Source organism: Balearica regulorum, chromosome 13 (genome assembly GCF_011004875.1).
Source record: "Balearica regulorum gibbericeps isolate bBalReg1 chromosome 13, bBalReg1.pri, whole genome shotgun sequence".
In the NCBI taxonomy this organism is placed as follows: domain Eukaryota; kingdom Metazoa; phylum Chordata; class Aves; order Gruiformes; family Gruidae; genus Balearica; species Balearica regulorum.
The window spans coordinates 16,409,208-16,470,155 of record NC_046196.1 but is presented as its reverse complement, the minus strand read 5'-3'; the positions used below and the strand labels follow the sequence as shown (position 1 = coordinate 16,470,155).

The 60,948-nt window shown below is 38.2% G+C and overlaps 2 protein-coding genes across 7 annotated transcripts; one reads left to right on the top strand and one right to left on the bottom strand.

Moving 5' to 3' along the window:
• Positions 1-1,097: 1,097 nt before the first annotated feature.
• On the bottom strand, positions 1,098-29,919 carry CYLD (CYLD lysine 63 deubiquitinase). Of its 6 annotated transcripts, none has more exons than XM_075766006.1 (19): positions 29,750-29,902; positions 26,106-26,187; positions 25,448-25,508; positions 24,601-25,257; positions 23,387-23,554; positions 22,335-22,440; positions 21,201-21,299; positions 19,437-19,553; positions 17,388-17,767; positions 15,739-15,904; positions 14,772-14,913; positions 14,093-14,215; positions 12,697-12,788; positions 12,243-12,309; positions 9,265-9,397; positions 8,527-8,635; positions 7,695-7,813; positions 6,822-7,038; positions 1,098-5,334 (listed from the first exon to the last, which is right to left on the bottom strand). In XM_075766006.1, the coding sequence occupies exons 4-19, from the start codon at positions 25,105-25,107 to the stop codon at positions 5,150-5,152; spliced, it is 2,730 nt and encodes a 909-aa protein (XP_075622121.1). In that variant the 5' UTR covers positions 25,108-25,257; positions 25,448-25,508; positions 26,106-26,187; positions 29,750-29,902; the 3' UTR covers positions 1,098-5,149. The 6 variants fall into 6 exon arrangements, with proteins under 6 accessions (XP_075622121.1, XP_075622119.1, XP_075622118.1 ...); XM_075766004.1 differs by having other exon boundaries at positions 23,252-23,554; positions 29,750-29,863; XM_075766003.1 differs by lacking the exon at positions 26,106-26,187 and having other exon boundaries at positions 23,252-23,554; positions 29,750-29,919.
• A 5,965-nt stretch (positions 29,920-35,884) lies between these two features.
• On the top strand, positions 35,885-46,851 carry SNX20 (sorting nexin 20). The gene is made up of 4 exons (XM_010304818.2): positions 35,885-36,005; positions 38,029-38,206; positions 39,855-40,006; positions 42,559-46,851. The coding sequence occupies exons 2-4, from the start codon at positions 38,041-38,043 to the stop codon at positions 43,225-43,227; spliced, it is 987 nt and encodes a 328-aa protein (XP_010303120.2). The 5' UTR covers positions 35,885-36,005; positions 38,029-38,040; the 3' UTR covers positions 43,228-46,851.
• Positions 46,852-60,948: the final 14,097 nt, after the last annotated feature.

Genomic DNA, 60,948 nt, shown 5'->3' with positions numbered 1-60,948 from the left:
AACTACAGGCAAACCTCCAGCGGCAGCTGCTCAGCAGAGCTCGGCTCTACGGGAGACAAACATTGATGTCATTGCTACAAAAAAGTTGAGTGAGATGTTCTGAGCACCTTTCCCATAGTGATTCACAGGAGGGCTCTGCTTTAGCTTTTAAAAAATCAAATAATAATCTTACTGCAAATCAAAAACAGTTTAAAAAACAAACACTGCAGAAGTAGGTAATACGTTTCCTGAAAAATATCTTTTGCAAGTATTTTTACAAGTGTTTAAGTATTTGCATTAAGGTAAAAATTTTAAAAATACTTAAATTGACAGCATTCCTTCTACAGACCCAGTCAGAACTTGGGGTTATTATTATTATTACTACTATTATTACAATACTCGGGAAATTAAAAAAAAAAAAAAAAAAAAAAAAAAAAAAAAAAAAAACCAAAAACCACAAACCACCAAACCTAGAAATACTGAATAGCAGTATTTTTCTAGATAGAGACTGCAGGCAAACTTGGTGTGCAGGTCTTTTAAATGGTAGCTGCAGAAGCAGCACTGAAGCTACAGCATGATCCCAGGAGCAGCTGATCATCCAGGGCCAGTAAGGTAGTGCTCTCAGCATTCAAACATAAATTAATTTTCCCCAAAGGCAAACTGCAGTTACCTTCAGTAGCTTCTTGTGGGTTTCCCATTATAGCATCAGGAACTAAGTGGTAAGACACAAGTAGTATACCTAGACCTGATTTGATACAGTACAGCAATTCTTAAGTTTCCTTAAAATGTTGAAATTAAGAGACAATAAAAAAAATATAAAAAGAAATCTCTTAAGTAACAAAACAAACTGATTCAATACTGTATTCGTGATTGTTTGTGACACTTCCAAAACTCTAACCCCCCCCAAAGAAATGACTTGAGCCATAAGAATAATCTTTTTAATTAACATTAATACAGAAAGAGCACAGGGTACATTCCTCTCCAGTAGCAGCTAATGCCGCTCTACCATTGGGGGTGGGGGAAGTTAAGGCTAGTTGAGAGCAATCGATACAATGGGATACAATGCTTTGTTTCCCTAACTCGTTCTTGGAGGCAGCCTTTGTAAGTTTAAGAGACTATTTGTGCACAAAACATGGGATGTTTATTCAGCAAAACATCAAAAACAGAGGAAAAACATGCTTTGTTACAGTGATAAAAATACACAAAGCTTTCACGCTGCTTTTTACATCAACTCAGTCTGAAACCATAAAATTCCAGTTTGCAGCATGTTGTGCCTTAGATTGTATTGAACAGGCTATCATTAGGGAGCGTGGTGACCAAGTTCATCTTCTCAGTGCAGTATAAAGCGCACAAGAAAAATAAGTGCATAGAAATGAACCATTTATGATTATGAGTAATTCCTGTTACACATAGTACTTGCTTAAAATGGAAAGCTGACAAGCTGTTTAGTAAAACACAGTACTACATTTTTCAAGAGCACAGAATCAGTATTGCAGATATAGGAAAGACCGTTACTGAACATAGGTATTTTTATTTTTATTTTTCCTCCAATCATCTCCCACACCAAAAGCCAAGCATTCTGATGTACCTTACTGTGGGGTTTTTTTTTAGTAATGTGCAGGGCATCACCTTTAACGAATACCTTTACCTTCTGCTCAAAATAAACAAGCATTTAGTGGCACAGTGATTTGTTCAATTTTCTACTGATTTGAACCCCTATTTCTAAAAATAATGAGTACAGTAAGGGCTGAGGGTTGTAGGGGGTGCAGTTTTTCTCCCCAAATATGAAAGCTTATGTATTATGAAACTTTATGTTTTTACAGTCTGTCAGGAACAATACTTTCTATGTGTATTCCAACTCACAGGTTAAGGCCATTGTTAGCAATACTTAAGAGCTGAGCCATGAAACAATCATCCAAGTGCTATCTTTGGGCATTACATTTAACAGCAACAGATGCTTCAAAATGCAGGCTGTTTCTCCAAAAGTCACGTATTCCATTCTCCCACAATATATGAAAGCTAAAACAGTTTCTTACCTTTGTGTGTAAGTTATTTTACAAGTTTCTTTTCACAGTGAAACCACTTTTCTGTCAGTAGACTCCAAGAAAGGAAATAAAGATTGGGGTTAGTTTCTGTAACATTTCGTTTACAGGGCCAGATTATCTCCAATCCAATACAGTACACCATAAACCAATACTTTTTGGATTAAAAGAAGACTCAATTGTCAAAACCAACACTATTTTAATGCTATAGAAGACATCTCTGCCCTCTTAACTGATAAGCAATAAGCTAACTTTGCAATCAAATCCCATTTACTGTTTTGCAACAGTATGAAACAGTACAAAACGCAGGCTGCAAAGTACTGCCTGCATTTTGAAACACAGTATTTGTCACCAAGCATCATGCACAAGAACGCATTTAAACTTCCTCAGGTTTTTCTGTTCTGTGTACCACTGTAAGAGTTCACTCAACTTCTTTTACATTCCCAGGCGAAGGGCAGAAGCTTGGAGGCAAGCCGCCAGTTTGTTTACAGCTGGTTTTAGTCACTTCTGCTAATAGAATATGCATCCTGAAAAAATGGGATTCTTGGATATTTGCAGGAGTGAAAGAGAGTGGATATTTTGCTACAAAATTATTCATCTAGAAAACTTTACTATGATTGCCAAGTCCAAGTCTCCCCTCTGGCCACAGCAGTTCCAAGGCTGTTCTCCGAGTTCAGGCAGGAAGAGGTAAGGTATACCTGTAACTTTAGGAACTACGTAATATACGTGAAGGGTGGACAGGAGAAAGACGGCACGAGTAGAAGACATATGAAGTTAACGCATTGTGAAAACCAGAACATAAATCTAGGGACAGGGAGGAGAAAGACTCCAGACATTCACATCGGTCTCATTGGTACATAGATTTGTGCTTGTTCTTTTGGTAAAGCCTCAATGTTTGCTCCTTGTTGGGAAGGAGGCACCACTTGCAGCTACTTTCAGGTTTAGAGTCAGGCTGGGACTAGGGGGATGAAGATACCAAACAAGGTATCCAACTCTGTAGAGAGCAAGATGAGAGACTGCAGTAACATTACTGCCTTTTTTCTACAAGCCCCCTCTTGCCTTTGCAAAGCAAACAGCTCTATTTAGAAACATCGCTTGAGGTACCTGGAGGCTGTGGCCAGACTTCATCATCAATATGCAGCCAAGGCCAGTTACCATACCTTCTGCTCAGACAATGCAAGTGTTCTTGAGCCCATTTTAATAAATAGAAGCAGCCTAGCCAAGACCTATAACTAGTCTTTTTACCTTACATTGCCTACGAGATGCTTCTATGGCATCTTTGGCAACGCTTCTAAGCGTCTGCTGTCCCACAGCAGGACATTATGTAGCCAAGGAAGAGCCAATGGACGATAACCCCATCCATTGACAGGTGAATCCATCACCTAAAACCTTACTGAAATTTTTCCAGGGAAGAGTTCAAGAGCTCATAGCAGTAGTGAAACTGAAGAAATAGAGTTTTGCCAAGGAGCACAGACTAGATAAATAAGGCAAGGGAACATGGAAGCCGGGAGACTATCAGAAGTGAAAGCAACAGTGACACTTTTAATAACTTCCTTGCTCTTGAGAGTGAAAAAAATTAAAGCATGCTTCATGCAGCAGCTAACGGAACAGATCAAGTCTCCCAGCACCCCTTGCTTTAGACAGATTAGTCCTTGAAGCACAATTTTAAAATCTCTCCAGTTACTGTTCTGTGTTCCAAAGAAAGATTTTAGGTTTTTCCAAGAAGAACAAAGTAACCACATTTTCTACAATATGGGATCAGTCTGCCTTGTCTTTACAACAGTGGCTTTTTCTCTGTTATATTTTGTGACATCTCCTCCTATAGACGTGATCCCAAAAAGGAAGTTTTCCATATAAAACATCTTAGAGTGGGAAATGTACAGCTCATATATATGCAATTTGTACAACCAGATTTTACTGTATATATATATAGTTGCATGGTTGTAGTCAGCGTAGACAGAAGTAGCTAAAAATCAACTAAACCAACAGTATTTCATTGCAAAACAGGAACAAGACTTCAGAGTATAACTATTTTACATCAACACGGGTTTTGCAGCTTTTCAAGTTAGTTTTCTTTAGGTACTTGGCATACAGTAAAATCCTGATCTACTTTTATTTATAGTTTCATCTTTGCAGGCAGAGATTTTTCAATATTCACTAGTAATCCTGAAATGAAGAGTCAGATGTACAACATATTCCCAGGTAGTAGCTTAATGTACTGTAGAAAAGTCAGTTTTGTTTTACCAAGGACTAGAATCCACTTCAGTAACATTCCCTGAGGCAATCCACTATTTTATTTTGTCCTCGAATCATTTGTATATAGTTGCTGTTCTGCTCCAGACTGCTTTGTTTCTTTAAAAAGACACTTAGAAAAAGACATCTGTTAACTTTCATTGCTAATTTTACATTTCAGCAATTATACTTCCCCTTTATACCCTCTTCTCCTCTTTTTCCCCTCCAAAAATCACAAGTTAACAGATAGAAAATCTGTGTGCTTGATTTTCACACAAGATAGGAATTCAGATCTTTGAATGAATGCTAATTTTTGAAGATGCAAATGTGTGAACTGAAGAGAATGTAATAAATAACAGAACAGAATTAATATGCAATGAGCAGTCTAAAATTTATCTTAACTGAAACTGAAGTTACTCTCTCTTCAAGAGAGAATCTATGGTGCTAAAAGGGTGGGGATAAGTGTGTGGGGGGGTGGAGGGTAGAGAAACACAAGAGAATTGCCATCCTTGGTCCACAGAAATGCATGAGCAAGAACACTGTGTATCTTTACATTCTCAATGGACTAAGGAGGTTTCTCCTGATATAATTCCACTTTTAACATTTCAAAAAAACCTCTGTATAATCAATTTAAAGCTTTAAGTTGTAATAACTTCACTTAGACTTTGTTTATAAAAACACACACAAGCACACTTCCCAGAGTGCAAAATGCTTAAATACTTCAATTACAGAACATATAGTTTTTGGAACAGTAGTCCTTTTGCTCTCAGAGTCAACTTCTTCCTTGTCATCGCATCCATTGCCAGCAACGGTTGCATTAAAACCAAACAAAAAATGCAGCAAATGCAACAGTCGATAACTCGATATTGTTTCTTCAGTTTTCCAGAAAACATTGTTCATTTGTATAAACTCATCGTTGGACTTTGATACATGCACATGTAAGCATCACAAAGTAGTCTTCGTGCACAGCCTTGAATTTTTCTGGAATCCAGCGAGTGTAATTCTTCTAGAGACATCTTCAGGTATTCACCGACTTCTGGACATGGGGTAACTTGTGGAATGTTAAAGCCATTCTGACCTCCTTTTAACCATAAGGAAAGAAAGAGAAACAGATTAGGATTAGCAGCTACATATATTTATATATATACACATATATATAGTTCTTGAAAATGCCTTCTAAAAAGACCTAAATATGCCATTCTGGCCTTCTGCAGGGTAAACTTATATGAAAGTGTATTGTTCAAGAAAAATCACAATTGGTGTCAGAATATCTTGTGTGTTTGTTTACTAGCAAACATACCCACACAAAAACCCACCAGAACAAGAACTTCGGGTTTTCATTAAACCTAGAAATTCTGTATGACTTCGAAAAAGTGACCTGAGTACGTATTCCACCTCAAATGCTACTGAATTTGTTAATAGCATGACAACTGGTAACAGCTGATGACTTTATAAGCCATGAGTGTCTGTACCTGACTTGCAAGACTAAGGCAGGTTTGCTCCTAGCCATTTTCCTTATAAAAATGAGCAAATTCAAATACCACAAGTATGGCCATCCATGACACTGTTCCCCCAGTAGACATTTTTGGCTGATAGCACTAGCTGAAGAAAGACATTTGTGATACCAAAACCCCTATATCTCCCAGCAGGAGATCTATCCAGTGATTATCTCATGTGATCTACATTTCTGAAATAAAGTGGTTCTTTACGGACTTCAGTCATACATATTTCAAGCACTCTGAAACTAAGCTCGATTGCCTTCTGGTCATTGTAAGAAAGAAATTTTAATCCTGTAGCAGTTTTACTTTCAACAGCAGGCAAGATCCTCCTCCCCTCCGCGGTCCCCCCAGTCACACTGTAACAGAGGGGTTCAAGAATTCTTCATGCAAAGGACTATTACTTTGAGTCTGACACTTGTATCTATTACTGTTTTTCTCAGGCACCAGAAGCGAACAGAGTTCTTAAACACTATTAAAATGCAGCAGTATTTAAGAGAACACTTGTTCTACTGACATTTGTATTATTACAGGGTTACAGTTTTCCACTGATAACTCTAAAGAGATTTCAAAGGAATGGCACAGATGTTGTAATGTGTGACTATTCCTTTTATTCTAAAGACACCAACACTAAGTCATTTAAGCAAAAGCAATAACAATATTTGCATACTATCTGATAACTGTGCATCCACTTAAATATAGACTGAAAGAACACATTCCTGCAGTTGGTTATTTAAAATGAATTCTCTCTGCAAACTTGCAAAGTATAGAAACACATGTAAGAACTCCTGCTAGAAAACTTCTGCAGTTACTTCTGTACTATCTACTTAGTAAGGCATCCAATTTAGGTAAAATTCAGGCTATGCAAATCAGTGGCTGCTATGAAATTAACGTGCTGAGGTAAGGCTGGGTCAAGATTAGTGTCCCAGCATCAAGTATTTCACTAGTAAAAGTTAAAAAGTTAAACACTATGAATATGCCCAAAACATTAAGAAATAGACAAGGAAATTTAAAGCAGTAATACATGTAAAAAAAGCAAGAGAAAATTAGTAAGAATAACTAAAAGATCTACCATCCCGATCTGCCATGCTGTCAAAGAAAAGCCAGGCAGAGTCATCCCTCCCGTATTTAACAAAAGCTACATAGTGGCTTGTTTCTATGCAGAGAACAGCAAACAACTCCATCTTCTGGTACGGGATGCAGCCATGTCGCCAATCCCAGTCCGGCAGATCTTTAGGTAGTGACAATGGGTTGAATTTATGACTCTGTCTCTTGGGATGAAGATGAACCTACAATTGAAGTGATATTTCAGAAGAGAAAAAACACCCCGTGAGATTATTTGTTTCAGTGGCAGACAAAGCTAAAAAGAACATTACTGCTGAACTGAAGATTAATGCTGTTAGAGAACGAGCTGCAAAACCAGTAGCAGACTAGATGTTTCTTCTATTTTTCCCCACCAGAGTAGTTCAATATTGCCCAGAAAATCAAATCTAAGGTTAGAAGGAAGGTCAGGTTTAATGCAACAATTTTCTACTATGCTCAGACTTGAAAACAAATCATGACTATGACAGCTTCATGCAAGTTACCAAAATTAAGTGGTTCTATGTCATGAATTCATCAATTCAAACAAGGTAGCATGTACGTAAAATTAGGATTTAAAGCAGGTGGCAGGAAGCAGATTCCAAGCTGCCTACAATTACTGCTTCTCCACTGTATTCAATCTTGGATTTGGCAGTTGCCATGTTTTTAGTAAGAAACTGTTGATGAATAAATTGCAGGGTCAAGCGGAGTTCTTGATTTGTCACCGAAGGCTACCCTTTTCTTGGTGGGGGCAGTTACACTTGTGCTGGTGAGAAAGTCTCACTACATTCTTATGCCTTTCTTTCAATTATTACAACATATACCATTTGGGTTAAACCCATGTAGAATAACAAAGACAACTTACTTGCGTATTGCAGGTTTTGCAGAACTGCTTGATTTTCCCAGCAGAAATATCAGTATCGTCGTAACATTCTCTGCACTCATACATAGCAAGCCCTCCACATATACGGCACTGCCTGGGAGCTGCATTTTTAAAGACGATTATTAGTTTTCAATTTGGGGAGGCTTTTTTTCCTTTTTTAAGATGAGGGGTATGGGAAAGAGAGAGGATTGCTACTTCAAATGGAGAAAAAAAAATACATTAAAAAAGCTAAAGCCAGACTGCCAAAGCAGAAACATACCACTGGATTTAACTTCTTCCCTTTCACATAATGTAGAATAAGAGAAAAAGGTTTAGAGTGGTAAGTTGCAAAACAGAAGATGATAGAAGTTCTATCAACTGCACGAACAAGTAAAACCAGACTTTTAAATCAAGTTAATTCTCTCTCATCATATTGGTACAGCTAGCTTAGCCCCGATCTGTGTCAACACCAGGAAAAAAATTTAAAAAAAAAAAAAAACAAACAACAAACGACCAACAACAAAAAGGATAAGCTCATGGCCATGACAGTAAAAGAAAAGGCCATGCCATTTTCAGAGATTATTATGCAAAAAAAAAAAACAAACAACCCAAAACAAAAAAAAAAAACCACAAACATTCTAGCCAATAAACTCTCCTTTCTCCTCAGCCTGAGCATCTCACACTACCTTGTTAAATATTTAATAAAAAAAAATCCCAAACAAACACAAAAAACCCCCAAAACAAAACCAAACAAAACTACCAGGAGTACTTACTTTCACTGTTAGTCACTCTCAACAACTCTCTTTAATTACAGAACACAATGATATATACTTACTATCTTCAAGTAAGTCTGTTATATTTAATTCTAAGGATGGAAAAATTTTGTTGAACATTTTGAAGTCTTTTCCAAACCGAGGCATCTGGATAATCAAGCAAGAGGGTGCCTAGGTAAAATGCCAGAATATAATTATCTATCTCAACCTCATTACATTATCTAAATTTAGAGACACACTTTTAGAAGTGTGTTATTCATGTTATTTAAACTTGCAGCCCATTGACTTAAAAATTAACAAGACAGTAAGCAAAACAAAATTAAGTCTTTGAGAGAAACTACAACTAAAAAAACCCAGAAAAGTAGCATCTAAATCATTGTCAAGTGTCCTAAGTCCCAGTCACGCTCAAGTATGATATAAAATATACTGGACTACACTACCCCATCCTGGTGGAAAATAACAATACAAAAATTTTTAAAAATCTTCCCTTGGTAAAGCTGTTTACACACAGAGATATTGCTAAATATAGTCCTTAAGACAACTAACTGGCAGTAACTAAGAAGTTTTCTTTTAGCAATTCCTTACCTAAATTACTTTGGTCTGTTCAGCCAAAGGATACATGTCATTAAGTCAACCTTAAAATATTTTTGCAATGTAGGCAACCTGTACCACTGACCTAGCACTCCCATTTCTAACATGTCTGCATTTTGTTTTCACACCAAATCCCACTTTTGTCCCATTGCTGAATGGGCAAATATCTCGATATTGTCATTTCTAACAAAGCAACAGTTGTCACCAACCTCTGCAAACTTCAAGTTGCTGTTGATGAATGACCACTCTAGTAACTGCTGAATTGTTGGGACTCCAACTTTCTCATTTTTGTCCATAAAAATTTGATAGAAGTAACAGTCTTGTACTTTCTGACCTGCTGATCTAAAAACAGATTTAAAAAATCAGATTCTGAAGCTCTACTGTAACAATGACTGTATTTTACTAGGAAAATAACGTCTACCAGAAAACAGCTTATACAACATCCTCTTTGCATTGAAATATATTGTGCTTTAAAAAAAAAAGCCAGCAACAAAGTGCCTTAGATGAGAGGCAATCAAATATTAAGTGTGGACTGATTTTAGAAAAACTTATTTAAGAAACAAAAGCAGTACCAGTTTCAGAGTATGTTTGAAAACATATGCCTATGCATTACTGAACTGTCAACTGAGAAATGCTTCCTAAACATATGCACCGAAAACTCCAACACACTAAAGCAGCGTTCATTGGGAAGAGAAGCAAGACTTTCAATAATAAAACATAAGGAACAACAATAATTCTCTTCAGCATGATGTTCCCAATAAGGAGTCAAAAAAACCCCTGGGTTTAATGAAACATTTCCTTTTAATCAGAGAGATATTTACACTGCTTCCTACAGTAGAAGTCTCACATAGATGGTTAGTGTTGCTAGACTTACTAGATAGGTACCAGAAAACTCTCCAAAAGGATAATCTAGATTTAAGGGCTGTTCAGCTCTAATTGTTAAGAAGCCTTGCTCACCTAGGCAAACATTAAGAAGGCAGGCTACTACATTAACTGCCAATGCTGGCCATAGTAAGGGGTCTGGATAAACTTCTTCATCCTCGGGGGGGGGGGGGGGGGGGGGGGGATGTCAAAAAAAGAAAAAAAACACATCAAACTAACACACACACACACACCACAAACCTGCAAAAAACAAGAACAGCAAAACCATAACAGTTTTATATGGACAGGGAGAGGGACAAAGGATTAAACTACCAATTATAAGCAAGTTTCGAGGTCAGATGTTGCAAAACAAAAGTCAAAATTAAGTAGTGATGTTTTCAGGTAATATATTTGTTACATAAACAGAAATCTGACATATTTGGGAAGACAGCTTCAGACGAGCAATTCAACCTACTCTGGAAGGACGTAAGAAAGGATACAGAAGACTGTGCTCACATTGAGGAAATGGATTTTGCTATCATGGAGAAAAAGCATACAGGAGTAAGGGGCCTCCAAAAGCAAAAGAAAAAAAAAAAAATGTATGTAGGAGCTGTTTCATCCCAGTGTCAAAGTTCCTGGGATGAAATTCCTGGCAACTTTCATCTAATTTTCTATAAATGGTAGCCTCCTCCCATCCCAGCCAGCATTTAAGACAGCACTGATTTTTAGAGTACTCAGGTGTTCAGAGGATTCTGAGAGTATAATGCTCAAAGTTAGTAATATTAATTTTAAGCTTGCTTTCTTAGAAGGAAGGCGACTTCTGAATTACTCTTAAAGAGCTAAGGTACTTGCACAAAACACACCAACTTCAGTGCTAAAGCTGAATGGTGGAACCTAAGTTCTGTTCTACTCTGTATGGCATAGACATGACAAAAACTTTGAAGGCCAAGCTTTACAAAAGAGGGATTAAAGAAACGTGGAAGACAGTGCAGAAACATACAAGTGGAGTAAGAGGCATCTTCCCTTGCTTTTTACTCCTTTCAGCTGTGATTTCTGCTACAGCAGCACACCTGTTAATGACCAAAAACTAGAAATACATTCTCACGAGTATCTAATTATTATAATAAATGCTATAATTATGGTATTGTACCCCAGCTGTTTCACCAGAAAAATACATTAGCCACAGGGGTTTCTCAGTACATTGTATTTCCTAGAACTGAAGAGAGGCAGTAACAACAACTGTGAAGAGTCTTAAGATAGCAAGCTTTTCTCTAAATACTTTTCTATATAGACCCGATATATGCTTGAAGTTACTAGTTACTGTGTTTGGGGGGTTTTTTTAACCTAATAGTAGATTACAAACACAGACCTTTGCCTAGGCAGAAGCAGGAACACAGTTCCAAATTCATGATATGCCTTGATCTCTCATCTCCTCAAACTTTTTTAAAATTTCCCTACAGAACCACCACAGAAGACAGCCTCAGTATGCTCAAATGGCATCTACACAGTGAACTGCAGCATGCTACACACAGATGCTCTAGTTACGGTGCTGTATCTCTGCATAGCACAACAGACAGTGGGCACTTACACACTTCACACGCCACTGAACTAAAGCAGCATATAAAACAAATACAATTCCTGCGATGAGGAAAGGACTGAAAAACTATGGGAAATGCCTCGCAACACTGCTGCTGCCACAGAATGGAGCAAGGAATCTGAGAATATCAGGTGCCAGCTAGCAGAATGACAGCAGTGGGCAACATTCCCAACCTCTGTTAAACTCAGTTTAGACAGCTGAATCCTTGTAGTGCTACAGTCAAGAGTGAAGGCATACATAAATGTCAGTATCTGTTATTTTGATCAAGTAAGAGAAGGCAAATGTGATCAAGGCAAGCCACTGAAATATTTTCATTAGCCTTAAAAAAAGAAATGCAAATCAGTTTCCATGCCTTAAACACCAATTCAACAATCTCTGCAGCTTGTCCCAACAATAAGTAGCTATAAGCTGTAGGACACATGAAGAAGTGCTGTAGGGTCCTCTTAGAGCAGCCCTTCTCCAGCAGAATTAGCAGGAAGACAGTAAGGCTCTCAAGCGGACAGCACTAGGACAGGGGATCTTTGTCCAGTTCTCATGAAACTATGTTCATGAGCTCTTGCAAAAAAGGTAGGAAATAGTGTCGAATGTGTCAATATAACTTTATTATATTGAATCTTATTAGAAATACGAAACACAATTCAAAGGTGCTCTAAGAGCTATCTCAATTTGAAAGGCAGCAGATCCCCATCAGCCTCTATAAATAGATGAGTTCAGAAAAAAAAGATTTACCTTATTTTCAGCAGTGGCTCAACTCTTAGAATATGGTGAAATAAAATATTCAAAAATTCTTCTGGATCTAGAGGGGAGGAAGAAAAAAAAAAAGTCTTGTTAGTATGCAAAACCAGATTAATTTAAAATCAATCTTGAATAATGTAAGCTTTAAGTTTTATAGGAAAAAAGTAAAGGTTCATTTTTACAGCTTTATTAACACAGTAAGATTATGACAAACTATGAACATTTTCATGACACAAATCTTTATTTACTCTTTTGGTGTCAAATGGCCCGAGGAAGCAGAAAAGACCTTTCTACCACCCAATGGTCACTCAAGTCTCTGGTATAGGCATTACTGGTACAGAGAAGTAACTGTGTGGTTTGTTCTGCTATAATTATATAGCAAGGTATTTTAGTTCCTTTGTATTATGATTGTTACATATCTCAAAGAAAGGAAAACCTCCCCAGTTACCTTTTTCCTCTGAAGTGAATCCTGATGCAGCCTCAACTTTTTCAAGTATTTTCCTCAGTTTCATTATTTTTGTAGCACATACATATCCATATCTAAGATAAATGGGTTTAATAAGCTATTAGCTAGTTTGTGATCAAGTCAGAGAAGCAGAAAATACCCTCTTAAAAGCTGAAATACAGGCTCTCAGATCCTTCTTTCTGTACAGTATTTCTTCAAAACTAATGTATGGACTCCTCATATTCAATCTGACTTCCAGTTTTGTTAATGCAGTCTAAATTTAGTGCAGTGCTCAATGTTCTTGCATAACCTTTAAGAGCTCTTTTTAAACATTAACTTACCAGGATAACTGTTTTCTGATTTGTCAGTCAATTACTTTTGATTTGTTTTCACTCTAATTTGCACCACTTAATACATCATTTTCAGATTGTCCCATAACAACAGCACTGTGGGAGTCGTTAAAAAATTATTTCAGTATCTGAGAAAGAGATACAGAACTGTACTGCTGACCATATAAGCTGAAGTTTTGAGCATTCATTCTTTTCCTCTAAAACTTTACAAAAAGTACAAAGAAAGTTTTAAGCATGGTGGAAAAGTAGGAGAAGTAAGACTTTTGATCGTCTTGGCCACTTGAGATGTCTGTTACTTGGTGTGTGTATCCTACTACTTACACCACAGAACCTGGAACACACCAGGCACAGTACACACACCCCTACAAGAACAAGAGTTCAGAAGCCAGCATTTCATTTCAGGAATCAAAAGAAAACCTTTGTGAAAAATTGTTCAGTGACGGCCCACAGAATTTCAGAACTACAACTGTATTATCTGCATGTTTAAAAAAAAAAACAAAACAAAACAAAAAACCTGAGCTAAAAACAAATAACTTTTCATGCTGATTTTAGCCATATTTCCTTTGTTCATTGTACCTAAGAAATTACAAAGCTCCTGTTAAGGTCTTTTAATGAAAAGTGCTTTGACCACTTGCAGACCATGTGTGTAAAAATTAAATGGTGAAACTCCACATGAGATAACCCAAATGCTTCTTGTCAAGAACAGCAGCATTAAAAACATGTAAATATGAATGTTGTGAACGAACATAACTTATATTTATCAATGCTTTTGTATTCATATCTATACAAATTTTACAATAGCTTTATACCGATTGCATTTCCAAATAGAAACTAGTGAAAATATTTTATCACCAAACAATGAATAACTATTTCCAGTTAGCACTCATAAATTTACCATGAAGAACAAGTAAAAATACTCAAAAAAAAACCCTGAACGGATTGGAAGCAGCAGCTAGCCAAACTTTTCAGGTTTGCCATAGGAATGCATACACTGCAGGATCCAGTGTAAAATTTACATCGACAAGAGACCAGTTCATGTCTTTACTTACATTCTCAGAGGATTCACAATCTCTGTCCGCAACAGCTCTTGAGTCTCACTATAATACTCTACGTCATTCTTTTCTTTAGGTCTGAGTAACACAGTGTCCAAAACAGAGCTAAAAGAAAACAGGCTACAAAGAAAAAAAGAAAAGGAAGGCTGCTTTGATTCTGGAAGATACAACCATTCAGATGCCTGAGCAACCTAAGACAAACCAAGCAAAGCCACAGGAAGAATTAAACAAACTCAAAAAGAGATAGTTACGGACAGAAGACAACGCAGCTGTACTAAGTAGTTAAATTCCACTCTTAACCCAGTATCCTTTCTGCAGCACAGTACAAAACCAGTTGCCAAGGCAGGATTCTGCAAATAAGTTAAAAGAGATATTTCCCTTCCTCCACCCCCCAGCCTGTGTGCTCTTTCATCCTTCAACTATTTACAGTCCAGGGACTCAGTCAAAAAGAGCAGAGATACATAACGGCCAGTACCATTTGGACACAATTAGCGCTTCATGTTATGCAGTGAATGCTGCAGAACTTGTTCAAATTGAAGTAGCATAGAAATGTGTCAAAGATTGCAGTGCACGACTTTGTAAGCTGCACAATAATACAGACAGACAGTCATTACAACAAAGATCACGTGTTCTGCATTTCTAGCATGGGATGCCACTATACAAATTATGAACTTACCAGAATAAGGTGGAGTCTAAGTAACAGGAGTTGTAATGACCCTGGATACCTTTCTTCTTTCCAATCATTGTCTCTAAACCTTCTTTTTCCATTTTTGGAGGAGTGTTTTCTTCTACCACTTCACTTAAGTAACCTCCAAAGGCTGAAATTTTTTTTTTCAAAAGACACTTTAAAGCCTCAAATTTTATCCCCCTTGAGATTTTCCTATTAATGTTTTATACCTAAGTTGCTGCCTTAGTGTAAGCATTCCTTCTCTGGACTAGAATAGCACTTTATTATAGCTGAGACTCACTGTCTTCCAGAGAATGAACAAGGCCTTACATTCCACTGACAATGCACATTAGAGTGCTTCAAAAAGCCTGCAGCACTGAATTAATTTTATCCAGTAGGAATGAAGTTCTCATTATAAATGCCCCGTTCACACTATCTTACAAGTATCAGGCACTTTTTTTTCTTTGCTGTTGTCCCAGGCAATACGACATGACCCAAGAAATCTATAATATTTGAAGTTAGAAAAAAAGAAGTGAGTTTTTTCACCACTAACTTCCACCATAAAAATACATACTTTTCTAGGTTTTAAAAAAAAATAATTTGGCATTACAGAAAAAACCCCATCTTTATTTCTGCTAATGCAATCACATATTGCTGGATTTACAAATACCATTTTCAGCAAGATTGCTTTACAACTTCTAAAGTAAAGAATGTACAGCATAACAAAAAAATCCCTTAATTTTATGAAACATCTTTAAATATATGAACATTTTCTCATTTTAAAGCATAAAAAAAAAAATCCATAGACGTATTATGTTCTGTACAGACTGATCTTCTATTCATTAATCTCATTTAAGTAATATCTGTACAGATTTTTTCAAGTGTTTAGTACAAAGAATTTATTGCAGGAATAAATGAAACTAAAACCCAGGTCAGTTCCCAGCTGATAAATAAGTAATAAGCAGAAGGTCAGTACCTAGAGAGTTGCAGCGTTCAATCTGGTTGGAAACGGGCTGTAGCGAGGCAAACCTGGAATCTGGCCTGCAGCTTTTGAGTTTAACAAAAAGAGCTTTCTTTGGAGCACAAGTGAAATATCGAGTTCCTTTAAACGTTCCATCTGTACAACCTGCACATTCATCTTCCTGAAAATTCAAGTGAGAATTCATTATTTTTCTTATTTCTACAATTCTGCAGTAAGATATTTGATAAAGTATCTACCCATAAGTCACCCTTCAGGTACCCTGAAGCTTGATATACAATGTTCCTATATTTTAGTATACAAAGCTTCAGCTGAAGTGTTCTTCAACTGGATTTATTGAGGAAATTAAGAGTGGCACCTTTTTTCTTCATGCTTAAACTTTGACTCCATCCAAAATAAAACAAAAATTCCATCAGAAGCAGCTTGGGGGAGGTGGGAGCAGAGAGTGAGAATTAAACCTAGTCAATATTAGGAACTTAACTAAGCTAGCTAGTCACTCCAGATTCCCTCTGTAGTTAGAAAGCGAACACATGCTCTATCGAGCACCTTTTAAAACTCAATTAAAATCACCAAGCACGGGGTACTGTGAATACTTCCAGTGGGACTGTGGCCTGCACAAGAAAAATATCTGCTTCGAAACGCACAAAAAAAAAGACAACACAAACTAGGTATGAAAAATAACAAGTTATCATTATTTGTCTTTGATAACATGATTTAAGGTATATTGCCTGCTTACTAACAACTGCTAGGTTTTAACGCAGAAACGCATGACAGGCAAGTCCAAGACCCCAATTTAGCACAAGGCATCCTAAGATGCAGTCCCAGAACACCTGTGGCAAACCACAGCTTGAGCTTCACCCAAAAAATCCACAAGCATCAAGATTTTTTGTAACAGCTGAAATTCCAGTCACATTCTTACCTACTTTGCTAAAGATGTTTGTTGATTTACATAATTGTACACTGCTTTATCTGAAAATTCATTTAATATTTTCCCAAAATAAAGAACCCCATCTCCCTAATTGCGTACACATTAATTTAACTGATAGTCAGTCACAACCTTGGCAGCAGCTGCCACAGAGTAGGTGTCAGTACGTAACAGCAATTCATGTTTTCAGTAACTGTGCATTTACAAAGGGCCCACAGGAACACATAAAGCACATGGCTGTCAAATCAACAATATCACTACCATCGATTATCAAAAACAGTGTTATGACTCTGACAGTCAACTCTGACACTGCCTGTTTGCTGGTATGCAAAAAACCAACCAAACAAAAAACTGATATTCAGTAAAGACCCTTATAGCCAGGGCATTTTACATAAAGAACCATTACATACAGTTGGGTTTTTTCCAATTAAAATCTTCATAACGTAAGCAAAGGGTGCTCCTTTAAAGTAAGTAAGTGACCATTCAAAAAAATTCAATTACTTATTGTGACATAAACCCATCTCAGAGCCTATTAACAGAGCAGAGTCTAAGGCAGCCAAAGTTGGAGGTCATCTAAGAATTTAGCTATGTTTTAAGATCACATGGTGACCTGCTTGGGCAAATTCCTCCAGACTGACTGCTTTTGCAAAGTACACAGACACCCATCCTCACGAAGAAGACTAGTAACGTGTAATTAATACGAACTACAATTTATATTTACCAGTTCCAGTCCAGCTAATACTTCGTTTACTCCAGGGGGCTGACCAATCCAGCGGATTACTCCATAGAATGGAGGATTTTCTTTAACTTCAGCCAAGGAACCTGCTTCAAGACCATGTGAGTTCCCAACTGGGCCTGCTGTTGATGGACTCTCCTGGTTAGCCGTAGTATTTACATCACCAATGACTGACTGAACAGATAGAGAGAGAGGACTATGTCCAATAGTACCATTAGTACTTGACGTTTTTGTCAAGCTAAAAGGGAGGGAGTGAAATCTATTTTCTGTAGACACAGAGTTTGTTAAAGGTGGCTGCAGTGGTGGTGAAGAATGCCCAAATCCAGGAGATGAATCAGTAAGTGATTTTGCAGGGTCTTCAGCAACTGTTAAAATCAAAACCAAGATGTTAGTAAATGATACAGGCTTTTTTTCCCCCCCATCTCAAAAAAGGAAAGACTTACACTTCATTGGTTTGACAGCTATCTGCAACCACATCTGATTTATTGTGTCCCCTGTATAGGGGGCACTAACAGCTGGGGACACGTAGGAAGGCTTTTGTCACTTGGCAACCCTGGACAGAACTGGCTGACACGACACTGCTGTAGCCATACCACTTTTACCACAACCAATGGAAACGAACAGCACTGAGAAAGGAGATGTTAGCCAAAAACTACAGGAACGTTTAGATTGAAAACTTTATTTTTTTACCCCCACATTTGAATTTTTCTTTGAATACAAGTTAACAGCCCCAAGGATTAAGTCTGTAATGGGCAAAACTAGGAAGAACTCGCTAGTCAGTATGACTGAGGAAAGGATTTGGTTCACAGTTTATACAGAGACGAGTAATTGCTTGCAGACATGATTTGCAAATGGAAGAGTGTTTATCCCCTGGCTCTATCACAATACTTTGGTTCTAACACAAGGAATCTATCTATACAGAATAAAGGATTTAAATAAGTCATGACTAATGCAGTGCTTGATAAATGAGATCATAACTAGATGTAATAGCACAAGTGTTCTGTATCTTCTCTTGTCTCTCTACATCATCTCTAATACACAATTGGTATTCACAGAGCAAAAGCCTCTTCTTCATCGCCTCTTCTCCCTATGCTGTTTTATTAACTGAAGTTAATGCCCAAAAATTAAAAAAAAATTATTTAATCCTTTACTTTCATAGTCCTTCCTAGATAGGTTATTTACCTTTTTTATTTTAAACATTATAATATTTAATTATAACTATAACTAATATTTAAACAGAGTTCCAAGCTGTTGGAACAACATCTGTTAGGCAATCAAGAACAATTTTAACCCATTTTCTTTTATGGTTCATGGAATTCAAAGGCTACCACTGCAATAGGTTTCCATTGTAAATTAACATTATCAGTTTAGTATTTATCCCTTCAGTCACTAAGCCAGCCAGCCACACTTTGGAAAAAAAAAATAAAATAAAAAAAACAATTAGATCTGGAAGCAAATCAAGATATTGATCCTTATGGGGTATGTGCGTCCATACTCATTAGAATTTAAATAACTTTTAAAAATACTGAAAAATCATTTATGCTTAGTCAGATTATTTTTTTCCCCCTACTTCCAGACTGATTACCTGGCATGTCAGAACATTACAGTTCCCTTAGATCTGTAACATTAGTTACAAAAAGGCAAAATAAAATTACTCCGTGTACTTGGCTACAAGGAATATCTTCCTTCCAAGCCTCGGCTTTTATTTTGCCTGCAAGACACACGCATTCCCACAGAGCTTCGCATACGATGCCAAGAATGTAATCTCCTACATGCAGGATAAAACAACAGGTCTGTCAAATAAGACAGAGTATATTTTCATGGGTGTTCCAAGATGTTTTTTATAATATAGTACATCTTCCACTAAGACAACATATTCAAACTGTTTTAGATTTAAACTCATACTTGTTTTATTTGAAGAACATCAATACACTCTAGGGGTTTTTTGGTTTTTATTTGTTTGGGGGTTTTTCTTTGGTTTTTTTTTCCACAGAAAGTGTATGCCTACTTAAAAGACTATAATTTTTTTTTTACCTTCATCAATATACCATGGAGGTTTTGTTTTCGTTTGTGGCTGAGAGTCAACTGATGAGCCATTTAATGTGTAGAAGACTTCAGATCTGTTTCTATTTCCAGATTCAGAGGTAGGTCCTGGAAAACAACACATTTTACTGAAGAGATTAATCTCTATTTACAAAACGTTAGCTATGCTCTTATTTCATAGTATAAATTTGTTACTATACTTTGAAGAAGCCATAACTGCCTTTCCACAAAGCAGCAAACTCTCCCAGAGTTCTCCCAGTTTTAAGCTTGCAACAAGGTAGTAGTTTACCCCAAACCAACTTAATCCTCAATGCTCAACTTTCAAGTCACCAACCTGAAAAGCAGGCAGAAAATACCCCTCAAGTGCAAATTTTTCATTACTATAAAAATTATGGGTATAAGAAAGCATTTGAGATTCAGTGTACAGCAGGCTGGCATAGAGTTAATTTTCTTCCTAGTAGCAGGTATGCTGCTGTGGTTTGGATTTAGGATGAGAATAATGCTGATAACGCACTGAGGTTGGGTTGTTGCTGGGCAATGTTTACACCAAGTTAAGGACTTTTCAGCTTCTCATACTGCCCCGCCAGCAAGGAGGCTGGGGGTGCACAAGAAGCTGGGAGGGGACATGGTCAGGACAGCTGATCCAAAGTGGCCAAAGGACTATTCCATACCACATGACATCATGCTCGGTATATAACTTTGGGGAAGCTGTCTGGAGGCTGGGACTGCAGCTTGGGAACTAGCTGGGCATCGGTGCTCTGTGGGTGGTGAGCAATTGTGCTGTGCATCATTCCCTTTTATAGTCTGTTAGTAGTAGTAGTATCATCATCTTCCTTTTCTGTCACATTAAACTGTCTTGATCTCAACCCCCAAGTTTTACCTTTTTCTTTCTGACTCTCCCCCCCATCCCACTCTGGGGTGAGAGGGTAAGCAAACATCTGTGCGGTTGTTTTAGCTGCCTGCTGGGTTAAACCACGACACTTTGGTTTTGGAGGGAAAAAAAAAAAAAAATTCAGAGAGGACAAATAAATTACCAATCCAATTCCACACAGCTATAACTTGTGCCAACATGTAACCGCAGTTACTTCAGTGACAACCACCTCTGCCAGAATCCAATGTTAGATAGAATGAAAGCTTACAGAATATACTGTATTAGTGTAGTACAACCCAAAATAGCCACTAGTAAACTCAAAAGACACTGAATTTTGATTTCTGCCTTTAAAAAAAAAAAAAAAAAAAAAAAGAAAAAATATTTCCCTTCTGATTTTTTTCCCTGGGAGGATTTTCAGACCTGGACAAAACCAGCGTCAAAAGAAGTTTGTATTTGGGGAAATTCAATTTTGGTTTTGAATCACAGCAAAATTAACACATTCACTCTTAAGTAGATCTGCTCCTGGGCTAAAAATTTGGAAGTTTCTAGTCCTGCAGAAAGAAGACAACAACAAACTATTTATTTAAACAAAACACCACGCTTTTAGAAAGACAGAATACAGCCCTGAACTGGTTACACTACACAACTAAGTAATATGTTCTTGAATTTTTGCTAAACCTCAAACTATTTTTCATGAAAGTGAAGGTGTTTTGAGCAATCTTAAACTGTCTACCATCTTTACTATGATTAAATAAATTCATACTAATACTCCAGAGAAATTTAACTTGATACTTAACTGAAATAATTAATGAAGTGATAGAAAATGCCAGGCAACAGAAATTTGTAATCTTACATAGGTAAAGAAAATCACTTCCCATACGTACCTGTAGCCTTTGGCTTACTGTGATTGAACAAGCTTTTGTCACCACCACCTCTTGAGGTATAGGCAAGCTTAGGAGGTCTCCTGTCCTGTGACACATTCTCTAAGACATGGTATATGAAGAGAATATTAGCTTCCCTTTTCTATGCTTTTACTATGTTACAGAGAAGTTCAACTTGAAACATAACTGAACCAAGGTCTAGCATCGCAAGTTTTAAAACTGAGTGGAGCAAAACCTTGTTTGCACATAACCAACATTTTACATATATATGATTTGTTTCTATCACATCAGCAATTACTTTAAGTCACCATTATTTCTTGGACACATCAAATAGATTGACTTCACATTCTTCAATACGTGCTTGCTTCCATTATAGGAAACAGATGCATGAAATTCCAAACTTTGTTTTCTACCAACACATCTACAACAAATGGAGAAGTCCCCACGAAGTGAGAAGGAGAAGGAGAGAGAATTCATACAAAACATGCATCTCAACTAAACTCACACTTAGGAGGTGAACATAAGAAAAGTTAGCCAAAATGAACAGACAGGGCAACAGTTACAGACTATAGGCTGTACAAGACTGCACACTCATTAGTACCTGTCTTCGGATAGGCCACCAACAAAAGTCTTACACAAAACTTTTTTCTTTCTTCAGGAAAGGAATCGGAGGATTGTAGTGGTTACAAATTAACACTACTCAGTGAATTACCGCAGATAGTGATTTTTTTCCACAGTCTTGCTATTAAAGTATTCACTCACTGAACGCATAAATAATACTTGACATTTCAAAACACAGAACAGCTTTCTGAGCCAAGATATTTTAACTCCTGAAGTAAATTGAACAACATTCAATAAAAAGATTCCTGCTACAGACGTTCACATATTCATGCATACTATACCACCATATAGAATTGTAAATACTATACAATTTGACATGGATTTTGTTCAATATTAAACCTACTAGTGAGACTGTAACAAAAGGAGGAGGAAACTGAAGAGAAGTATAACACAGAAGGCTAAGCCAATTCAAGTGAATTTAGGATATTAGTTTTGCAGTATTGTTTTAATTATATAACTCTGCCTAGGTTGAGATGTTATCAAAGTTTGCCTTCTGGTTAAGAAAGCAGAGCATACCTGGAATAACATCATTGATATGCAAAAGAAGTGTACTTTCCACACTTGCAAAACTGCACAGCTGTATTCCATTGTATCTTCCATCCCAGTTTCCAATTGGATTATCCTAAAAATAGAAAAACATGTTACATGTATCCCAAGAGAAGATTTACATCGTACAGAATACACACGTGTCTTTAGGAACGTAAAAAGTAGGAAAATGAAAGGTTTGACAACATCTAGGTTTTCCTGTAACAAACTTTGTATTTAGAACAGCCAAACATTACAGTCTTTAAAGACAAACGTAAACTTAAAAACTGTTCTTTTGAGAAATATTTCCTATTTTAACAAGCATTCCTCTACTAAAATCCATTATTTATAAATAAGTTAGAACAATTCCAGTGCACTGTTAAGCAAGAGCTACTGCAATCAAGAAAATAGAAGCACCTGATCTACAAAAACAAAACACTCTTTAACTACCAAAAATTTGAGAGCTGTTCATTTTAAAAATTCAAGTTACAAGAAATAATTTTTAATGACAAGCTTCTCATTTTCTTGAAAGATCAACTAAAAACAGCTAACAAAGAAAAATGCATCCAGCCTACTTTTAAAAAAGGCAAAAACAAAGCCAGTCTCACAAGACAAACACTCAACTCTTACTTCAAGACTGACATCTAACATTGCAAGTAGCTCAGTGGAGGCTCCTCAGAGTAACCAGAGTATTGCTCCTGAACTGTTTAGCATCAAATAGGATATCATTTACTTGACGCCAGAAAACAATTACCACCAAGGGGCATCTTTGAACACAAGTGTTTATTTCTCATTTTAGGTCAGCCTCCGCTGAAGTAGCTTGTCGATAATATTTCTTCTTCTATATTGCATGTAATTTACTAGCTAACACACATGCAAAAGTTATTAAAGTCAGATTATTTTCTTACCATGTCCACTCCAACAACGTATCCTAAACTTTCGTTTCCTGGTAAGACATCACAGAATATAACTGTCCCATACTCTATACTCTCTCCTATCTTCAGAGAAACCCTGGAGTTGATCTCCAGAGGAGGAAGTTCTACCTGCATTGCGTCAACTGGAGCTGCATAGTCACTTTCCAGTTCATTGTCATCATCTTCCACCAGCTCCAGTTTGTCCAAAGCAACAAAAACCCCACAATCTTCATCACATCTGAAAAGTTGCTTGCCTTGGTACTGTCCATCAGTAAAGCCCTGACCACGACCTTCTTCCTAAGTGTCAGAGGAGGAAAAAAGGAAAAAAAAAAAAGAAAAAAAAGAAACGTATTTTGTGCAAAAGCAGACTACTACAAAAGCGGTAACATAATCCAGTGTTTTGAAGAAATTGCAGTAAGAATTTGCTGCCTGATGAACTATCATTATATTGGGAGAATTCTATTGCCAGAATTTGTGCCAAATATACACCCTATCTAAGGGGAATAATCAGTAAAATGTCATTAGATTACAGAGTAGCTGCAGGCTGAAGCCTTTTTACTCAGACAAGCATGTTTTCTTCAGGTGCAAATCTTGCTTCCATCATCAAATTTTTGCCAGATCAAGACAAGACTACTTCATACTAGACATAACGCTAAGCATTCAAGAATTCCACTTAGATGCCAAATAAAGAGAGCTGATTTTCACAAGGGTTTGGGCCTGATACTCCCTGGGGTTGTTAGTGGGAATTGCAAAGAATCTGGGAAAAGTTTAAAGAGGACTTTGAAAAATATACTTCTAATACATGAATGGCAGTCTCCTGAATCTAATCCTTCAAAAGCTTATGGTTGACATTAATTTTGCAGAAATACCTCACTAGAGGCACACAACAGCAACATTATCTATCTTAATTAGTTGCTATTTGACTTTTAGGGCTCTACAAATCCAGCAGCCCTAAAATACAAGCCTGCATTTATGGATTGTATCCTGCCACATGCAAGGAAAAACAAAGTACTCAGAGATCCGAGTCAGATATTTGCCACAATGGGGATGGAAGTAATTAAATTTTTCTAGGCTGGAAGAGTCAAAGTATGTTCAAGTGTTTTTGCCAGCTCATGCACCTCATCAAGCTTCACTTAACATGTAGAATACAAGGCTGATGTGATATGGTGTGTTCACAGGTATTTAATAAAAATACTTATGAAAAGACTGAAGGTTACAGAATTTTTAGGGGTAATGATATTTCTAGGGAAAAAAAATATATTATGACTGCCTCTTTAAACTAAAAAGATTTTTAGCTCATCTTATAAAATATATATGAAGCTCTCCCTTAGCAAGGGACTTACCAGCAACTCTACTCCAAAGTATATTCCTGTCAGGGACCTTTCTTGCAATAAAGGTCCTCTGAAGCGAACAACTCCAGGAAATTTATCATCTCCTGATCTCAACTGTACTCTAACAGGTGAGCCAATATCTATTTGGATGCCTTTCGTTAACCTGCTTTTGCTTTTAAACAGACTGTATCTTTCCTCACAGTTAGTAATGGCCAAAAGCAACTCAGCTAGTTTTTCATTTATTTCTATAACATCCTTCTCATCCACAAACAAGATTGCATGAGGTTGTTCCAGAATCTTTAATCCAATCTGCAGTTTCTTGCCTTTACAAGGAATATTTCTGGAGTGTCCCACAGAAGAACGGTCTTGGAAAAACTGCCCAATGCTACCTTTGGGCACTTTCAAGAGCTTTTGAGTCTGCTTGTCTATGACACTGCATTCTTGGAGAAGCAAGTAAAAGATCCGCTCTTCCCAATAGGATGAACTTGCTTTTTCTTGACTCCATAAGCCCGAATTCATTGTGATTAAAACTTTAAAAGCTGCACAGAAGTCTTGAAGAAAAGCTGTTGATTTAAACGCTCTGATCGTGACAAATCCTACTGCAGCGTCCAACCTTTGTGAAACAATGCAATATTCATTTTGTAAAGAACCAAATCCAAAGCAGAAAGCCTAGAATTAAAATTAAAAAAAAGAGGCAAAATTAAATTGGGGAACTACAGCTAGTCTTAAGTAAAACAACAGACAATCATTTAAATCTGTGACCAGCCCCACTCCTCCTACAGAGTAAAAATAGTTCAGCAAAATCTGAGACAGTGAACATAGTCACAAAACAGCCACAGTACTGTGAGCACGGACATACCCGTTTCTACTTGTTATTGCTGTGTATTTCCTTTCCGTCTCTAGTTCCTTAAAGCAAGGGACTATGGAAAAATTATAATGAAATGCAGAAAACACACATAAGTGAAAGGGAAGAGAAATGTTAATTTCAGATGAACAGGAATAAATATCCTGCTTAAGTTTACAAACAGTATTTTATGGAAGCTTTCCGCTACAAAGACATTTTCCCATCCTTAGTGACTACTTATTTCCGACAAAGTGTACTGCATCTGTCATCCCACACAACATTTTGATTTAGTGAAGTAGAAAATTGTGTCAATGTAATATAGCAACAGAAAATGGAAACTTTAGTAATTTATAACAGCCATTTCTTTAAATAACAGAAATGGACAGTTCCAGTAAGCAATGAACAACGTATGAAAAACAAATTGCACCAGCATTGCCACATGCAATTTGGAAGAAAAACCTGGAGGCTTTTTTTTTTTTAAATCATTTTAGAAAGATAATTCACTTCAACAAAGTAGGAAATATATCACTTCCGGTTATTAAAATACCCTGGAAGAAAACACCTTAGTTAAACATCATTATACGAATTACAGTTCTCAACCAATAAACGAAACAAGAACAATTTGAAAATACGTCATTTCACATGGTAGCAGATAAAAAAGTAAAACACATACACACATATATATTTCTACAGTTTAGATCCTACTGGATACATGAAGAAAGATCCGCAGTACCTTAACAGGATTTGCTCTTCTTCTAAAGATAACAGAAAAGGGTAGCATACAAGTTAAGAATATATTGTCACGTAAATTTTCCTGTTAGTAATCTGTGACGCCACAGTTTGCATTCAGCTAAAGGAGAATCTCAATGATTATTTATGGATTTAGCTTCAGTAAATAAAAAGCAAATACTCTTTGTCCTTGTGCCTTGTCTTGTTACCCTATTCCTCCAGATCTTTTCTCTGATTGCATTCAAATACCACAAAATCTATTGCTATTTCTCCTACTGAGTTTGATCCCAGCTTCAGAAGCTATCAGAAAGCAATGGCATCCAGCAGTACTGTAATTATTTTCATGATCTCTTTTTAAACAAAAAGAATATTTAACAAAACTCTTTCACCCAAAGAAAAGTATTAACAACAGAAGACCTAAAATTTATGCAAAGTAGCATCTTTCAGCTACTAGGAATTCACACATTTCTGTGCTGACTCGCTGAGCCTCCTAACGAGGCTCTTGTACCGTACAGCCATTCAAACTCTGAATATAGCATGTTTCTCATCTTCACAGATGTTACACATGGGTGTCAATGTCATCATCGCACTTTGACACCACTGCTGCAGCAGCTCACGGGAATTATGTGGTTTAAAATGTTTCCATCTGCAAAGTAATGAACATCTGAGGGACAGAATCTGGACAGTTTCAGACCTCACTGAGATAAAGTCTGGTAGACTGTCAATCTGTTTTCAAGTTAAAAATATTTTTCTTCACTTTTATTTGATACACATAAATGGGCTTTAATGTCTATTGATGATTAACAAGAAAGTCTGATATCAGTTTCGGATTGAAATAGTAATGTTTTATATGGGAATTGAAGAAGAACACAACAGGATCTTCCCCCCAAAGGAAACATGATTAAATGAGCATTAGTTTTTATAAGTCTACTCAGAAATTAAAATAGAGTTTCATCCAACTTCTGTCTAGTTCCCTCTTCTTACATTTTCCAGACACTGGGGAAAAAAAATTGGTAGTCTCGTTCTTCATAGTTCCATTTTATGTTCTCAGCTTTCAAAGGCTGATGAACTTTCCTTTTTGCAAGCCAGTCTACAAAGTTAATCAACCTCCAATACGCTGCAAACAAGTATCTCTGACGTTACAAGGATCATGGCCTTTCCTATTTCACTTTTAGAAATAATTCATTTTAATTTTAGTAAGTATGTATGGAAACAATACATTAACAGAGAAGTCTGCTCAAGAGCTTAAAAAACCCATAATTTTTATTAAAAATATAACATCACATCAATTTTTTTTAAGAAGTATACCCTGCTTGCAGGTCCACTGCTGCAATATTATGTAATCTGCACGTATTTAGTGGTAAAGAATTCAGTGTGAAAACATGTTAACAGCTGCAGTTAGATTATATAACACTAACTTTATATGGTGCACGGTCAGACTTTCAAAGTTCTTGTCACCCGCAGAGATGTTATTAAGCCACTGAAATACAGTACCAACAGGCTTTCCATTATGGGAAAGTTCATTATCACTATATAAAATACCTTCCTTTACAAACTTATCTACCACCACTGTCCCCTGACAACAAAAATATATAGCTCTAAAAACCAAATCTCCTCCTTTTATAATAATAAAAACGGTGAATTGTATTTTAACAGCATAAAAAAAGCTTGCTACAAAGGATGTTAAGTTCTGGCAATACATAAGAAATATACGTACATAAACCACTGATTTTTAAGATTATTTTTTAGAGTCATTTTCCATGGAATTGATTATTCTGTGAGTAAAGCATACTTGTTCAATAAACAGCACACATGTATCGGACTAGACCTGGATAAACTATTAGATCTCAGTATGAATTAACTTGGGAACCAAACAAATTATGCTTAGCAACAAGTTATCATTACACTGCACAACATATCAGCAACTATAAAACTCTGTGCATTCCAGAGAGTACTTGACCATCACCATGGATGTTTAAGTGTCAGAGCCTGTTTAATCGCATTCTTTTACTCCACCTACTACTTGAATTATTTCCATGCTCAAAGGATTTTGGGAAGCACCAGGAAAACATAGTTATGGCCACAACACTACATACTTGGGGGAGGGGGGAAGAAAAACACATTAAAAATAATGTCAGAGGTAGGCCATAATAAGCTACCTAACTTCAATGCCTTCCTACTTTCCTTTTTTTCCCCGTCTTGAGTCACTGTTGTCACTACAGTGAGAGACATCTAATCATAAAAACAGTTTGCTCTGAAATACGAGAACTTTGTTTCTACCCTGCAGTAGCCTTAGATGAGATGATGACTATAGAGAGATGCCTGAATCAGTTATCAGGTTTCAGCATGAACACACAAGTCTGTAGCTCTGATTCAAAGTATAACATCAAGAGGCTAAAATAAATTGTACAGTTTCTTACAGAACTTTCACTTTAAATACCAAGTTTTAAACAGCTGAGATGCAAAGTTATGTTCTTCAATAGTCCAAAAATCATTTTCAAGGGAAGGTTAAAACTAGGAGCAAGTAAATTTAGTTGCAGCTCAATGTACACAGAATTACATGACTGCAATACAAGCCATGAGTGGAAAAAGAGAAATTGTTTCTTCAAAACAGCAGCTGAAATATTGTCTGATACAAATACGTTCATACTGGTAACATGATTTCTAGAAGAAAATGCAGCTGAAAAACTCACTAAATTTTGTTAGACATTATAAATTTGATTCAAAGATTCTACTTTAGAGGAAGAACAAAAATCATTATTAACTATCAGAATACTCTGGCATTACTAGATTTGGCAAGCATACTCCAATACACCACCATCACTGTTCTGCAGACAGCTCTTCTGTCAACATGATATGCAAATTCTCTCAATAAAATGAAATGCATACGTTCAGATTTTGAAATGAAAACCAAATCACATTTAACTTTGATTGGTACTGGAGTGTTTAACAGCACGAGTGATGTATCTGTTTATCACCTAGCAAGGTGAGATGCATCATATGTACTTGCAAGTCACGAGGCTCCATGCAAGGCTAAGCTTTTGAGAACAATTATTACTCTTCCCCCTGCCCTCCCCTCCCCCCCCCCCCCCCCCCCCCCCCCCCCCCCCCCCCCCCCCCCCCCGCCAAGTTTTGAGAATTTTCTCTACCTCTCTAGGCGGTTACGAGCAAAACAGGGAAGGAAAGCCCCGGAACATTTTTGAAGTCGGAGCAGCGGGCTTAACGCTGAACTATGGGAAACGCACAGCAGGGGCCACGCTCGGGGGCCCCGCACTGCCCTAACGGGAGCCACCACCACCCCCGAGAGAGCCGAGCCGAGCCCGGCCCGACCCAGCCGGCCGCCGGGCCTCGCCCCGCTGCCGGTCGGCCCTCGCGGCCCGACACCACCGCCCCGCCGCCGCCGGGGCGGCCTTGCCCGCAGCGATCGCCGCACCTCCAGCGCGGGGCCGGCGGCTATGGAAACAGCTGGGGAGAGCGGCTTGGGGCGGTTGGGCCAGGCCGCGCCGCGCAGCCGCCTCACCCCTACCTGACGGCGCCGAGCAACGTCCCGCGGCAGCACCCGGCCCTCACAGTCCCTCACTCGCTCACCTCCGCATCCCCAGCTCCGGGCCTCGGCGCCCCGCCCGCGGGACTTCCCCGGCGCCAGCTCACAGCCCCGCGGCAGCCCGAGCCGCTCCCCGCTCCTCCATCGTCGTCACAGCAGCCCAGTGCTCCGGCCGGCGAAACGCTCCCTGCTACCCCGGCGGGCCCGCCCTCTCGTCCCCTAGCCTCTCTCACAGCCAATCACAACGCGCCGGCGCCACCGCTTCGTAGCGCTATTGGCGAAATGCGCCGCCAGGTGACAAGATAATTCGGAGGTTACCACTCCATCAAGATTGTATGAGCGGTAGAGGAGGGGACGGGGAGGTCAGCAAGAGACGGCTGGCGCAACGCTCCCTCTTGAGGGCGCTGATTGGCCGCCCAGAGCGTGAAGGCGGGACGTCGGGAGCTACGGCGAGGCTGATTTGATGGCGCGTGCGCGCGCCCCTATTGGCGGCAGAGGCAGGACTAGCGGGTCTCGAGCCCCGAGCGGCGGCCGCCGGCTCTGCGGTAGAAGCCTGCCGGGGCCTCAGCCGCCCGAGGGCCGGCGGGTTCTCTCCAGAACTCTCTGGAAGGAGCGCACGTGTGCGCCCAGCTCCGTGGCCTGAGCGGGCGTCGCTCGCCCGGGGAGCGCGGTCCCGCCTGTTGGCTCGCGGCGAAAGGCGGCCTGGGGCAGTGTGCCGGGGCCGCGCCCGGGGAGGGGCTTTCCGGAGCGGGTTAGCACTCACGTCGGGTGAACCGAGACGGTGCCTTGTCTGGATTCGCGGCGCGGCTGGCGACTCGGGCCCTGCAGATGGGGAGACGCTCCGCGGGACTCTGCAGGCGGCGGGTGCGGCGAGGCGCTGCCTTCCACCCGGCGAGGCGGCAGGCCTGCAAATGAACGCGTGGAGACGGAAAAATGAGAGATCTCGGGACTTACAGCGGCCTAGTTTGCAGTCAAAAACCTCTCCCAGTTAAAAACTGAATTCAGTTGGCTTTTGGTGTTTGAGAAGGTGGCAAGAGTGATTTTCGCAGTGCTGTTACACAACGTGCTGTCCCCAGCGTACTGCGTTTTCAATGCTTAGTAAACTTGGGGGTAATTTCAAGTGTTCCTCACGAAGCACGTGGCTGTAGAGTTACCTGGAGACTGTTGTTGAATGTCAGACTTGCTCTGGCTTCAATACCCAGTTTTGAAATGCTTTTAACTCTCAAGAAATGTAAGTAATGTCACTGAATATTTGATTTAATAAAAGCCAAATGTAGCTCGTCTTTAACCGACCTACTTTTGAATGTGACTGTCACCTGAATGCTGTTCTATTTTATCCACTTAGCATTGGTGTTTTTTATATATAGTGAACTCTTGTTAAATAATGAATGATAGAATGAACTCCGGAATAGAAAAGAGTTGCTCAACAGGACGGTTATGTTTAAAGGCTCTATTCACGCATTCAGCGTTTCCAGAAGACAACATTTCTTTTTTAGAAGATATTTTCAATCACATAGTTTTCTAAACTGGTGCTTTAAATTTCATTTTAAAATCGCTTCTGAAATGTACTGCTAGGAATGCACTTCCTACAAAGAAGCATCTTTGGAAAAAAAAAAAAAATAGCATATGGTCATGTACCTAAGGTGGTTACAATAATGTTGACATACAAATAAACACTTTACTAGTTTCTTAACATCTCTAACATTCCTTTGGTGCCTGTTTTTATGTAATTTAGTAACTTGTGCAGTTCAACATTAGCTAAAGTAAAGGCTGTTCCTGTTAATCCTGTTCCCTATAGATCTCCAGAATCTAGAGGGACGGTCAATAAGCCGATCCAACGCAGCCCCACGCTGGGCTGGAGTGCCCACTCCTGAGCTCTGAAGGGATGTGTCAGTACCGCTGCTTTTGGTAGGAAGATGGGAAGGCACGACACAGGCTCCTGTTACTGTGGATGTGCGCAAGATGGAAAGGACGCAAGTCTGAGTGTCAGAAACCAGCAGGAGTTTATTGGAAACTCCTGAGGAAACAATGAGATTCTATCTACTACAAAGTGAATGCTCACACTAATAATTTTGTTTAGTCTCTTAAATGCAGATTTCCATTTTAAACCCATAATTAATTTTTAAAGAGTAAGCAGTGGTGAAAAGATACTAAGATTTGTGCGTTACATTTCTTCATTTTGCAGAAGGGCACGCAGTAAACCCAAGTTATGCTCTGCTAATCCTCAAGGTGGCTATCTATACACAGCAGCTGCATTTTCCTCCATTTGTGGAGCTGCCTTTTATGCTACTACAAAATGCATTAGCATGTCTGCTATAAATCCTGTTATCCCAAATTTCATTACGTTTACAGTTTGGGTATAAATAAACTACACATGGAACCTGACTATCAGTGTTAGCCTAAGTACACCATAATTATATTTGAGAAGGGGATAGACACATTATAAGAATAAAATATAAAAATACTAGATAGGAATGACTACATGTCCTATACCTAATAACTCAAATATATAACAATATTTCTCTAGTCCATGTAATTATGTACTTAACTATATATGATTTCAGCAGGAAAAATGACCAACATAGACCATTTAGAAAGTCTGAATAGTGCTTGTGAAATGTAGCCCAAGTTAATATCCTATTGACCCACTGGGGTTGCATTACAGCTCTGTGTCACTGACAGACCACAGATGAAAGGCAGGCCAAGACTGTTATTTACTCTAAAGCTCCTTCATACTCCTTTAGAAGTATAAAGGAGTTGTAGAGTGATAACAGGGCTTTGGCAGTGTAAAATGGGCCTGTTATGTTTCTTTCATGTTGAAAACCCTGTCAGTAACACCAGCATGAGATATTTGCCATTAAATGGTGAATTATTTCTTTAAACTACACTCTTGTTAAGAGACATGTTTTGTAGTAGTGAAATATGGCAAACAAATTCCACTTTCATATGACACAACAGTACACAATTAAACTTTATATAAATAGCATGGAACAGAATTTTGTGCTGTGCCAGGATATGAGTATGGTATTCATTTATCACAGCATCACCCTAAAATTGCAGAATATTCATGCAGAACAGCTGAATTTTTCTGCTGCTTCAAACATGGAAATGGTAGGTATTTATCCAGCTGCATTAAAAAAAAAAGAGAGGAAAGGTTCTTCGAGAAGCATCAAAGACAATATTACAGCACTTTCTAAATATTAGTTGTGTGATAAAAGGGGATCTGGATAAGTATGTTAGGTACTTCTGCCTCCTCTTGTTTTTTCCCTATTATCTACAGTTCTAATGAATGATTTGGTAAAATAAATAAGGATTAGTTACGTATTTTGGGGCTTGAGAGGGAAAAGCCGCACAGACTCTATGAGGTCACCTGAAGCTCTATTTCTTAGGACAGAAGCTGAAGACTATTTTATAATAGGGATATTACAACCACAGTCTTTAACAAGAATAAGACCTTGCTGTGCCTGTAATAAAATGCCAATAAAATCTGTCAGTAAACTGCAGTTTGTATATAACGTTAGTTTATCTCACAATTTTTCAAGCTGATACCAGCTTTGTATTCTATGGTTAAATATTGTGTCTGTCTGGGTTTAGGTAATGTATCTGATTGGGACAATGTGAACTGCCCAAATCAGGGTGTAAATCAAGGCAGGATGTTTTACAGTATTGCAGCAGTCCCTTCTGGTTCTTTAACCATCAAAAGCACAAACACAGTCTTTCAATACCGGGATCCTTAACATGGCATCACAAGGGTAGCTCATCTGGTGGCTGGTTACCAAGTTTATGTATAAAACTTTCAGGTTAGTCTTCCTAAAATGAGTTCTTTCGTCTTAAATTGGTATGCAGGACTTAACTCCTGTGACAACCACTTTTATGCACTGCAGTGTTAGGATTTTAACCTCACCTCGCTCCTATGTTATTGCAGAGCACTCTTTTCCCATGTCCCTTGGTAGATGCATTTTAATGCTGTGCTCTTTATGTATGCCAGACAGTGCTTTCACAGAAGACAAACTCCGAGTGAGCCAGTGTGTGAGGATCTCTTTTCCGTCATTATGACAGAACATGCTTTTCCATTAAAATTTACCACAGTTTTGTGAATAGTCAGATAAATTGATGGTGTAAGTGCACTTGCCCATCTCTCAGAATGGTATGCTGCCATTGTGAAAATTCCCCTTTTCCACTGCTTAACCCTTTACACAGTATGGACTGTTGGAAATGGAACTGAGAATATAAAAAGAAAGATACTAGTTATGCATTCTGCTAGCAAACACCACTGTATACTGTTGATTTTTTTTGAATGTGCTAATCAAGTAGACATTCAGGAAAGTAAAATGCTGCCAGGCTAACAACACTGGATCACAGTGAAGGGCCAGGGGCTGTCTGGACCAAAACCGAGCTCATGGGAGGAGGACAAGGAGGAGCAGCCTGCTAAATCTGCTGTGGATGTCACAGCTCCTGGACACGAGGAACCCAATCAGGAACCAGCTGTGACCATAACAGCTGGCTCTACTCAGACACGCAAAATTGTTGCAAAACACCTTTGATTTGTAAATTATTTCATATCAGTCAGCCATGCTCATAACGACAGATTTCACTTTTTTTTAATCATCCAGGTTAATTTGACTAGGACTTACTATTCTGAAATAATTGAAAGTAGAGGTCATACTTAATATACTGAAAAATATACTTTCCTCTTTTCTTTTAGCTTTATCAGGAGCAGGACAATAGCACTAAGCATCACAAAAAAATACATTGCTTTTTGGCAACACATAAATTAACAGATTCAGAATTTAAAGCTTAGATACATCTGTGAACTGTCCGCATGAGTGAAATGCACTGAAATCCCCCTTGGTTTTCACTCACAATTGTAACCAAACCCATAAATCTAACTTTAAAGGAATGAGACTCGAGCCAGAAACCCATGCCTTGTTTACACTTAAAAGGGTTGGCTGGTATAGCTACACCTTAGAGCTGTATTGGCGAGCACGGATTTCTTTTCTGGTGTAACTTAAATCACTTTCCACAAGGAGCATGCTAAAGGACTCTGCCAATATAACGGCACCTACACTAGGGCTTTTGCCAGTATGGCTGTAGCTGCATGGGAGTGATTTTTCATCATTCTGACAGCTATTTTGGCAAAACTTCTACATTTAAACTGAGTCCAAGTTAAAGTTGGCATTGTTTTATGCTGCAAATAAAGCAGAAGAGAGGCATTGCCAGTTTATGGCCCTGTTTTTACATTATTTTAAATTGTTTGTTCTAAAGGAATGTGTGGGTCAGGATCCATGTGGTCCTTTGGATGTTTGCCTTCCACATTTGTGCTGCATTAAAATTGCTTGGTTTTTCAGTGAGTGAGCTTTGGCAAGGGGGAAACTTAGAGTACTAAAAAAAGATACCATCCGTATTATTTACCCCGGAAATAGCTATCCTGATGCTTTAGAGCAAATTTCCAAAGTGAAGTGAACTGCAAAAGGAAACATCTGGGCCAAACTACATGTGGATTAATGCGTCATTCTTCTTCACTTTGTCCTCAGTTCAACAAAGAATTTAAGCACAGGATTAATTTAGGCACACACATAAACCCATTTCAAGTTTAGTAGTTATGTCAGATATGATAATGCTCCTTTTTGAACTTTAATTAAGCAGATATTTGAAATTAATCGTATGTTTAAGCACTGTGCGGAATTGGGATTTCTGTCAGAAGTGCAAGTTTACATAGAGTGAGGCTATTTATTGTGGGAGCATCTGCATTTTCTTTCCTGGATATTAAGTCTATACGTTAAAGATGTCCCAAGGGGCATATTTTTCTGCAAAAGTACATTTACATATTTGGCTCTTTTTTCCTAATCTCTCTTTTGCTAAGTGTGTTTTTTTGGTTTCAGAAATCCACGCAGAGAAGTTTTCATTGATTTTGTAATTGCTTTTACTGTTGAACTCTTTTCTCTGGCAGACTTTGTGTTTGCACGTGTAATCCTGACACTCAGGTTGGCAAACCTGCCCTTGCTGCTGAAGCCGCACTGCGGACAACAGGCTGTACCTCGCCCGCAGACAGCACAAGGGCTGTTTGAGGCAGATAGGAAATTTCATGCGTAATCAGTCAGCACTGAACCAGTGAGCCAATTGGATGAGGAAGTCTGATTTAATCAAGACTTCTTCCTTCCTTTTTGTAAAACACAGAATGTTCCTGTTAGAAGAAAACACAGACATATTTTTCTGCGTTTTGAAAATGCAAAGCAGGCCTTTCATGACTTCGTACAGATTACATATGCACCACAACTAAAAGCTCTCAGCAGTTTCCAGGTGAGTATTCTGTGCACTTTGGTTTCTAGTGTTACTTACAACTCCGTGAAGCAGTTAGAGTGGCATTTGCCCTGAAACGGAACAGGATGGGTGTCTGTTCAAAGTAAAATTGTGTAATGTGACAAGTTTTTTGTATTGTTTTGGATTTTTTTATATGTAAAAATTAACAGTAGCTTACTTAAAAGAGCTTACAATAATTTTTAGCTGTGAAAATGAAACAGTTTTATGAAGTACAGGTGGTTTTCAAGGCAGATATATTCAAGCAGGACACTTATAACATTCACTTCTGCATTTTTCTATTTACAAGTTTCTCTGGTAAATCATGGTTTAAAGTAGTATTTTTATATATATATATACACACACATATATAAATACAATTTTGCTTATAAGGTTATACCAACTCACAACCAAGACAGAAGTAGTCATTTAAATGTGTTTGGCCATTTTCAGATCCCTCATTTAATCTAGTATATTTGAGATTATCTTTACATTAAAAACAAATATATGCAAGTTTATGCTCTTGGGATAAACTGTCATGATTTTCAAAAGACTGAGCAGTTACACAATAAGTAGGCAGCTACTCTTCATGTTCAAAAAGCAGATCTTAAAGGAGGACTGGAAGAAGAGTGAGAACTTTCAGCTCCTAGTCCGAAGTCCAAAAATAAGGGCTTCCATAATACTTTTATTAAGGAGGATGACAACATGTATGTACTTGTTTATCCAAGCCAGGCAGAGGAAGGGTTTCTGTTAGAGGAAAGCGGTTTGCACTTCCATTACCTCCAGCGGGGAAAGTAATTACTATTTTTTTTATAACCTTGCAGTTTGCTAGAAATCAATAGATCTGCTGAAGGAGTTTCCTCACCTCTGTATCCAGCATTGCATAACTGTGTGGTAAACAAGTGGAGGCAAAATTATAGCAACATCCTTGTCCTCAACCCTCTCATTACTTAATGACCACTGCTTGGGCATTATTTTTGCATTTGTAGCAGGGACAATTGTTTGGGGTTTTTTAAAGTAGGTTGTTCTGTTATTTGATTTTCACCTATTGGCTGAATTGTGCGTGCAACACTTTTCTCATGCTAACTAAGAGAACACAGCACCCTGTCAAAGTTGTTAGGATGCTCTTAGAACTTTTTTGACTGCTAGTATAACACAATGATGTAACAGGTAGGATTTTTTTTTTTTTTTAAAAAAAACCCAACATCCCAGGGAGACATCTATGCAGCAGAATGGCCAATCTGGTCTATGGAATAGGAATATTTTGTGTTAGGCATTTTATCAGTATGTGGTAAAATAGTAGTTCTAGCAGAACAGGCATACAAATCTACTACAAGCACAGTATGTAGGTTAAAAGGACAAGTAAAGGGATAATGCTTCTGTATAAGAATAAGAAAACTCAGTTCTCCTTCCACCTAGCCATTGTCAGATTCAGTTATTTTGTTCTCACAGACAAGTCTCTGGTGAGAACTTAAAACTGTGAAATCTGACAAAAGTATTAGACTATTTTAGTCTAATATGGCTGTATTTTGCCCTACAGTTTGTGATTAAGAGCAGATGGCAAGTTTTGGAGTCTTGAGAACAGTAAATTCTAGCAGTACAAGAGAGCCAGGCTGCTAGTTATACTAATTATCACCAAGGTTTTAGTTCACCTGAACTCATACTTGCAAGCTTGAGGGCAAAATACCAGGAGGAAAAATCTGCTCCCACTGAAGTTTATGACAAAATTCTCATAGATAAGAATGGAGTTCCCCACCTAACCTGATTCAGCATAACTTCTTATTGTTTTCCTGTTTGATTTTAATCTGCCAAAAAGATATCCACACACAGTGGTAATAGTAATAGGAATGGTTTTCACTGGTAGCTATGTAGGTATTTCTATTTATTGCTTTAGTTTTTATGAAACTACAGTTACTCTCATACAAGTTCACAGAGAACAATGAGTAAGTGAATAAAAAAAGATTACTAGACTAGACCTTCTAAAGGCATGCTACTAAGAAATGTTATATTTTTTGTAACCTTTCAGTGATAGCTTGCAATGGACCGAGACTCACACTGCAGACCAGAAAGGGAGCTGTTGGAAGCTGTAAGCAGGATTACTACATTTTCTACCACAAGTCCATCTGATGAAGAACAAAATCAACCCAAAGCTGAAATTTCATGTCAAGTGACAAAAGAAAACCCAGAAAAAGATGACCTGCAAGGTTGATGCTATCCTTTTATTTTATTTTTCATGTAGCTATTGATGCCATTAATCTTTTATATAAAAAAATTTGCTTTATTTATTGCAGCAGTAGTCCAGATTTACATTGCTATACTCCACTGAAGATAAGCCTTGATTAAACTCGTAGTAATAATGTAGCAATAGTGAAGCTGATGCACATCCTGGTGTGTATATACATACAGAGTTTTCCTTTTAAATCCCTTGTGCCTAAAATGTATTCCAGATTTCATTTATAGACCAAGGACCAAAACAGTGATCATCAGATGGCCTGTCTCAGGAGTGCACTTTCTGTACATCACAAAATCTGAACTTCTTGGCAGTATCAGCAAGGACACCAAGAACTGGATGGAAGCTAATTCCAAGCAGTAGTCTCTCACATGCCTTATGAAGAGACAGCATTGAACTTTTACTATGCCTAAGATTGCTGTCATCTGTTATTAAATAAAATGTTATATATAATCCAAAATATATGTATAATTTCATCAAGATATTCAGCCTGCAAAGATGTCATAAACATCACCTCTGTTAGGAGATATATGCTTTGTAGAGATTGAGCCAAACCCCAAAGGCCTTGATAATTGAAAGTGTATGGCCAAATGATTAAGAACATGTAAGAGTGAGACCACTGAAAGAGTACTGTGGTGCCTTTACAATTCTATTTCTGCATCAAGCTGTTATCTTTCCATTCATTTGTAGTCATTCACCTCCATTGTCTGAATGTTAGATACATTGCAGACTGAATTCAGCTGACTGCATTGACAGAGACATTATTGATAGGAAATTGGGACTGGTGTGCCCACTGAAATACAAATATTCTGTTTCTTTTATCCACTTTGCTAGCCTATATGCTACCTGATGAAAACTGTTGTCAGTAGATTTCAGCTAACTCACCCTTTTGAAAAGCTGCATCAAATTCCTCTGTAAGCAAACTCTTCAACCAGCTGTCCTACATTTCTATATATGCATATGTATATATGTTTTTGTGTGTGTATGTGACTGGGGGGGGAGAGAGAGGAAGGGAGGGAGGTATATAAATATTTGTAGCTGAACTGCAGCTACAAAAGAAAAAGAGGATGTGAGAAATCCTCCTTCGGCTGAGCTGGTTATCCAAGTTTCTCCTTTAAAGTCAGATTATTCATGTTTTCTCAGCTTTCACCTGTTACTCCATGAACCAAATATTTGAATTTCAGTATTTGAATATATGTCTGAATTTCCAGCAGCATTGTACTATCTTCTCCTTTTAGCAACAAAGAAGCCTGGAGAAACATCTGATTCAGGAGATTCCACGTTTCTTAGGGCTACTTCTGGAGTGGGTGAAGTATACCCCCTGCTCAGGCTGTGCCCGAGCTTACAATCTATACATACAATACTTCTTGTCAGTACTTTTTCCTATAACTTCGTATTCTGCAGCCAATTTTGTGTCTTTCAAAATTTCAGACCACAATAGCTTTCCTCAAAGAATCTGGACCAGTCTTCATTACCAGTGAAATCACTTATTTTATCAATCTTTAGGTCTTGCTGTTACAGCAACAGTAATTCTAGGCTCTCCTTTCACAATAAATGCATAAAAGAATTTTCTTTCAAAATGCAAAAGCTCTAATCTGAAGTACTACATGCATTGTTTTTAGATTCCAATGCATCCCTAAGTCCCAACTCTTCAATGACCACTAAGGAGCTTCAGGAATATTGGAGGAATGAAAAACGCCAGTGCAGACAAGTCAAACTCCTTTTTGAAATCCCATCGACCAGAATTGTAGAGCACCACTTATCTAAATATGTGGTAAGCTAAGAAATTAATATGTAAGAAGATCATTAATTTTTATTCACTCTACAGGGGTCTGCACAGCACACAGAGCACACAGCATGCCTCACTACATTAAAGCCTTACCGAGGGCCAGGTTTTGCAAGCCATGATCATACCAAGTAGAACCTGTTCTCACATGGGCATACCTGCTGGGATCTGCCCCTAAAAAAAAATTCTGATAATCAGTTCACAAAATCTGCACCAGTGGAAAAGTTATATCAGGTAAATTAGTAGCTTGAATGTCCTTAACACCCAGAGGCTTGTCAACATTAAGGAAATTCACACAAGTATAAAAATATCAATATAGTTACACCTCCACTGAGCTAGCCTGCTGTAGCAGCTGCATTGCCTTTGTATAACTTGCACATCAGAGATTTATGTTAGGACAAGTGCAAAATTCTTTGATGTTGACAAAGTCTAAGGCATCCTCCAGCTAGATTGCTTGGGATCATTCTCCTTCCTTACCTAGAGCTCCATTAGATGGCATGTTTCTGTCATATTTTTAAGGTGAAACATGAATATGAGGGACAGGAACAACCAAAGAGGTTGGATTTTTATATCTTTACTCACAGTGCTGAGATTTGGGGGTTATTTCTGATTCTGCTCCTGGCCTTCAGGAGGACTGATCTAGAGCTAGTCTCTTTCAGTACTCCTGTGAAATTCAGATAGGGATGTTTTCCTTGTTTGCAACAACCTCCGAGATCTGTAGATGAAAAATGCTAAGAAGCATACTAGTGTTGCTGATACTGGGTGAGGCAGCTCAGCAGAATTTGAAGCAGGTAAACGTTCTGGAGACTGTCCTAAGATCTATACATACCTACTTAGATGCTACCATTCTTGCATACACTCAATAGTATCTAGCTTGTTGAATAGTTAAAAATTGTTTTAGTATAACTGTATGAGAACAAGAATATCATTCAGTGGGTGGGCAAGTAGCTAAACATAGTTGTGTTACATGCCTGGGCAAAAAGATTAACATTACAACAAAATTGAGCCAATTTGAATGACAGTCTAATTAAATGGTATATATTCCCTTTTTCATGCACGCTCCACAAATAAAAAACCAAGTACTTGTAAATTATTCACTTAGTTGCCCTTGATAAAATGATAGCTTAAAAAATTGCTCTTATGATTGTTTTGGATATGCATTAGACATATATACACTTTTCAGCAGGGAGCAGGACAAAGTATAGGAAAATGTGACAGTGCTTACAAATGAAGAGAGATCAGAGAAGTCAGCTCAAATTTAGAAACCTTTCAAGGAGTGCCTGTAAAGATCATTTATGAAGATTAAAAGAAAGAACTTATCTTTAAGGAAAAACAAGGCAAAGAATCAGACAGACACTAAACCTAGTACTGGTTTGCACCCTTCAACAGCAGCAAAGAAAACAACTGGCATGAGTAAAACTGCTCCAATTCCTGTATAATTCAATGGGAACAGGGTGAAGTTGAATGTGAACGTGGTCACTGTCCAAAAGCCAGCAAGGTCAACAGTCCATGTCCTTAGCTGGTGTACTGTGACACAGTTAAGCTGGCCTCAGAGTAGCTCCACTGGTTTACACATATTAGGGATTTGGCCCTTCCTCTCATCATTGTGCTTGAATCAGGACCAGAAGAGAATCTATTTGTACAACACACAATTTTATTTTTCAGCTATTTTTCTAATAGCGCATTTATTATAGACATTTTGAGGCTAGTGAAGAGCCAAGGAAGACATACTCTAGAGTACTGTTAATGTAGGACAGTGTTGCTGTTAGCGAAGGATTTTGGATAGCAAACAGATTTTTGTAGAAATGTCACTTTTTTGCATTATTTATATGCCAAATAAGTTTGAATAACAGGACAATGATTTAGAGGGGAAAAAAGGCTTTGGAGTTGCTCCATCTTATTTTTCCACACACCAAATATTACTGCCAAATACTCCCTTTCTTTCACAGCATTAATAACACCCCCAAATCCCTAGAAATGTCTGATACAAACAACATTTCTGAGTATTACAACCAATGTAAAATAGATTACATTCAATATTCAGTCTGGGAAATCCATTCACTTCACTGAAGATGATTGATTGCAGCAGCCATAGCTGTTATAAACAAAGTACAGCTATAGAAGTGCTTTGTAAGTGATTTTACATGCTGCAGTCTGCTGCTAGTTCACCATTCCCAGCACCTTGCAGGATGGAATCTTTGTGCAGCGTTTATCTACAACTTATTTACATGCCAAGGCTAAGTCTGGTGACAAAAGTCCAAAACAGCAGGAGCTGGGAGTTATTAATTTGATGGCTACAGATCTCAAAGATCAGGCCTACACTGAGCACGTACCATAATCCTAGGCAGCAACTAATTTAGCAGCACTGCTGTGAGCCATAGGAGTATGCAAGATTACACACATAAAATTGGTGGAAGAAGCTTTCGGTTGGTGGAATATACAAGCACAAAGTCTTTTCAAAGCAATAACAGACAAAATCTGATTGCACTGGGGCTAGAATGGTCCTTCTCACACTTATTTTTCTGTTTTATTGTGTTCAGATGTATAAAATCATCATTTTGCAAACAGGGAGTTTTGACAGCAACAAGTCTGTAATTGAACGTCGTTACTCAGATTTTGAGAAACTGCACAGAAATCTGCTGGAGGAGTTTAGTGAAGAAATGGAAGATGTGACCTTTCCCAAAAAAACTCTAACAGGGAACTTCACAGAAGAAATCATCAATGAGAGAAAATTAGCCTTCAAGGACTACCTGAGACTTCTATATTCTATGAAATATATCCGAAGATCAAAAAAATTTATTGACTTTTTAACAAGGCCGGAGCTTCAGGAAGCATATGGTTGCCTGCGGGGTGGCCAGTACACCAAAGCTTTGGAAATCCTTTTAGAAGTCATTGGTCTGCAGGAAAGGCTGACGAGAGGCAACCCTGTCTCAGTTGTCCCTACTCTCTGTGCTATCGTAGTGTGCCACAAGGACCTGGAAAACCCAGCAAGTGCCTTTGAATATGGAGAAAAAGCTCTGTCACGCCTTCGTATGCATAGCAGCCACAGGTATTATATTCCATTGTTAGAAACAATGATCGCTTTGGCATATGAACTTGGGAAGGATTTTCTGTCTTTGCAAGAAAAACTGGAAGAATGGAAGGCAAAAAAAGATCCCATACGGGTTTTTACCCTGAAAGAACTTGCAGTTCGGGAGTATGTACAATGAACACAAGAAACAATTTCATTGAAGAGCAAAGCTGTCAGCTCCTTTTCCCAAACACAAACTCTTAAAAGAGTAAGAACTGGAAATTACCTGTTTGGCTAATATAACTTTATATTAATAGAAAAAAAGTTAAATCCAGTATCTCCCATGTTCAAAAGGGACATTATCATTTATGTTAGCAAATATTATATTTATTCCACAGATATGAGGAGCACCTAAGCTTATTAAGGTTTTTGGAAAGAAATTTGCAATTAAAAAATCATTTATGATTTGCTTATTTTGAACAAAGGCTATTTCATGTGAAAGTCAGAATAGAAAAATACAATGAATTCTGCACTTAGGAATCTGCAGAATCAGAGGCATTGCTTGCTTATATGGAAACTACTTCCTTTCAAGAAGAGAAATATCTTCTCAGACGATGCAATGTGAAGGATGCATCTTCAGACACTGAATGCGGTTTTTTAGTCCTCCAGATGAAGCCTGGTCAAACAGCACTTTGCCATTTCTGAGAATGATGGGATTGGTCCTGTTCCCACTAAAGTCAACTGCTGTGGGCAGGAGGCCCTGGGAGGAAGGTTTACAATCAACTTTGGTAGGAGCAAAAAATACGAGTGATGATCATTCCATCAAAGATAAGGGAATATGCTTCATTTCCTTTTTGTAGCTGATGCAGTTTTATGACTTGCATTGAAGGCACATTCTTGTTTGGGGTGATCTTTAAGTACAGCTCTGACCAGGGTAGAAAATTCATACCACGTGTGTTATATACATAATGGAAAGGAACATATATACATAAAGGAAGGGTGCTGTTGGGGACAACATCTGGCTAACATAATGCTAGCATTTAATTATGATTACCAAGCTGTGAGACACATGGTTAACAGACAGTCTGTTTAAACATGTGCTTCCCTGTTGCCTTTCAGAGGTTTATGTAAATTGGGCATTGCCTTAGCTTTACAGCCTGGTACACCATGCAAGTATCATCTTGGTGGCATTGCAGTATTACAGCTAATTCTTTCAGGGATCCAACCCACATATACAAATACTAAGCTTGTCTTGGCTTTAACGCTCCTGTGAAAGCTTCCTAAGAGCTGAAAAAGTTTCTATTTACCTGCTTCTGTAATTTCCCTCAACTGTATTCTCTCTCCCATACACTTATTTTAATAATCTGGTAAATTAATTCTCATAAATATTGTAATTAACATGTCATGCTAGCAGGGTCATTATTCTCTGCTGAACATAGTCCACTGAATACTATCAGGCCTGTACTCCAGGTACAGATACTACATGCACCACAATAAATTAGGAGTAACTGAATTAACTTACCTCCCAGACACATAAAAGAATCAGCTAATTGAAAGTGCACTGAACCTGAAAAACATTGCTGTGCATTGTTACAAGAAGGATGGCTTGGAAAAAATACAGAATAATAGGAGTGTCTAGGGTGGAAAGTTAATATTTTAAGTAGCTATTAAGAGCTAGGCATTAAACTAAAAATATGTGGATCGTTATTTGACAACTATTATTTTTTATAGTTATACCAGAAATAAGAGAATTAAGAGTAATTAATTAAGAGACTTAAGGACTAGTCTTCCCACAACATACTGTATTGCAGGACAGTTAAAATGGATCAACAGTAAAATCACCTTAGAGGATCATGTCTGAATCAGTTACAAAGTGGTGAAGAAAGCGTGTCTGGGCTCTGCATCACACTCGGGTGACTTGGAGTTAAGGCACACTGCTCTATCTCCACAGCAGGTTGTGGTGAAAGACCAAAAGAAAAGGGAAAAACAATTTCCCCCTTTTTGCTCCCTCCCCTCATTGTGTGCAGCATCCCAGGCACAGCTGCCTCGGATTCTCTTCAGGTTCCTATGGGATGGTATGTGAGTAGCTAATTGTGTCCACAGACCCTCACTCTACAGCTGACTACAAGTTTGGAGGGTCCGTAAGTACATGCTGGCTGGCAACGACAAGTACCAGGAAAGCAGCACATCCTGCAAGTAACCTTTACTTGTGGTAATGCTATAACTTTACATCTCTGAAGGATTAACTGATCCAAAGCTGACCAATTTTTGTTGGCATGGCAATGCACATTAGAAATATGAGGAGGTGCTATTTGGCTAAGAGAAAAATTTACATAATACAAAAGGCACTAAAATAACCAGGGCCAAAACCTCCGCTGTTTTGTTGGTATAAGCCAAATTTCTTCCGACAATGCTTTTCCATATAATGTACTAGTGGAGTTTTGTCAGCAAAACAGTCCTAGAGTAGGTCACTTTGTCCCTATCCACCAGCAGGCAGAGGTTAGCCTCCTTGTATTATGGAGGGAAAATGAACTAAAATACAGGAATGGTATGAAGAAAGAAAATGCGTCTGTTGGATAATTCCCCCACACTGAACTTCTTTAATGGAGAGCCTTTCCCATGGGGCATCTGTGGCAACCAGTCAGCCACAACATCTTCAGAACTACCCAGGAAGAACATGCCATCTGCCTCACTCAAAGGGCTGATTTCAATTTCTGCTGCATTGAGACTTCCAGTCAAGTCACTTCAACCAATTCAACCTCCCCCAAGCAAATCACCTATGTATTCCATTCCTACAAATGCAGATACTGTGACCTTCAGATTTATTAATCTCTTCAGAGATGACATTGAAAATCCTTGGAAAGAGAAAGCTAGTACAGTGATGGCAATGAATGGCAACCCGTGGAAGCTGGATTTCATCTAGAGCTCTGCCACAGACTTGGTATGAACTTTGCACAAGTAACTTAAACTCTGTGCCCCTATTTCCTCACCCAGTACTTCCCCAGTAAAGTTTCCTTATTCAGGTTTTCAGAACTCACTGAACAGAAAAGCCGTGAAACTTGACCAAATAAGTTAACTCTAACATTTAACTCAGAAATGTGCATTGGGATGGAAGCAATTATGATTTACACAAGCCTATGTCATTTCTTGAAGGTATCTTGAAATGGAAGAGAACTTAGAGGCAGTAAGTTGCCAAACCTGTGTGCTTATTGTTGATTGCACAGTTTCTTACTAATGCAGTCTTACTTTAGAGTCAGGCGTTACTTTCCTTATACACTAGAGAAGTTACAAAATCATCTATTTATTGCCAGACCATGCTGGCTCATCAGCTCCACAGGCAATCGGCCAGTTCTGATTTTTTAGCTGTGTACTCGCAGAGACTTGTTGGACCTGTCAAAAGAATTCTGCTTTCATTTACTCTCATTTCAAAAATCAGCTTCTGCATATGCTTTATTGAATGGCTCAAACAGGAAATAGCTAACATTTTCATCCACATCTATCTTGCTTACCTATTGCCCTTCCTTAACTCTTGTTAAGAAGCCATTGGAGAAACACTTGTGCACTCTCCATGGGGTTTGCATGCTGTCCCCAGAGTACACATCCCACCTCCCCAGGTGCCAGGCCAGCAAAAGTGAATAGCACTACATCAGTGAAGCTATTTTGGAACAAGAAAACTCTGGCACTACCACATATGCAAGAATGGGACATAAATTAAGCAAGCAGGTGGTTCCTGCTTCCAGATAGCCATTTTGCTTCCACTCTTCATTGCTGTACAATATTTGAGTGATAAAAGCCTCTTTTATAAATAAATCCATTTCATCCATTTCCCGTCGCCTAAAACAATGTGTGCTTTTTACAAAAAAAATTCTTTGGTTTAATAAAATAAATGGAAATGAGCAGTTGCTGGCATTTGTCCTGTTTACTTTATTAACGTTCATCAGCCATGCTCCGTACCTGGAAGGCAGCTGGAGTCAACAGACAGAATGTCTGGGACCCAAGCTCTACTCTTGGCAACCACTGAGTGACCTTGATCAAGTCTAATCAGATCTCAGATTTCTTTTGAATACCAATATTGCTTTGCCCTCTTCTATAAAGCTATGTTTTACTTATATTTTATCAGTACATTCCAATGTATTATTTTCCCAATTTTACAGCTGGGGAAATTGTGGTACAAATAAGAAAAGTGATTTTTTCTGAAAGTCTAACACAGTGGTCTGGAGACCACACTGTCTGGAGAAATAGTTAAGCACAACAGGCATCACAGCTTTGCAAAACAGAGACATGCAATGGCTGCATGTTCTTAAGTTCATCTGCATGGGCAGCCATTTAATTTTTGGCTGATATACAATGGAGACAATTGCATGTGATGTCTATGGAAGAGAAAACAGTTGAGTAAGTCTGACTAATTAATGCATTTGAAGAACTAATAACTGTCAAATAGGGAAAATATTTTAACCACTACTTTATAAAAATAACAAAGCAGAAATTCTTGCATAAGAGATTTTTAGAATATATAAAAAAATCTCCAGGCTTCAATATCATTTTTCACAAGAAGGAACAGAAAAACATTTTTAAATACATTTTTCCAGTTTTAAGCATTTCTTAGAACTCTGGTATTTCTTTCCACTGCTTTTGTAGTCTAAACAAAAAGAATCACACAACCATTACAGGGTACCATACATGCTAGCAATCTGTTATCCACTCTTCTCAACAACAGCACACAATGCATCAGAGCTTTTCAGTATGATCTCACTCTTCACATTATCACTGACACCTCCGAAGTAAATCTACAACAGCTAAAATCCATGTATAAATTCACATTTAATTTTTTTCCAGAAAAAAGGTCAAAAAAAGAAAATATTGTCCAACCAACATCTGCCTAGTACATCTAACAAACCACAGGCTGCATACATACAAGCTAGGAGAAAATGTAAATAAAATCTGGGCAGATCATCTCCAAGAGTCCATAGAGAGTTGTATTACGATCTATTGAGCTTTGCCCCATTTCCATATCAATTATTATATCATTTGGGGCATTAAGTAGATAATACTGTTTACACAACTTTCTAAAATAACTAAAGAAGCCCATGAGGATGCCTAGTTACTTATGAAACATATGCAGACAAGATGCTCTCTGTGCAATGCAGCATCTTGTTTACAGGGAATCCTGTGATCTTTATCACATACTTGTTATTAACTCCTGTTATCTGCTGCATCACTGGAGGATAATATTTGCTTTCCTGAATCTTAATAAGGCTAAATACATTTATTGAATTCAACAGATTTGTACAAGCAGCATGGGAGTCGAGTTCAGGACACAAGATGAAATCTAGGTTTTGTGGCTCAGACAGCAACTGAGCAAGTCAAATCAAGAATGTTTATTTTCTGATTAGATCAAAGGCAGGAATAAGATGTGTTGAAAAACTAAACACAGTTGTAATGGTGTAAAACACTGAATGTCAGTTCCCATCTGGATGAGGTGAGAACCCCAAAGAACCAACCTATTTACATTAAGATCACATTACAACATATGTTCATCACACTTTGTGAGTATGTATTTATATACAGATACACAAGACACTAATTTTCATGTCAGACCAGTGCAAGTTGAGAGTGACTCCACTGAAAGCAGAATAAGGTCTACTGTCTATAAAAACGTGCACAATCTCTATACATGGTGGATGGGTGGACGGACAGATGGATTGATGAATGGATAGAAGAAACAAATTTGAATGTTTTGATGCTTAATAAATGTTTGCCAAGTGTTTTAAGAAATTTGGATCAAAGCTACTTTTACAAGTACCACGTGGTTATATATACATACATAGTTTTAAAAATACTACCTTCTTTTATTAGAAATAGGAATACATCTGCAAGTCTGTGATTATTCAGGCAAGAAAAATACTGAAGAGAAATAGACTGGATGAACTTCCATATACTAATCTCTCTAAACAAGTGTAATTTAAATATTGTTTCATTCTAGACAGCTCCAGAGTAAACTCTGTGATAACCGAAAGGAAATCTTAAAGAATTTTACTGAACATACAGAATTTAAATCCTAACATTTGTCTTCGTTACTAGCATTTCTAAAAGATTTGCCTCCACTCCGACAATCGGCTGCAGGGCCACTAGGTGGAGCTGCAGCATTTCCAGGAGCTCAGGTCCGCCGCAAGCTGAAGTGAATGGAAAATAAACTACTTTATTTTTTTTGAACAAAAAGGATTTAACGACTTGAATTTTTTTTAAACCTAAAGTCTAACATTTAAATTTTAATATGATTACACTAAATATATACATATCCATTCCAATGTGAGTTCAGACTCTAGCGCCTAGCTTTCTAGCTGTCCTTCAGGACAATTTAACATACCCCTTTATCAGCCGGCTCTATGAGCTGGCTAGAAAGCTGAGAGAGGAAATGTTCTTGCAGGCTTTTAGACCTGGTGAGTTCAAAGCCAGAGTCACTGCAGCGTCTCAGTTCCTACAGTACCTTTTCCTTCTGATCAAAAGGAACGAAGTAAAACTCACAACTCTTAAAAGAACTATCAAATAATGGGGGGAGGGAAGTAAAAATAAATGGACCCATAATGCCTTCTGAACAGCGCTGGGGAAAGTTCCTTGACTCCATTTTAGATAGCCACACTTCCAAGTGTGAAAATGAGAGCTGATCCTGTTTTGAGCTCAACTACTATAAAATATTTTAAAGCTCCACCAATTTAATTATATCAAGGCATAAATATACTGCAAACACTATATGTACACGTTTTATTTTGAGCTTTGTCCCCTTGTTGATAACATGGAAGGGGAATACATGATAACTAAACCTGGACTGTAGTTGCCCATCATCTCCTTTATCTGTGCTTTAAGTAACAAAACATAGAAATGTTTTTGGAAGCAGCCCTGAAAGACACAGCAGATCTGGCTAGCATAGGCCTACAGTTCCCTGAGTTGTGCTTGTGACTTTTATCAAGTTGTTGGGATGGCCTGGATTCGGAGACTGGCTTCTCCTCCCCCTGAGTGCCAGCTGCAGACCAGAGTTTGAAAGCAGCCTCCCCCTGCATCAAGTATTTTTTCCCCAAAAAAGGTTTCTGCAGAGACTGCTAGCTTTTAAAAGTGCTTAGGAAACAGCATGAGGGAACTGGGCAGTCCAGCCAGCAGCAGCAAAAAAAGCAGGAAGACTATGGCATAGTCTTTGAAAGAATACTCTCAGGAGATGAAATCTTTGAAGGGGGTCTCCCTCCTGCCTATTCAGTTTTTTTCCAGAAATCCTGGAAGGAAAAAAAAAAAAAAAAAAGAGAGAGAGAAAGACAGAAAGATACAATCTCAGAAGACAAGACACGGATTTGTTGTTTTCTGTCACTGCACCTCACCTCCAGGAACAGCAGCTTAAATGTGTGCTGAGTTAGCAGGGGGCAAACTTCTATGGATTCAGTAATAATATACAGTGCTTTTATAATGCTTCACATGTTCAGAGCATTTTATAAATACCGGGCCAGATTAATCCAGGCTTTAAATCTGCATAAACCTTGGCAGAGGGCTCTGGTGCCCATGAGATTATGAAGTCTGCCATGAAACGAAATTGTGATGATCAGAAAAGGAGACTTAAAAGAGGCACAGCCAGGAAGAAAAGTTTGTTATCTGGGAATCATGAAGAGAGAAAAGAAATCTGGGAAGAAGCAAACAAACAGCTGGTCAGTTGCATAACAGATGGCTGCATTTTTAAGGCTGATGTTGGGAAACTTTGGGAAAGGAAGGGCATAAGTTTCCATTCATTTCATCTCCTCTGGAGAACAGATTTTTAAGGTAAAAACAGTAACTCAGAGAGACTGACAGGAAGAACTGGGTTTGGTACTTATATTTTTCCTATCCTGAGGAGATAGCAAAGAGGGTAAGTAAACATAAACAATGATATAAATTATATATTCTTCACAAGCAGCAGTAAACCCAACTAACTTGTTCCTTGATTATTATGCTTCATCCTCATCTAACTGGTCCACATAGCAACTGTAAGAGGCTTGATTTGTACTGCATCAATGTATTTTAAATGTACTTACATTTTAAATGTATTTAAAATTATGATTTGTCCTGCTGTGTGGTAGCTTAATAATAACTGACCTAACTTGCCACATAAATCTCTTGTATAGGAATTAATTTCCCTTTGGGAAGGCAGAGCACTCTGAAACAGCCTTTGTGCTGCTGCCACCCCAAAACCATTCAATATCTAAGTTAAGAGGCAGAGGAGGGAGACACTTTATCTGATCTTGGCATGTTTTCCCTTTTTCTGCCACACTGTAGCATGCCACTGATGCTCACAATAGGGAGGATGAGGGAGCAGTAAACACAATAAACAAACATCAAGTGGAATGCAGAGACAAAGAACAATTATGCAGATAATCACAGTCAGAGGAAGCACATGGTAGAGCTGGGCAGATTATTTGTGTCAGTCCAGAGGTTCAGTGTTTCCACTGGATGTATTTATAGATACTGTTTTGCATCTGTTTCACAATGTCACCGTGTGGCTCCACAGACCTTCCCTCTGCTCCTTCCTCTCATCCCATTCTCTCAGACACTGCAATTATATTTGGAGCAAAGTAGATCAATTCACTAGCTATGGAAAGGTCTCTAAATGAGAAACAATGTACTTGAGAGACCATCTCTTCTCACTGTTGCCACATTTAATTCACCACAGTATAAAGGACTGGCTGCAGCAGGACAGGCTCCAGAGGTGCCCTTGACTTCCTAACTGACCTATGCTTTTGGTCTTTCCTCAGGCCCAGATGGGATTTATTCACTGAACACTGTGGCCTGAATGTACACCCTCTCCATATTTTGTCTTCCTATTTTGGTAAAGTTCTTAATTTCGCAAAAGCACATGTAGCTTTAGAGATCTAAAAAGCTCAGCCTAAGATAAAGTTTTCAGACATGCACACTTCCTGCCCTTCTTGCCTTACTGCAGTACAGCTCAGCTGTGCCCTGTAGTGTTTTCAGCTGCAGTCTTGGGCCATGAAGTGTTAGAAGGCACACATCCACAGAAAATGCAACTTACTTGCTTAATCTATTAGTTATGATCACAAGACCTTATGTCTCCTTGTATAAAAATCTGACTTTTCTCTAAAGATTTTTTTCATTGTTCTTTGTAACAGATGCCAGACTTCAAATACTGTCTTTCCTCACCATGTGGCTATAAAATTTCTCTTCCTTTTGTTCACTGCCATTTAAGGCTTTCCTGCCTGTTGCAGGTGACCCTGAAGCATCTGCAATGGTCACACAGTTGCCACTGATGCCCTTTGTCTCACTGCTCTGGAAACAGCAGGGACAATCCATGGAAGTGGACTTCCACCAGCCTGACCACCACCTTTGGTACAGGCAGAACTGTTAACAAACATGCATGACCATTATTAGTAAAAGCACCAAACTAACAACGTTCAGTTCCCTTCTTGCTAGTTCAGACCATCATCACCTGTCTCAGACAGCAATCTCTCTTCTACTTTTCTCAGCAGATTTGATGCATCTTCAAGCCCTGTAGTTCTATTCCATGAAGGAGCAATGGTGGTGATCAAATTACTGCCTTAAAAAGAAATATTTATTTTAAAGAAAAGGATCAAAAGAAAGTCTTACAACAGCGAAAGAGATTCGATTTTCATTAAAATCTCTAGGTCTAGGAAAAGATCTAACTCAGCCTCCTTCCTCAGCATGTCACCCTGTGCCTCATGACAACTTCTGGCAACAATCTCCTTTTTTTTAATCCTGAGAAACCAACTGGAGCTTGCTTTATCTCCAAGCCCCTTGCTCTGTCAGAAAGATTGGTATTGTTTTGGATCCATGATTCATGTCCCTCAAAGCTATTTATTTATTCCTCATGGATGACTGAGGCCATGTATCACAAAGAATTGTGTGGCTTTCCCATTTCTTATCAGAAGTAGCAAATGTTAGAACAACGTGAACATAAAGGGAGATCTGATAACCCACCTATGTATTGCTTCACCTGCCACCTCCAGGTCATTTCCATCATTCATGCAATTCATTCTGGTCAGTATTGCTAAAGCAATGCATTGCACTACTCGAAGAATCACACTCCAAGCCTGTTATAAAGCAATATATGGAATTAGTTCCTCCTCTGTTACTCTGGTGTAACAGGGAAGAACTTGGCCCTCTGCCTGTTTTAACTTTGAACTGAGTGCATAGATTTCTACCTTCTCTTCACCAGTTTTTTTTTTTTTTAAATTAATCTTTTAGGAATTTGTAAGTAGTTCAGAGCTAATTTTAGCTTGATCAGAAAGTGCTCAGGGGATGCTTGCATAAAAGGTGCTATAGAAACGTACTACATTGCATCGTATCCAAATCAAATTCAACATAGTTAAAAATTAGCTATGGTAGTAAAAACCGCTGCAGGGACAAGGCTGGCACAGAGTCTATGCTGGACAAAAATGCCTAAATATCTGTGGTCTCTGTATTTTCACAGGTTAAGACGAGGGTCTCCAAGGGCAATTTGAATCTGGTGCTTTGAGATATAAGCTGATCATATGCAGAAATCAAGAAGGGGTTTATAAGCAGTAGATAACCAAGCTGCATCCGTACAGAAAAGCATTAGTGGATCTAGACTACATAATGCTCAATAGCTGTGGGTTAGGAGGGTGTATTCACTTCTCTTTTCTCCCTTTCCTGTTGGTTATAATGCAAGGCACACGACAAGGGCATCGTGCTAGGTGAATCAGTACACAGAACCACTAAGAAAAATCTTATTTTTCCATAGAATGAAGAAGCAGTGGCACACTGAGGTCAGAGTTAGGCAGTCAGGTATACATGGATAATTGCAAGCATTGCAGTTCTTATATGCAGTCTTCACAAACATACATTGATTCACCATAGTCCTCCAAAAGAAAAGGAAAGGAATTCTTAAGATTTCTTAACATGCTCCCATGAGAGCAGGTTTCTTTTTCAATCCATTGTGCCACAGTTACAACCTTATTTTTATTTTCAAGAATTTTCATTGAATCACAGAATTCCTCTCTGACACAGCTCACCTTTTTTAGATATTTTCCAATTTACCTAATCCATCCATTCTATCTAAGATCTCCTTTGCCTGTTTGTTTTGTGTTTTGGTTTTTTTTTAAATACACAACAAAAACCTAAGGATGCATGTAAAATGTAGCATCATTAACAATTCTTTAATATATACAAGCAAATCTGGCAACTTTAAATCATGTTACTTCTTTGAAACATGCCACAGACTGTCTTTTCCACTTTCTACTTAGTGAATCTTCATAGGGTTTTTAATACTCTTTCTACTTTTGCCATGATCAAAGGAATTGCTCTCCGTTTGCTTGTTCCTCTGATAAGTGATAAAAGATGTCAGTGAGACTAATGAGAACTGCCTCTAGCTTCCTTCATAAAGCCCTGTAGAAAAGAAATCACAATGCATCATCAAACCTGCTAGTCTTTCAGGAAATAAAGTGTGGAAAAATACTAGGCACAAAGACAACAGGGGGGTGGGAGTAGGGGGGAAGCTTTTACAAAAGAAACAAAACAGGATATTGATGAGTAAGTAGAAATATTGCTCCCATCAATAACCTGTACTGGGTTGAATTCTGAAATAACTCCATATGCAAATGTGGAGCTTCATTTCTTTGTGCAACAGTATTTGCTTTGTCCTCCCTCGCACGTTGCACATGCTGAAAAGGTATCATATAGCTTCCCCCCCAGCCCATGATACAGCGGTGTTAAAAATTGGAATCCAAATCCAGATAAGGCCTTTACCCTTCAGTGCTGAATAACAGTTTACATTACTTTTTTTCAGGATCTGCCACAGCAAAACTCTTTTCAGCTTCAAAGTGAATTGTGCCCGCTAGTGCAAAGGCCCTCAATTCCAGTGAGGACTGGAGGCAGTTAGCACATCCTCAGGCCCTAAAATCATGGACATGTTTCCATTTACTCACACTGAAAACAACTGAAATAAACCCCATGGATCAAATGAAACGTGCATCGAGACCAGTCCCAAACAAGTGGCAAGATTTTAATTTGTGCTGTGAAGAGCTGCTCAGCCTTCTGAGCAAACTCCTCTTCCAATTCCTGTTTCTAATTTGCTTCTGCAGATCTCATCCACAGGGGCCACTTGTATATGTTTTCGCTAACCCAGATAATGGTCAAATGCAAATAGATAGGTATCTTGCTAAGGTAGGACAGGCAGTCGCAGTTTTTTGAATTAAACAACAAAACACAGATGCACACAAATCAAACAGCGGGCTCATTTCCTACATAGCCTTCTCCTAACAATAGCGCGCACACACCCCCCCTTCAACACCTCCTTCCTGGCCACTGCCTAGAGAACATGCTTTTGTTTTTCAAGCCTGACACAGATGTGCCAAGAGGTGGTAGCACTGTGACTTTTTCCTGCGAATAACCTCTGCTGTCACGTGTACTTGGTCAATTGCATATTAAACCCTGATGAGCTAGACCTGTGAGCTTTTTGGCAAGTTATTTGATGGCTTAGAACAGAACAGCCTGATAGTGAATCACGACCTTTAAGTCAGCAGGCAGAAAACCGATTTATTTTTGTTTTGTATTGATACTTCTCAGTTATCTTCCTAAAGAGAGACTGATTATCTCAGGCTGGTAACTTTTAAAACATGTTGATTGATGACTAAATATAGCCATTTTATTATGTCTGCATACATTGCTTTCTAACTATACACATTTATTAGAGCAACTATAGAAGGTAATAATATGCAAAAATGTAGATTATAAATCAGTATTTATAATCTAAATACAAAATAATGCAAGTATTCTCAAAGGGAAAATGTATCAAAATATATTTTGCTCTTCAGACTAATTATTTTAATCAACAAAGGAAGGCTTTTCAAAGTGACTTGCAATGGTTGTTTCTGACTAGCATGGCATTCAAGATTTTAAAACTAGTATGTCTCATCTTACACTTCATTTTTAGCCATAGGTTGTAGAGGAAAAATAGGCATCCTGCTTTTTCATAGACTCAGTGATGAGTGCTAGATATGGCAAAAAGAATGTATTTAATTTAAACGTATTTAATTAATAAGGAAAAATTTTAATATTGCTATCTTTTTAGAAAAATATCTGAAGAGTACACAGTGAAAACAAATATCTCAATTTTCTTCGTGTTGACTTTAGTCACTGAATAAAATTGAGTAAATGGAACCTAGAGAACTATTTTCTCTTCACTGCTAACAAGTAGTGAGTCACTGGCCTGACGTGAAAACCTTGCCAGCAATATACATTTTTGGATTTTATTTTCTTCAAACTTTGAATGATTTAATACATCAGAATAAACTGGACTTAACATAGGTTTAAAACTTAATTTTAAATAGTTTTACTCAAGACAGGCTTTTTTTTTTAAAAAAACAAAAAAATAAATTCGATTTTAAAGTCATTGATTTTCATCCATCCTGCTCTTCTTTATTAAGGGAAGAATGACTCTGATGCCTCAACAGAGCAGAAACTCTGATCTTTCTCCTGGGGCTCTGTTCCCCCTCTATACTAATATTAAATATGACAGGTCTATGGAATCTTAAATAAGAAAAAGAAGTGTCTTTCTAGGCTGGATAGGGGAGGGATTAAGCCAGGGAAGTAGCCTAGGGGAGAGTGGAGCTACATAAACAGACAGACACTCTGAGGCAGCTTCTATGGTCATTAGCTTCACTGGGCTGAACCATCAATTAACACCAGCCCTGAATTCGGTCCATACCTCCAAAGTCACAATCACACATACTCTTAGGGCTTTGTTCTTTTAAAATAATACTATTTGTAATAACCAAAGTACAATTACAAGGTTAACCACCAAAACCCAACAGAAGTTGCTTTTGATTCTGTCTGGATTACTGTTATCTTGTGAGAAAGTCAGAGAGTGCGCTGATTAGCATAAGAATAAGCTGATGTTTGAATTCAGTTTCCTTTGTGATCATATTCACTAGAAGAATCATTAGCTGGGGAAGATACACAGCTCTGCGCTCACCATTTAAGGCTCACCAATGCTATCCTCGCAGCTTTCCCTTGTGCAAAACACTTACAGAGAAACAGTACCTCTTGTATTCAAGACAACAGATCTTTTATGTTTTTGTTTGGGGTTTTTGTTTGGTTGTTTTTTTCCACATGAACTGTCCGTTTAATGCATTTTACTAAAGAAACATCTTGGTCTCCAGAACAGCAGGACACGTTTTTGGCCTATTTTTACAAATATTGAAGTTAAGTATTGAAAGGGCATTTAGCAGCCACTTGCAGGTAGAGCTTGAAACTTAGAAAAGAATTTCAGCAATACAAGCTGATTATAACATCCAGTCCTGCTCCAAAAGAGAGTAATTTCTCAGAGATTCCACAGGTGACTACCTCTACAGGAGTTAGTTATGACTAAGGTTTGTAGCTTTAAAAGCTTGAAACTGGAAGCTCTAAACTGTTGAAAAAAGGGCTGCTCTTCAATCTTTATGACTGTAGAAAAAATACTGATTCTGTTTTAGGGCCACTTCAGGAAGACACAAGTTTTCACTTGGTATTCAGCTCTATTTTATTTGTCAAAACTTTCCAGGGAACATCAAGAGAGCCCTGACACTGTGTGATGAAAATGTATGGGTAATTTCCATACCTACAGAGCAAAACTGACTGTCAGAGATGCATCAGGGAGGAAATAGAATCTGCAAATTAAGAAAGTAAATGGCAATAAGAATAGTGTTCTTTGGAGAACAAAGAGGGGAGGCTACTGAAACGTCTTGCTACACATGTTAACTGCGTCCAGCACTCAGACAGCTAAGTGCTTTTTGACGTCCACAGGTTGGTTTGTCCCAAATTCCAGCCCCTCTACATTTCTCCAATTCTGCTAGCTACAGGCTGCAGTACTTTGAATTTTTTAAATTGTATATTTCTAATATTCATTTCTACAAAAAGAAAGAACCAAACCTTCAATATCTGTTAGCCAGGTAGCTGCTTTGCTCTGTGCAGGCTGAATGGCAGCCTGCATATTGATACTCCAGTTCCCATCCATCAGCAACCTCTTTCGCACATAAGCAGCTTCCTTGTACAATTACCAAGAGACTATCACTTTCCTGGCTGCCTTGACTATTGGTCTTCCACTTGGGAAAAAAAAAGCATACAAAAACCCACAGAATTTTTAAAAAGGGAGCTTATATAAAAAAGGAAGGAGGGAACAAGGGAGGGAGGGAAGGAAAAAAGAAAGTCAAATCTAGAAAAGTTTAAAAGTACAAGGGAGGGAGGGAGGGATTTAAAAGAATAATGAAATGCTGACATAGAATTAAAATTTAACAAATGAAGTGCACAGGGGAAAAACAGAAAAATAAGAGTGCAGTTATAGAAATAACAACAAAAAACCCACCAGTGGGGAAAAAAAAAAAAGAAAATAAAGATGACTAGCATAGGATGCACGCATCTCCGTTATTGTAGTATGCTAGACAGAAATCCAAAATGGCTTTCTCAAAGCTGACATTAAATTTTTGATTCACAGTGCAATCTTGATTCATTTTCAGCAAGAAAATCATTACACTTTTCATGTTACTTTTCCTTCCAAAAAATATCTGACTGGAAATTTCCCAATCCCCCACAAGCTGCAAGAGTTTTCTACTTGAAAATGAAATTTTTCAAGTGAAAATTGTACCACAGGTCCATGTCAAAATATTTTAGACAGCTCTAACAACAACACCAGCTTTCCTTTGTCAAAAGAAAACAAAAAAATCTCAGAGATTTGCTTAGAAGTTGCTTAAAGTTTATAGGGAGAGATGGGAGTTTTCCAAAGCTGGTTTTGTTATCCTCACATAGAAAACGTAAAGGCAGCTGAATGGTCACATCTGAAGTCTGGCAGAAACTGGATCCTAGATCTCTGTACCATCTGCCTAGCACATTTTTGTTGTTATTCGTTCAGGTAATGTCTCCTCCCTTCAGTAATGTCTGTGAAAATCATTCTAAAAAGCTAATCCAGAAACTGTATTAAACTTAGCGAAACATGTTGAGAAACTGCTGCAGTGACATATACTAGTGTTTTTCCAGGGGAATCAGTTGATTTTAATTTTGTTGTATCACTTCTGGGAAACATCTAAGCCAAAGAACCCGTTCATACTTGATCATTTATTATGGTATTTCTTTTACTTAGTAGGCTTTTTGGTATGGTAAAAGACTAGGGATTTTCCTGTGTTATTTTCAGGATACAGAGGCAAAGAGTTCAAGGAAAAATATAAGTGTTGAGGGCTTGTAACAGGAATGTCATAGAAATGCTTATTCTTGTGATAAGTTCCATTTCGGGGCTGTTAGCCAGATCTCTTGTAATAAATTTAGGTTCTCCTAAACAGGAAACTTCAGGAAAATTCATTTGAATGAACTGTAGCTGTGAATTAATGTTCCCAAGTGCCTTTACAAAGACAGGCACTTAAGGGTTTAACAGGCCACAGTGCAGTACAGTTTGGTGTTGGTCAGGATATAGCTGGGAGATACCACAACTTCTGCAGTAATTATTTTTTAATGATATAGTTCAAATTGAAAGACTAAACACTGCTTTTAGTATCTTCAGCACTTCAGTTTCACTTATGTTGTGCTTGCTTTTAAATATTTCTGTGAAGACTTCTCCTTGAGACCCATGGTAATGAAGTGGACCGATAGTTTTACTTAGTGTTTCATGGAAACAAGCAGTAAGGCTCAATTACCATAAAAACCAACAATGCAAAACCTGGAAGATGTAATCCTTGTCCTTAAAGCTCTCTCCAAAATGAAGATCAGAGAAAATCTCATCTGGTTTACAGCTGCATGGACAGATACATGGACACATATACCACCATGGACAGGATCTTATAGATCCTGTGGTTGTAGATCCACTGAACGTCGTCTCCCTTGCTGTTGAGTCCCTAGTTCTTGCCAATTTCTAGTATACTTTCAGAAACCTAACGCTAGAGCTGCATGTGAGAGTCCTGTACCACCTCAGAAGTGATGTGCACAGAGGTGAATGCTCTCTCCAATGCCATTTCCCACTGCACTAATGTCGCATGTTCAGTTTCTTCTCCACTATGGTACCCAAACACATTTCATAGTATCTGCTTTCACAATACCACTCTTAATCACCAGGCACAGTTCATAGTCCCTGTTACTTGATTTATGACTTTGCTTTTGGGTATATCACAAAAGATTTTACTCTTCTGGTTCCGGTCCGAGTCACCTGGAAGCACAGGTTTGCCCTCAGTTGGCATTCTGCCAACAGTGTGATAGCAGTGATGTTACAGTGAAAATTACTCATTAATACCAGGCTTCACATTGATATATATCATTCCTAGAAACATCACTATTTGATGAAAATTTCTTTTTTGACAGCTATTTAAAACAAGTCTATCATCCAGTTCTTATTTAATATTTTCCATAGAAAAAAACTATAATGTTCTTTATGTAGTAGTCATAAGATTTGCACAAATCTAAATATATTCCTGATCTGGTTACTTTCCTTAACCAAACTTTTAATTTTCTCAGAGAATGAAGTTAAGCTTGTTTGAAAAGTCCTATTTTTCATGTTGTGATTGATTTTATTCTCACTGTTACAATTACTTTGTTAAAGAAATGTTACAATATCAATTCCAGCAGCTTGCCACAATCACCAAGAACATTAGAATTACTTGAATGACTAATTTTCAGTTCAGGTGGGAACCTGGTCACTTTTTAGAAAAAGTTAAGAATCTTGGTAAAAGTGAGGTTAATTTATAACCACCAGAAGTTCTTACTGATTTATAAACAAAATTGTCTTGACAGAGGGCAAATTAATCTGAAACTAAACCCAGAAGGGATTCTTTTACTTACACAGTCTATTCCCACCCATCTAACCAGCTCCCCTTTCTATCTTCAGTTTGCTGGGAGACAAAAGTGTGATGAATAAATCCCTGCATTATAATGAAGTAACTACAAAGTAACTACACAA

Excerpts from the sequence above, each read along its gene's own strand:
- SNX20 (XM_010304818.2), top strand. The coding sequence starts at position 38,041 with ATGGACCGAGACTCACACTGCAGACCAGAAAGGGAGCTGTTGGAAGCT. Across the intron at positions 38,207-39,854 it reads AGAAAAAGATGACCTGCAAG|ATTCCAATGCATCCCTAAGT; the intron begins GTTGATGCTATC and ends CATTGTTTTTAG. Across the intron at positions 40,007-42,558 it reads ACCACTTATCTAAATATGTG|ATGTATAAAATCATCATTTT; the intron begins GTAAGCTAAGAA and ends TATTGTGTTCAG.
- CYLD (XM_075766003.1), bottom strand. The coding sequence starts at position 25,107 with ATGAATTCGGGCTTATGGAGTCAAGAAAAAGCAAGTTCATCCTATTGG. Across the intron at positions 12,310-12,696 it reads ATTCACTTCAGAGGAAAAAG|ATCCAGAAGAATTTTTGAAT; the intron begins GTAACTGGGGAG and ends CCTCCCCTCTAG. Across the intron at positions 7,814-8,526 it reads AACAGACTTACTTGAAGATA|CTCCCAGGCAGTGCCGTATA; the intron begins GTAAGTATATAT and ends TTAAAAATGCAG.